Raw genomic sequence first — 71,448 nt, forward strand, 5'->3', positions numbered from 1 at the left:
GAGCACCTCTTTGGTGGACCTCTTTGCGACCCCCATGGACTGTAGCCCACCAGCCTCCTCTGTCCATGGGATTTTCCAAGCAAGGGCACTGGAGTGGGTTGCCATTTCCTTCTCCAGGGGATCTTCCTGACCCAGGGATCAAACTCGGGTCTCCCGCATTGCAGGCAGATGCTTTACCATCTGAGCCACTAGGGAAGCCCTTCCTGTAGGGAATAGCAGATAATTGCTCAAGCATCTGCAATGCAGTGGCAACCCACTCCAGTATTCTTGCCTAGAGAATCCTCTGGGCAGAGAAGCCTGGTGGGCTGCTGTCCATGGGGTCGCACAGAGTTGGACATGACTGAAGCGATTTAACATGCATGTATGCATTGGAGAAGGAAGTGTCAACCCACTCCAGTATTCTTGCCTGGAGAATCCCAGGGACGGAGGAGCCTGGTGGGCTGCTGTCTATGGGATCGTACAGAGTCGGACACGACTGAAGCGACTTAGCAGCAGCAGCAGCAGTCCTAGGTTCCAGGGCTTCATCGGTGAATGAAACCCAAGCCCCTGTTATCATGGAGCTCAGGATTTAGTGGGAGGTAGCAGACAATGAACAGATGAATTGCGTGGTCTGGTAGGTGATGAAAGAGAAATGAGCAGGGTCAGGAGGCAGGAGGGGTGGCCTGGGGGGAGGTTGTTCTTCGAAGGGGAAGGTGGGGGCCCTCGTGGAAGGCTGGCGAGGAGGGGAAGGGAGTGAGCCAAGCCCACGGACAGTGGAGGGACCAGTGTCCGTCCAGGCAGAGGGGTTGGCGGGGAGGGGGGCCCTTGAGTGGGGCCTCCTAGTGTTGTCGAGGGGTAGCGAGAAGCCACTGAGACGGGGAGGAAGGAGCAGGAGGCGAGGCCGCAAAGGCCGGCAGGTCCCGATGGAGCAGAGGGCACTGGGTGAGGACCTGGGGAAGCTGGGTCTCCATCGACAGTCCTGGCAAGCCGCGGTGCCTCGCTGCTCACTAAGACACTGGGGGACACAGGCCAGGAGTCTTCAGGAAGCCAGGCCACCAGGACACATGGCTCCCCTGCAGCTTGGGCCCCTCAGTGACAGGAGTGATGGGGGTGGTGGAAGTGGGAGCCGACAGACAGGAGCAAGGTCAAGTTTAAATCCAGGGTGTGGTGCCTGAGCAACTGGGAAGATGGGACTGCTCTTAACTGAGCTTCAAAGGTTTCAGATTCCCGATAGGGGCCAGATCCACTGAAAACCATGTCGTCGTTGTCTCGTTGGCATAAAAACTCCCTCTGTGTCAACCACGTGGTGGTGGTGGTGGTGGAGTCGCTCAGTCGTCTCTGACTCTTGCGAGACGGTAGCCTTCCAGGCTCTTCTGCCCTTGGGATTTTCCAGGCAAGAATACTGCCTTGGATTGACATTCCCTTCTCCATGCAAGCCACACCGTTGGCCTATAAGTAGTTCTTTATGGTATAATCCCAAGAAACTATTCGCTGTGGCTTGTGTATGCATTAATACTACTTGTTTGTTTATAAATTAAACTTTTCTTATTTTGAAATAAGATGTCTTTTTTTGTAGATGTCATATGAAAAAAATACCATATTTGTAGATGTTCCTTTTGAGTATCTACATATATGAAATTAAAGAAATGTTAAATAATGTAACCATGGGAAAAGTATAATCTGCAGAGATGGAAGCCTGGGCAAATGTTTCGATAATAGGCAATGAAACTAGCAAAACAGGCAAGATATTTTGGTGACAACTAAATTTAAATGAAATCTTCATACAAAGTCCCATTAAAATAAATGCTGAAAATTCTGGAGAGAGAAAAAATGCTTGGCTGCTCAGCAGCCCCTTTGCCTTTCCTCCGCTAACGTAAGCCACCAGGGAAGATGCCCTCTGCATCCCAGGGCCCCAGGGCCGTTCCAGCCTCGAGAGAATGTGGGCAGCGGAGGCGGGAGGGGAGAAGGGGGCGGAGCCCGCGCCAGCCTCTCCCGCTGGGCTGGGGGCTGGGGGGGGGGGGGGGGGGGGGGGGGGGGGCGGCCTCCACACGGGCCAGGTCGCTGAGCCGGGTCCTTGTCTTGCAGAGTCTGCGGCGTCATTACCACCTGGGCCTTCATCGCGTTTCTCCTGGGAGGAGCTGGTCCTTGAGGGCAGCGAGGCCACCTGCAGCTCCGTCCTGTCTGCATGCAACCCCCTGTTTGTTTGCCTCACATCCTCCGTGCAGATGGATTCTTACCGTCCTCACAGGGAACTGTGTTCTGTTTTCAACGTGAAAAAGTCTGTAAATATTATCACCGATAAGTCCTTTGTTTCTATAAATGACTGAGGAGAAGTCATGTCTCCTGGGCGTTTAAGCTCACGTTCCAGAATGTGTTCTGAACAGACAGCTAGGTATCCAGCGGAGCTGGCCCCTGAGCGAGCCAAAGGCTCTGTTATCTCTGGGTGAGAAATCATTAGCCAGTCAGTTAACAGGGATTTAGGCCTAAGAAATGGCCTCAGTTTTAGTACAGGGGAAAAGTAAACCCAAGTGTACACGTGCACAGGTGTTGATCTGTTTTTATTTTGGGGTTTCGCTTTGGGGTTTTTTTGTTTGTTTGTTTGCTGGGTCAAAAATAGTTTTTACTGAGGAGAAAAGACTCCAGCCTACACATGTGCTACTTGTAGTTAAAATTTTATATGTTTAAGTTGCAGAATATAGCATTTCATAGGTTAGAAAAGAGAACAGTTAATATCAGAATCTTGGAAAATACTATGTAGAATAAGTAAATAGGACATCGTATCCTTAGATTTGTGTAGTTCAACTCTAGTGAGTGTAAAGGCAGGTTGATTTTCCTTCTCACTCATTTGGTCACTAATTCAGCAAATACTTATTGAACTTCTATGATGAACGTGTCTTTTGGATGTTTATGGTGATAGTCCTTTAGTTTTTGTTTTCTAATTGGATTGCCATTTATAAAATTACACATGGCCCCTGATGTTTTGCTAAGAAGTTTCCCCTCAGATAAATAGGGGTAGAGCAGACTAAGGTTTTATGGTCCATGTTTGAGATAAACATTATAAACCCTAAAGTATTAATACTCACTTTGGAAACAAAGTGACCTGTAGCACAGGTGTGTGTCCCGAGACAGGTAGGATCAGATTCTTTTCTTTCCTCAGCAGTGCCATGCACTTCACTTGGCTTTATCGGGAGCTGTTCTCTGTTGGGGGTTGAACTTGGCTGTGCTGTGTGCTCAGCCTTGAACTTGACTTCATTATTCAGCAAAGCCTTGAGCTCTGCGCGAAAGAGGTTTTTTCCTCTGTAAAAGCAGAAGTCTTAGAGATGGCGGTCACCCAGAAGAAGAGTTTGGAAGCTGCCATTCCAGAAGACTCTTGTCCTGGGGTGTGAGTGATACGCTGACCGATGGGCTGCTGTCCCTACAGCCTTCTGGGCAGTTCTTGTGTTCAGACCAGTGAAACGCTTCCCTCGGTCGGGGGAAGGGGGCTTTGTCGATCTGTCCACACAGCATCCTAGGGGAATTTTTTTCTTTTTTTAATTTATTTGGCTGCACCAGGTCTTAACTGTGGCATGCAGGGAGTCTTAGTTGGCAGCACGTAGGATCTAGTTCCCTGACCAGGGATAGAACCCGGGCCCCCTGCATTGATAGCACTGAGTCTTAGCCACTGGATCACCATGGAAGTCCTGGGGGATTTTTATTTTGTTTTTGTCTTCCTGTTGGATATTCCTTTGTGTATGCTACGGAAAATTCCCACTGTTTATGGGCTCCTGGGACCCCGTCTCATGGATGTGAGCCGTGTAGCCAGTAAGCAAACCTGAGAAGTGAAAACAGATTTCGCAGCTGAGCCTGTGCAGTGGCCATGTTGACCTACTGGCGTCAGGGCACTGAGCTGTCTTAGTTCTGGAGCAAGAGACCCTGTAGTGGTTTTATCAGACGTTACTCATTTGCTCTTTAACTCTTTGTCTCTTCGCAAGTTGTTGCGGAGTCCGTGCCTCAGACGCCCTCAGCAGGGCCTCCATGCTGCAGTCAGCGTCCTGCCATCCGTCCATCCGTGGGGACCCCGGCTGGCCGCATGGTCTGCTGTCCTTCCTGGAGGAGGCTTTGGTGGTGGGATCTGAGCTGCTCAACCCATGACCTCGATCGGCTTCCGTTTACTAACTTCCCTGAGGCTTCTCCACAGGTGCGGCGCTGGAGGTGCCGAGTCCAGGAAGCGCCCTGCTCGTACCACCTCCCAGCCACCCAGACAGAGCCCTGGGGGCGTGGGGGGCAGCTCTGGGGCTCCTGCCCCCGCCCTCTCCTCAGCTCAGCTAGTTCTTCACGTCGGTGCATCTTGTGCCGCGCCTTCCCTATCATCAAAGGAAAGAACCAAAGCGAGAAGCAGATAAACCAGACTCTCCCCTCCAGTCTGTGTGTACATACATATGTGTTTGTATCTCACGTCTTCCTTACCCACTCGTTTGCTGATACACTTCCACTGTTTCCATGTCTTGGCTGCGGTGAATAATGCTGCAGGAACGGCGGGTGGCATATCTCTCTTTGATAATCTGTTTTTGTTTCCTTTGGATATATACCCAGAAGTGGGACTGCTGGATCATACGGTAGTTTCCTCTTTAATTTTTTGAGAAACCTCGACGTTGTCCTCCATAGTGACTGAACCAGTTTACAGTCCCACCAATAATGCACATGGGTTCCCTTTTCCCCACATCCTTGCCAATACAACCTGTTGTCTTCTTGATAATAGCCATTCTTACAGATGTGAGTTTATCTTGTTGTCTCATTGTGGGTTGGTTGGTTTGTTTTTTGGCTGTGCCACTGGCTTATAAGATCTTCATTCACTGATCAGGGAATGAACCCAGGCCCTGGCAGTGAAAGCGTCAAGTTCTGAATCCCAACCCCTGGACCGACAAGGGGATTCTCTCATTGTGAGTGGTTTTGATTTGCATTTCTCTGACGTGGCTCAGTGGTAAAGAACCCACCTGCCATGCGGAAGGTGTAGGTTCAATCCCTGGGTCAGGAAAATCCTATGGAGAAGGAAATAGCAACCCACTCCCAGTATTCTTGCCTAGGAAATCCTGTGGACAGAGGTGGGCCACGGTCCACGGGGTCGTAAAAGAGTCCGTCACAACTTGGCGACTAAACAACAAACAGCGATCGGTGGCGCTGAGCACTTCTCATGTACCTGTTGGTCATTTGAAAGTCTTCATTGCAAAAATGTCTATTTGGTGTCTCTGCCTGTTTTAAAATTGGACTGTTTGTTTTTTTCTTCATTGAGTTATGTCAGTTCTGCATATATTTGGGGTGTTAACTCCTTATCTGATACAGATTTCCCCCACTCTGAAAGCAGAGCTTTCCTATGAAACCTTCTGAAAGCCCCAGTGGAGCAAAGTGAAGAAGCAGTTACCTGAGGACACATGTTGCTCGTAAAATGTCTGGATAGATAGGGATAAAGCACAGGTGCTCAGAGACAGTGCGAACCATAGAGTGGGGTGCTGCGGTGCTAGAGTGTAGCTCCTGGCGGAGGAGCCTGGTGACACCGGTCTTGCTCTTGAGGTGAGAGGCTGCCCCTAGGACGTCTTGCTGCAAAACAAATACTGAATGCTGTCTCTGCTTTTTATCTTTTTCCATAAAAATGAAAAACTTGATTCCTTTCAGCTAGGAAAGTCAGGTACTAATGTAGGCCTTTTGTAAAAGCAAAGTGGCTTAAAACCTAAAGTGAGGGAGATCTGTCCATGATTGTACAGGTATTTCTGCCGTTCTATGGGTTGCCTTTTCGTTTTGTTGATTGTCCGTTTTGCTGCGCAGAAATGTTTAAATGTGATGTAGCCCCACGTGTTTTTTTTTTTTTTTTCTCTCTGTTTGCTTTTGGTGTCATATGCTAAAATCATTGCCAAGAACAATGTTGAGAGGCTTCCTCCTTATATTTTTCTCCTAGGAATTTGATAGTTTCAGGTCTTAGGCTTAAGTCTGACCCCCTTTGAGTTGCTTTTTGTGTGTGGTGTAAGATACGGGGTTCACTTCATTTTTCTGCTCTATTCAGTTTTCCTAACACCTGTTGTTGAGACAGCCCTTTCCCCATTATGTTCTTGGCTCCCTTAACAAATATTTGTTGACCATATTAGAAGATCTTAATTTTGTCTTTATCATTCGTTATAAGAATTCATGCAAGTCCTCTAGAATGTTTTATGTAATTAAGAACGGTAAGGAACTTCCCTGGCGGTACAGTGGTTGAAACTCTGTGCTTCTGCTGCAGGGGGCCCAGGTTCGATCCCTGATCAGACCACTAAGATCCCACATGGCACAGCCCCCAAAAAGGGGGAAAAAAAAACAAAGTAGTAAATATTTATGGATGGACATTTCTTACAACTTCGTGTCTATAGGACTTCACTGGGTCCCCTCCCTACTCCTTGCAGCAATATAACTGCTGTGGAAACAGGACTAATATTCTTACGGGTCTGAGCAGACAGGGATCCCCATGAGAGCTGGGGATGAGAAGGCAGGGGACTAATGTACAACCAGAACTGTGGGCTTATTTGACCATGTAGAGTCTTATTTACCTGAAGACCTGAAAACTCCGCTTTCCACTCCTAGAAGAAATGCGCATCTTACCTTTAAGATTGCCACATGCTAGTTTTGATCCAGATACTCTGCTTTTGTGTCTTCTGATAAATACAATGTGTGAAATTTCTAATCTGTTTTGTCCAGTATTTTGCTTAAGTCCTCTGGCATCCACATTTGCCTTGAAGATCATTCTGAACTTTCGGTGGTTGCGGGCGTCATTGCTCCAATCTCTACTTGACCTTCGGAACAAGTTCAAGGGCAGAGACCCACAAGGCTGGAGGAGCAGTGTGGGTGGTGCCTAAATATTGTGATGTTATCTTGGGCAGAAAACAAAGGAACTTCATTAAAAATCCCTTTGAGTGCTGCCTCGTAGAAATTCAGAATGTCTGTCATGACTTTTAAAAACAGCCTGTTTAATTCGGGGTGATGGCTCCGTGGGTAAAGAATCTGCTTGCAATGCAGGAGACACAGGAGACATGGTGGGTTCGATCCCTGGGTCGGGAAGATCCCCTGGAGAAGGAAATGGCAACCCACGCTAGTATTCTTACCTGGAAAATCCCATGGACAGAGGAGCCTGGTGGGCCACAGTCTATGGGGCCACAAAGAGTCACAACTGAGCAATTACGCGCACACATACAAGGTAAAGGAATCTTCCCTTGTCTTTTGGGGAAAATTCCCCTAAAATAACTGTTGAAGAGAGAAAAATCCAACATCCTATAGAAACAGGGCAACAGAAGAATAAAAATGTTCATTAGAATGATCTCCATTTTGTAATAACCTGAATCGCCACTTGATGGCACCAAAAAGTAAGAAGCCCAGAAGGGCTTCCCACTGCTAACCGAGGAGGCGTTTAAACGTCATTTTTCCCAGCGGGAGGGAGGAGGGATGCTATTGTTTGAAATAATGTTTGGATGTATTTTGTTCTCAGAAGAACTTGTTACCTGTGACTCCCTCATCCCCTCCCTAGGACAGACACCGTTGTCCCGGCTAGAGTTGAAATCCGCTTAGAAAGGGATGGCTCAGACAGTGATGGGGGTGCTTCTGGGGAACTTGAAGGCGGGGCTATGAATGCCCGCAGGTCTGGGGGACCATAGGCTAGAGGATTGGTTTTAAGACAGGCTGCAGACTCTCGGGGCTAGTGCCGGCCAGGAAGTCCTAGCAGAGATGGCCCAGGGTGTGGGAAGGTGGGAGGCAGCAGATTGGGGGACACTTGTCACGGACCCCAAGGTAAGGGTCCCCCAGAGAGGTGGCCCCACCTTCCTCCCTGGCTGGGGGGGCGGCTGTGGTGGGGCGGGTGTCATGTGGCAGGCTGAGGATGACCTCCTGCTTTACTGTGCAGGGCGAGAACCAGCGCTGGGGGTGGAGGTGGGGTGCCGCAGGGAGACATCCCAGAGCCAGGGCAGGAGGGGGCCTTGCGGAGCCAGCACTCAGGGGACGGCTGTGGGGAGGGCACTGTCCGGGGCCGGGGGTCCACCTCCGTGTGCGCCCCAGGCCCGCCTCCCTGGGGCTGCTCCCAGCTAAAGCTGAGCAGCTCCCCCGTCGGGGGCTCCCCTGGCAGCCAGCTGGCGCTGCAGGATGCCCCGCCCTGCCTTCTGCAGGCGGATCAGACCCGTCAGCCAGGCGTCCTCCCGCCCCTTCGCTCAGGGTGAGACTCGTCCGGGGTTTGGCGCCTCCCAGCGGCTGCTCTCTTCCCGTCTCGTCTCTTGCAAGCATCTCCCCTCACACCATTCCTGCATGCGAATCCTACCTCGTTTGCCTCTCAGAGGCCGTGGAGGGGGGCCCTCACAGCCCCTCCTGACACTGTGAGGTCCCAGAGCCGCCCTGACATGCAGCGCTGAATCCACTCTGCAGAGCGGGACGGAGGGAAGGACTGGGTGGGCATTGAAATGGCTGAGCTGAGCATCTTAACTGCCTCTGTACCTGAAAGAAGCTATTTAAACCTGAAGCGATGAGTACCGTTGAGGCGCCAAAATTAAGGATGTTTCCAGAACAAAGCGGTTCCGGGAGTTCACGCTCGGCTCTGGAAAATTCAAAAGAGATGTAGTTCTCCATATCTGAGTCAGGGAATCAAGCTACACCTGGTTCGTTGCTCACAGGGCCCTGTCCAGGTCGCTCTTGACTTGTGAATCCGGGGCTCCCCAGTGACCACTCACCTCAGCGGCTCCTTTGTGATGGGCTGGCTCTGTGTTGCTAGTGGGATGGAGCTTTGGGAGGGGAATTCCTTCTTAGAGTGTGTTGAACAGTGTCCTTCCCAAAGTCACGTCCACACACAGCCTCGGGATGTGAACTTATTTGGAAATAAGGTCTTTGCAGATGTAACTGAGGGTCAAGCTGAGGTTACGCTGGATTAAAGTACAGCCCTGAATCCCTGAGGATCTCCTCCTAAGAGACAGACACGGGAGGAGACCACAGACAGGGGCAGGGAGCGGAGGGTGCTGGGGGCCCAGAAGCTGGAGGAGGCCTTTCTCTTAGAGCCTCCGTGGGCCGCAGGCCCTGGGTGCGCCTGGATCTCAAGCTCCTGGCCTCCAGGACTGTGTTGCTTTGTCGCTCAGTCCTGTCCGACTCTCTGCGACCCCATGGATTGCAGCACGCCAGGCTTCACTGTTCTTCGCTGTTTCCTGGAGCTTGCTTAAACTCATCCACCTGGGAACAACTGCCAAATGGTTAAACACCATGAGGGCTATCCATAGAATATGATTCAGCCTCGAAAAGGACCTGCTAGGGGGCAAAAGAAAAAGAAAAGGACATTCCAACACATGGTACAACCTGGACGGACCTGGAGGACATCAAGCTGGGACTTCCGTAGTGGTCGAGTGGTTAAGAATCCGTGCTTCCACTGCAGGGGGAGCGGGTTCCACCCCTAGTCAGAGAACTCAGGTTCCACTTGCCACACAGCGGAAAAGTGAACAAGAACCAAGACATCATGCTAAGTGACATAAGCCAGCTCCAGACCAGTGTTGTGTGACTCACTCACATGAGGTCTCCAGAGCAGTGAAACTCAGCAGAGTAGAGGTTACAGGGCCCGGAGGAGGGAGCAGTGGGGACTTGGTGTGCAGTGGGTACAGAGCGTCAGTTTGGGAAGATGAAGAAGCACTGGAAATAGTGAAGTCTGCACAGTGTTGTTGGTTGCAGTTAGTGCTGCTGAACTGTACGCTTAAATTCAAGTGTACATTTTCTGTCGTGCATATTTAACCACATCAAAAAAAACACAAGGTGCCAAACTGTCCAATATAATGTGTTCTATTGTTCGACCTTGACAAATATAGTTGAGTAACAACTGGAAGGCCAGCTGGGTTCAAGCTGAGATTTGGTGGACTCCTTGGCATTCTGGGCTGGACCACGGCCACCCTGGGGAGCTGGGCTCTGACCTGTGGTCAGCCTTCTCCTCTCTCCCTGCCTTGGGCCCCATCCCTGACCCTGAGGGGCCTCACGCACGGCTGTGTAGATGCCCTTCGCCCCACATGAGGGCTCGTGGCAGCACGGTTGCCCCTCGTGGAGGTGGGGCCAGGCCCTGGAGGCAGGCTCAGAGCTGCTTGGCCCAGAGCACCCAGGTCCTGGGCGCTTAGAGCACGGCCTATGGCTTCAGGCCGGCCCAGGGCCTGTGGCCAGGAACTTTGTTGGGTGGGACTCGATGGGGCGGGTCACTGGGGCCTTTAAAATGTGGAGCTTGGGGTAGGGGGCCCGCTTCTCAGGCCTAGGGCAGTATAGGACAGTTGGGGACCGCTGTTATCTGTGCTGAGATGGGGCCAGGGCTAGAGAAACCGTCAGCCTGACTTGAATCCCTGTTTCTCTTTTTGGCCCTGCAGAATCCGGGTCCCTGGCCCCCCCAACCCCAGGAGGGTTCCCTGCCTCATGAGGCTGCCCTTTCCCAGCCTCCCTTCCAGTGGGCTGAGAGATTTGACCTTGGAGAGCAGTCAGCCAGATTCAGCCTGCCTGGGCTTTGCCTTGGCTGCTGGTGACAAGAAGGTTGGACACTGAGAGTCCCCTCTGGTGGGGACAGGTGCCGAGGGGAGGACACAGAGCCCAGGGCAGCAGCATCAGGGCTGTGAGGGCAAGGGAAGAACAGAATCGCCAGGGCTTGGCGGAGGCAGTGGCGCGTCTTGATGGAGCTAATTCTGCCGCACGATTTTAGCATCATGCAGTTGTTTTTGGCATCTTTAACTTAGCCTGGATTTTTCTGTCCTCCTGGAGATTCTGTGAGTTGGTGAATGTGCTTTTAATAAATCGCCTTTCTACTCAAATTAGCTGGAGTCTGTTTCTGTTGTTTGCCAGTTAAGAAACCAGACTGATAACAGCTCCCTGGGCACACGTGGAATTTAGGGGCTAGAAGTGCCTGCGAAGTAGCTTCTGTGTGGTTTTCTTTTTTGTTCAGTTTATTTTTATTTTTGGCCGTGGTGGGCCTTCGTTACTGCATAGGGGCTTTCTCCAGTTGTGGCGAGCAGGGGCTCCTCTCCAGTTGTGGCCCACGGGCTTCTCTTTGCGGCGGCTTCTCTTCTTGTGGAACATGGGCCCCAGGGCTCACACGCTTCAGGAGCTGCAGCGCATGGGCTCGGTAATTGCGGTTCCCAGGCTCTGGAGGGCTGGCTCGGTAGTTGGGGCGCGTGGGCTTAGTTGTTCCATGGCATGTGGCATGTTCCCAGACCAGGGATTGAACCAGTGTCTCTTGCATTGCAAGGTGGATCCTCAACCAGTAGATCACCAGGGAAGGCCCCCTTTCTGTGTAGTTTTAAGTGAAGCCTCCCAGGTTATTGATTGCAGGAATGTGCCTGAGAACTGGGTAGGGAAAAGGGTATTTGGGGTTTGATTTATAATGCAGCATTCTTAAAAATGACATTTTCCAAAACGGAGAAATCAAACGTGCTGCACACACCTTCCCTTCCACACACAGAACACTATGCAGCCTTTAAAAGGAGTGAAGTTCTGACACACGCAACAACATGGATGCCTCTTGGAGACCTCGTGCCAGGATGGACATCGTGCAGACCCAGAAGAACACGTATTGTACAAGTCCACGTGTGTGAGGTCACTAGAGCAGTCAAATCCATAGAAAGAGAAAGTAGAAGCATGGCAGCCGGGGTCTGGGGAAAAGGGCTAATGGGGAGCCTTTGTGTAAGGGGCAGGGTTTCAGTTTGGGAAGACAGAGAACACTCTGGAGATGGATGGTTGCACAAGGTGAATGTACTTAACACCAATGACCTGTACACTCAAACATGGTTAAAATGGTACATTTCATGTTATGTATATTTTAGCATAAAAATTACCAAAATAGAGGTCTTCCAGAGAGAAGGTTTTGTGTATCAGAGTCTGTCTGATCGTGAGACTTGAACCCACATTAGATTTCCTAAGTCTTCAAGTAGGGCCCCTAGAAACTGCTTGCAAGAGGATGAGGATAGGGCTGTCTTTGTGGTAAGGACTGGCCATGGTCCCCTCACATGACTGCTCACTGAAACCAAAGCAGATGCTGACAGTCTGAGGTGGGGGCTGTCTGTGTGTGCTCAGTCGTGTCCGACTCTGTGGCCCTGTATGGACTGTAGCCCACCAGGCTCCTCTGTCCATGGAGTTCTCCAGGCAAGAACACTGGAGTGGGTTGCCATTCCCTTCTCCAGGGCAACACAGGAGACCTGGGATCAATCCCAAGTCTGAGCAACTAACACTGACTCTCCTGCATTGCAGGCAGATTCTTAACTGTCTGAGCCACCAGGGAGAGAGCCCCACTGCACAACTGAGCCCTCCACGGCACCAGGCAGCTCTGGCCTGCTTCAGCCAGGGCAGGAAATGGAGGAGGATGTAGGTGGGATGGTCCAGAGCTGAGAGCCTCAGGAAAGCTTGTGTCTCTGAGGAGCCTCAACATTTCACTGCAAACTAGAGTAGAACAGAAGGTGGTGTTGACCTAAGTGCTGCACAGCCCTGGCCCAGGGTGGCCTTTCCTCTTGACAAATGCTCATTGTTCCGGACGCATCAGTGATGATTGCAGACTGCTGAGAATTCTTGGTCCAAGAAGGCAGGATGTGGTCACTCTGAACGCCTCTAGACTGCTGTATCCAGAGGGTGATATTGACTTTAGGGACACTTAGGAGTTGACTCTTTGAGACAGCACAGCACAGTCTGTCCACACTGGTTATCGGAGGGACTTGGGAGCGTGAGCCTGGGCATGCACTGATGTGTCTGCCCAAGCCACGTGTCCTGTGTGGGTTGGGCTCCCCCTGGGCCAAAATCCTAACATTTCAGGGTATGGGCCTCCTGCTAGAAGAATCCTCTCACACAGGGGTGATGCACGCAGCATGGTCCTCAGCCAGGGAAGGGTGGAGATCTAGAACCATCCACCAACTGCTCCCAAGGCGGCCTCGACTGGGGAGATTTAATGAAACTTCCCAAAGATGCCGGACGGTTGTGTGTCCTTAATGCCCCTGGGAGACAGCTCACGTGGGGGGAACCTAGGTTGCCCATCTCCATCTGGAAGGAGTGGAGATGCGGAATCCTAACCCAGCGGCAACTACTTTCAGGGATAAACACAAGAACTGTGTGAGGAGTTGCTGATGCATCCTGGGGCTGCTCAGAGGTGAACAGGTGAAGGCTGGGGGCCAGAGGGGGGGCTTGGGGGCTATTGAGACACACGGTGTTGCTGGGGAGCCAGGCCTGAAGGACAGGATCAAGGTGGTCAGCTGCTGAAGCACCTCCCCCACCCCGCCCCTGCCCAGAGGCTTCTCCTACGACAGTTTAGGGCCTTACCTGACTGTCACTGTTGCGAGCTGAGTTACATCCCCCAGATTGATGTGTCGAAGCCCCAGCACCCCAGGACGTGGCTGTATGTGAAGACAAGGCCCTTAAAGAGGTGGTTAAGGTACAATGAGGTCCTCAGGGTGGGCCCTGATCCAGATGACTGGGGTCCTTATGGGAAGAGATTAGGACACAGACACACGCAGAGTGACGTGAGGAGGCAGAGAGAAGATGGCTGTCTGCATGCCAAGGAGAGAGGTCTCAGGAGGAACCGACCCTGCCGGCACTGTGACCTCAGACCTCTGGTGTAAGTTAGGCGAAATAAAATCAGCCTTAATTTGTCCCAACTTTCAGCTGAAGACTTGTGTTTTTGTCTGATACAATTTTTATAACCAAGCACAGGGCAGCTGAGTAGGTCTAACCGAGCTGTGGTTGCAGGAGACGTTTACCTATTGTTTTCTTCTGGCTGCAGACACCGCAGAGTGTCCTACTTGGGGGAACATACACATATTGACTTACCAATAATGAGCTTGTCGTATGGGTTGTTTTCAAACAATGGGAGCAAGACTAGTTGGATCCATTTTCACCTTTGTGACCTGCCACCTAGATTGCCTGGCAGTTACACAGTAGGCCACGATAAGGCACTCTGGTTTTGCAAAAGAGAGTTGCAAGCCCTTACCCTCTAAATTACTACAGGCCTAATGCCCAAGGATCCCCTCAAAACCCTAGGCAAACAGAAGTCAGCAGCATGGCATCATGTTATATTCAGAAGCGTTTGCTAGGTGCTAATTGTAATCAGTGGAGACAGATTAGTTCAGCAAACCATCACCTGAGAGCTTCAGAGTTTCCCTCTCAGTGACATGAAGCCAGGTATTTGTCAAACCACCTGTCCGTGCTCAGCCCTGGTGTTCTCAGGGAATGTAGATGTGGTTCCTTCTCCAAGTGGGGTACATTTCAGCTAGGGAAATTAGACTAACATTCAACAAAGAATTAGAAAACAAGCAGTATTTTAAATTGTGGTACCAGGCTTCCTTGGTGAGCTCAGTGGTAAAGAATCTGCCTGCAATGCAGGAGACCTGGGTTCAATCCCTGGGTCAGAAAGATCCCCTAGAGAAGGAAATGGCAACCCACTCCAGTATTCCTGCCTGGAGAATCCCCATGGACAGAGGGTCCTGGCAGACTACAGTCCATGGGGTCACAAAGAGTCAGACATGACTGAGCGACTTCACTATAAACTACCTGGATAACAGTGAGTCTACTTAATATCTGATCATGATGCATGATCCTTTAAGAGACAATGAAGAATGACTGGCAAAACAACTGGTGTATTTGAGGAAGAGATATTTAATGCTTCCTAATACTTAATAGGAAATCTTATAATCATTTTATTTACAGCAAAAAAAAAATCTTGCCTGCCAGTGCAGGACACACAGGTTCGATCCCTGGTCTAGGGAGATCTCCCATGCCTGGGAACAACAAAGCCTGTGCACCACAATTATTGAACCTGTGCTCTAGAGCCTGAGAGCTGCAACTACTGAGCCCACGTGTCCTAGAGCCCAGGCTTCACAACGAGAGAAGCCACCACAATGAGAAGCCCGCACACGGCAACTAGAGAGTAGTCTCCAAGACTAGATAAAAGCCCAGGCAGCAGTGAAGACCCAGCACAGCCCCAAACGAGGAAACACATACAGTTATGAAACCATAAATAAAGATAAAATCGTGGTACTAACTTTATACATAATTGATTTATTTAACTTACTCTTTCACTCAGCCTATGCCAGATGAGTAAGACTTTATCTCTGCCTCCAGGGGCTAAGTGTTTGGAGGTAAACAGACACATAAACAAGAAACTCTAATAAAATAATTTAATAGGTACAATCACTGAGCACCAAAGAATTGATGCTTTTGAACTGTGGTGTTGGAGAAGACTCTTGAGAGTCCCTTGGACTGCAAGGAGATCCAACCAGTCCATCCTAAAGAACATCAGTCCTGAATATTCACTGGAAGGAGTGATGCTGAAGCTGAAGCTCCAGTATTTTAGCCACCTGATGCGAAGGGCCAACACATTGGAAAAGGCTCTGATGCTGGGAAAGATTGAAGGTAGGAGGAGAAGGAGCCGACAGAGGATGAGATGGTTCAGTAGCATCACTGACTCAATGGACATGAGTTTGAGCAAACTCCAGGAGATGGTGAAGGACAGGGAAGCCTGGTGTACTGCAGTCCATGGGGTCGCAAAGAGTTGGACGTGACTTAGCGACTGAACAACGGCAACAACAAATCACAAAAGTTAGAGAACTCTTCTGCATGGGTCCAAAGTCCCAGCTATTCAGGTTAGCCGCTTGTGGTACTCTCAATATGTGAATTTTTGTCATTTGAAGATGACTGATACTTTCAGTCTCCTTGAAAAAATTGTAGGTGGAAAAACATTGTTTGCCCAAACCCACAGTCACTGGAAGAAAAAGGACAATGGGTAGAAGTTTAATGTGCCCAAATTTGACCTTGGACTAAATTTGTAATTTCAGACATTCTTTTAAGTAGCCCTGTGGGACATTAGGAAAGGCACGTCAAAGATGTGTCTTCAAGCTTCCTAGAAGGAAATGAAAACCCCTAACTGCACACTTTATGGTGTTCTATTGACATAAACAAATTGGCTGCTGCTCAAAAGGAACTCAGTTCCTCCGGATGCAGAAATCTCTGACAGGAGACTCGAGTTACGGTGGGAAGCCTGCTAGCCGGCTCCAACATGAACACAGTCTTCATCTTTTTACGTCTCTCTCTCTCTCTCTTTTTTTATAGAGCCTCTAAATGTTAGCTGATGAATATCTCCAAAGGATAATTTAGAAAGTACAGTTTTATGAAGGGCCGAGACAATGCTGGCCAAGAATGCAGGGCTGAACCCAGGGTAATATTTAGAACATCCAGAGGGATGGACAAACTCCATGACCCCAGGCAATGCTCCAAAAATACTCTTTCTCACAAGTGGAGTTTTCATGATGTTTGGACAAGGGAGAGCACACGATTACAATCTAGGTAAGGAATCTAGAGGGCAAGTGTCTATGTTGCCGATTCGGTGCTGACTCAGAGCTGAAGGAGACAGTCCATCTGTTATCATGAAGGAAGATGCCCGGTGCTGCAGCTGTGTCTACACGGGTGACCACCACACCACGACTGTCCCCACTGCCCCTCGGGGTCGAGAGCTGTCTTGCTTGAGGACTGCTGGCCTCGGTGTGGGTCACTTCACACTTTCCCTGCAAAGGCACTTCTTGCTGGGCTGGAAGAGTCTTTCTGGCAGATTCTAAATACTGAGGGGAGACCGGGGGAGGCTCAGGGCTGGGGACCTAGTCCCCCACGGCACGGCCTAATCTGGGCTCCAGCTCCTCCCAGAGTCTACCCGGGAGGGCTGATTCCACAGCCTCCGGTGGGTCTGCTTCCCCCAGCGTGGCACCCGCCATGGGCTCCGCTCCACCACGTTCGCATGGTCCCCACCACGCCGGCCTGCTTGGTCAGAGGAAAACCAAGGGCAGGGTGTCGAATGTGCATTTCTCTTTAAGATTCGATGTTTAAGAAACGTGCACTGAAAGTAAAGATCCTTACTTGGGAACGACCCAACTGATGCCGGGCCAGGGCAGGCGAGGAGAAGCAGGGCAAAGATTCCCCGAGGCTGATGGGATTCAGAGCAGAGTTCTGTTCTCAGGGTTTTATCTTCGGCTTTTATCTGGCCAACGGGATCTGAGGTCCCTTTTGCAGGACTGGCGGGCAGAGGGCGGGGCCAGGCCCATTCTGAGATCCTGTCAATCAAACAGATGGGACAAAACTTCACTCATCACTCCAATCAAGCTTGTGAGTCCCAATTTCTAGCAGACCTGAAGTTGCTTAGCTGACAAATGATGAACCCAGACAACTGGGGCTAAATGACTCGCCTGCCATTTTGAGGAGCTGCTGCTCCAGCATGGACTCTGGGGCCATCTTTCCCCGTGGACATGAGGGCTCACACCTGCCCCACCCGGGCCCTTTCTCTTGGTCTGAGCGGCCCACCCTCTTCCTCTGCTAGCCCTCACATCTTTCTAGCTCTAAAGGGCAGAGCTGGCCTTTGGGAAGTTCTAAGTTCTCTAACTTCTGTGATTTGTTGTTGCTGTTACTCAATTGCTAAGTCATGTCCCACTCTCCATCTCCTGGAGTTTGCTCAAACTCTTGTCCATTGAGTTGGCGAGCCCACCCAACCATCTCATCCTCTGTTGCCCCTTATCCTCCTGCCCTTAATCTTTCCCAGCACTGTTTGGGAAAGACTTTGGGAAGCACTGGATAGCTGTCTCCCCATAACCAAGGGCCTGACAGCCGAGGTACAGTAGAGGTCCGTCCAGATGAAGAGAACATCCTAGGATGTGACTGGAGTTCACTGGGCATCCATGGGGTTGAAAAGTGAAGTCACTCAGTCATGTCTGACTCTTTGCGACCCCGTGGACTGTAGCCTACCAAGCTCCTCCAACCATGGGACTCTCCAGGCAAGAATACTGCAGTGGGTTGCCATTTCCTTCTCCAGGGGATCTTCCCAACCCAGGGATCGAACCCAGGTCTCCCGCACTGGAGGCAGACGCTTTACCCTCTGAGCCACCAGGGAAGCCCATGGGTTAGCACGGAGCAAAGTCCACATGGCATTCAGAGGGTTTGGAACTTAAGAGTAAACTCTTGAGGAAACAGGGGGCTTCCATGGTGGCTCAGCAGGAAAGAATCTGCCTGCAGTACAGGAGCTGCTGGAGACTCAGGTTCGATCCCTGGGTCGAGAAGTTCCCCTGAAACAAGAAATGGCAACCCACTCCAGTATTCTTGTCTGGAGAATCCCATGGACGGAGAAACCTGGCAGGCTACCATCCATAGGGTTGCAAAGAGTCGGACATGACTGAAGTGACTGGGCACACCTGCACGCTTGATAGGAAAGGGTTTCTACCATGTGTGGCTCTATTTCTGGCTTCCGCCACCCGATGGGTCTACCATTCATGTGTTGCTCCACTTCTGGGTCCACTCTGTGGCCTCCTTGGTTACCAAGCTTCCTCCTCACGTGATCCCATAAAGCCCTTCGCTGGCCATGTCTGCCATGTTTCCCTGTTGTTTGATGGGAGAAAAAGGGATGTTGTTTCTGTAGGCAACTTGTGGAGGTGAAAGCTAGAACTTCCTCCCACCCTGGATGTTTGGGACTATGGATTCCTCACTTCTGGCCTCCGTCGTCTCTGTTGCCCCTTCTCTCTACACTTCCCCCACCCCAGACTCTCCCTGCCTCTCAAGAGGAGGACGATTACTCACAAAGACCAGCCGGGCACAGAAATAGCCAACCTATTTGTGGTTTAAATGCAAGCAGTTTTATTTTTACAGAGAGTTGCTGCGTTTTCTCTAAGTATAAAGCATCATCTACCACGAGTGGAACGCCTGCTCCATCTGCAAGAGTCCCTGCTTTTGTTAGTGGTGCCAATTAGTCACAAAACAATCAGCGCCTTCCCTGCCCGCTGGATCAGGGGAAGAGAGTGCCATCTCCTCCAGACTTCCCCCGGGGCGTCTCCTCCTACCTGGACCCCATCTGGCCACTCCAGGCACCGCTTCCTGATGCCTTGTTTTTTGTTTACCTGGTGACCGTTACCAGTTTCCAAATGTGGCATCTTGTTCCCTGCAGGATGGACAGATGCCTCTGCTCCGTTAGGAGCTGGGAGAAGCAAATTGGGGAGGCCCTCTGTTCTGTTGACTTAAATCGTGACGTTGGAGACTTTCTTCCCGTGGGTCCCTCAGCTCAGATTTTCACAGCCCCCGAAAGGACAGGGTGAAAGGTTCATAGATCCGGACAGTCCTTGAGCTTCTGAGCAGCGGCTGCCGTGGAGCCGAGGAGTGGAGCACTCCCCGTCCTTCACTCCTCTTTTCCTTCTGGTCTCTTCCTTCCCGCCCGTGACCTTGGCACCTTCTCAGCCAGCCTGATCCTTCTCTCCCAATTGTACTTGCTTCTGCGTGTCTGGTCTCCTCTCCTCTGACCGCTCCTTTCTCTCAGCCTGGCTGGTGGCCTCAAGCGGTCCCAGTTTCCCTGAAGTTTCTGATGATCCTCGGGGGAAAGGAAAGGTCTTCAGGAGGCTGACTCTCCTTTGGAGCATCGCATCCAGGTAATGAAATCGCACTGAGTCTCCCCCATCTTCTGCTCTGCTGCTCAGCACCGCCTGCCCAGTAGGTGCCCGGACCTCACCTTGTTCTGCCTGCCGTTCGGAGATCTTCAGGGAGGTGCCCTGGCACCCCCCTCCTCTTCCGCTGGAGAGCAGAGCCGCGGGTCAGGTTTCCCACCAGGCCAATTTGGCTGGCCTCTCGTCTTCCTGCTTACGAAAACAGTCCGAAGAAAGCTGCTTCTGTGGGTTCCTAAGGCTGCTTTCCCATAGAATCGCAATTTGCTTTCCTGCCCTCTGTTGATCAAATCAGGCCCAGGAGTCCACAGCTACTTTGCCACAGTAATCGTGAAGGAATACTTTGGGGAAAAAAAAAAAAAAGGAATAAATGCTGCCACAAATGGGTGGTGGGGGTCTTCACCACAAGGCTTGGCTACTCGGACCCTCCAGAAGCCTCTTGCTTGGTCTCGGCGCCTTCACGTGGGGTCTGTTGACCAAGAAGAGGGTCTCAGGAGAAAGTAACTTGACTGCCTGTGGGTATCTGCATCTCACAGAAACAGCTGCTCTCAGGAGTCGTCTTTGAGCCAGGCTGAGAAGCGAGCTGGGCACGGGTGCTCATCCACCCCTGGGACCCAGTTCCGGGCGCTCTCTCCCTCCTCCACTGCATCACACTTGCACACTCACATGGGCATGAGACTCTCTTAACATGGGTTGTAGGAAAGGAAAGGAAAGTGTCAGTCGCTTAGCTGTGTCTGACTCTTTGGGACCCCATGAGCTGTAGCCCGCCAGGCTCCTCTGTCCTCTGGGATTCTGCAGGCAAGAATACTGGAGTGGGTTGCCATGCCCTTCTCCAGGGGATCTTCCCCACCCAGGGATCAAACCCAGGTCTCCCACATTGCAGGCGGATTCTTTACCAGCTGAGCCCCCAGGGAAGCCCTGTAGGAAGGGAGGGGATATTGAATTGTTTCACCACGTGTCCCTCACTGTACAGGTGCATTCCTACACCTCATTTAACCATTGCAGCTTTGGGTCATGATGAGTTCCATTCTACAGGGGACAAGACTGAGTCTTCCAGAGCTTGGCAGAGACCACTTGGCCAGTCACAGGCTGAGTCAGGAATCTGAGCTGCGGCTCTCTTTCGGCTACACGTGCGATTTTGCCCTTCTGTGCAGTGTTTCTCTGGGCCGTCTTCTGCCTCAGCCCTCGCTGGCCCTGGTGGTTCGGGGTCAGGGGGAGGTCAGTCACCTCACGTGATCACCAGCCTAGTCCCACTCTGGATCGGAGTGAAGATTTTCACTTGAGCGTGTCACTGAGCGATGCCATTTGAAGCACAGCTTCTGCTGATAAGCGTGGGACCATCTGCTTGGCACATCTCGAATTTTTTCAGCAGTGGGAGAGCAGCTCCGATTTCCTCAGAGAAGGCAGGCTGCAGCCTGCCTGGAGGGGATGTGGGCACCAGGGACCCTGCAGGTCGGCAGGACAGCGACGCCCAGGACGCGAAGGTCTAGCCTCCCGGCCGCCACCTCTGATTCTCTCTGAGCGAATGGACCGCATGAGCCTGCAGCCCGGTTTCTAATTGCTCAGCTGACCTTGACAACCAAAGTAAGATTTTTCCATCTTCCAAAAGCTATTGCCCGGGCCACTCTTTCTGTGCTGGTGGTTTTAATAGTGTCTTAGATGTCTGCTCTGTGTTGCCAAAAACCTCTCTCCTGCCTTTGTTTTGGAAAATTTGCTTCTATTGCTGCATTAACTGTCCCCAGACGTCAGTTTTCAACTTTGGGGGTCGAAACTTCCACACAAACTTTTTCTTTCTGACTCGTGACAGGGGGCGAGAATCTTGGCAAGAATCTCAGGTCACAGAGTCAGTGGTGGACTTGGAGGTGGTCAAGGTTGTTTAAAGGGATATTATCAAGGATAAAGGAGCTGGGGTTTGAAGGGGGTGTTGCCGTGTGTTTGGTTCCTCTGGGGACATCGCTTGGCTGGAGGCAAGCTGGGTTGATTCTCCTCTCCCTTCCTCAGAGGGCACCGGTGTGTCAGTCATGGTTTCTGTTGCTTCTCAAGTTAGGTGCGCTGGTGGCCAGGTTCTGTTGAAAGGATTCCCCTGTTCTTTGATGTGAGCATTTCCCAGGCAGGGTGGGTAAGGGGAACTGGAGAGAGAAAATGTGGGATTTCGTCCGATCGCTATGCAGAGAGCAGGGAGAAGGTGGTAAGGAGCCCACCACTAGGTATCTTGACCTTGGCACTGTGACATTTGGGGCTAGAAATTCTTTCCTGTGGGAAGCTCTTCAGTGCCTCCTAGGATGTTGAACAGCATCCGTGGTCTCAGCCCACTAGGCGCCAGTTCCCTCCTCCTCTCAGTGTGACCATCAAAACACTGAATGTCCCCTCAGAGGTAAAATCACCCAACTCCCCCCACTTTCGAGATGAGTGGTCTAAGGTGACCTTGCTGTGCCCTTGGAAAGGGAGTGAGGAGTTTCTGCTTCTCTGTGCAGACGGCTCGAGGGAGCAAGGCATTTAATACAAGGACAGATGTCCCTGCCGGCACACTCCCATCAGATCCAGTGCCTGCCCGGGCAATTCCGTCTCACGAATGGGTCTCTGTTTGTCCAGGTTACTGCACACACACACACAGAGGCGGGCACGTGCCCTTCTCTCCGGAGCTGCACGCCTGCAAGGTCCAGCCTGGGGGCCAGTCCCTCCTTTCGGTTGCCTAGGAGCGTATGAAGTTTCAGATGGCCTACCCTGGACACTGGTTGGCTTTCGCTCTTGTTCTTTTTTCTTTCCTTTCCTTTCTCCCTCCTTCCCTCCCTCCATCCCTCTCTTCCTTCCTTCCTTCCTAAGATGGCGAGCCTGAGAATTCAGGACCAGGGTAGAACCGTGGGCAGCTGAGCAGAGAGGGGGCTATGGAAGAGGATGCTTTTCTTTTAAGAGAAAACTCCAGCAAGCCCCTCAACAGAGCCTTTAAAACTCTGCTTCTACCCATGACTCTGCCTTCTCTCATCTCGCGTTTCTGTCACCCTCGCTGCCCATCTGTTCATTGAGAAGTGACTGCAGGTAGCAGTTTCTAGTAGACCTGCCAGCCCACATCCTTAAACATCTATGGAAACCACCACGCTTGTTTTCTCTGCTTGTTGATTTATGATCTCAGTTCGGCGTTTCCATGAGACTTGTACTGGCAAAGTGCTTTTCAGTGTCTAGCTTTCCTGACACCCCAGGCTTCCAGAAATACAGTGAACTATGTGCCGATGCTGCGAAGAGCCTGGGGTTCGGAGGGGCTAGGCTGCTTTGTTTAGGACTCACACCTGTGGCCAGTTTGAGTGGAAGTGTGGCTCTCAGGCAAAGAAGGATAAGCAGGCAGAATACAGTTGCCCCTGCAACATAATTTGAACAATGTCCAACTTTTTTTTCTGAACATTTCTTTCGCATTCAAATGCTTTACTGACTATGATTCTTTTATGTCTGCGGGATGGAGGTGGGTGTTATCTTCTATCATAGCCTGGTTCATCATCAGTTCAGTTCAGTTCAGTCACTCAGTCCTGTCTGACTCTTTGCAACCCCATGGACTGCAGCATGCCAGGCTTCCCTGTCCATCACCAACTCCCAGAGCTTGATCAAACTCATCCATCGAGTCAGTGATGCGATCCAGCCACCTCATCCTCTGTCATCCCCTTCTCCTCCTGCCTTCAATCTTTCCCAGTCAGAGTCTTTTCCAGTGAGTCAGGTCGCCAAAGTATTGGAGCTTCAGCTTTAGCATCAGTCTTTTCAATGAGTATTCAGGACTGATTGCCTTTAGGATGGACCGGTTTGATCTCCTTGCAGTCCAAAGGACTCTCTAGAGTCTCCTCCAACACACAGTTCAAAAGCATCAGTTCTTCAGCACTCAGCTTTCTTTATGGTTCAACTCTCACACCCATACATGACTATTGGAAAAACCATAGCTTTGACTAGATGGACCTTTGTCAGTAAAGTAGTGTCTCTGCTTTTTAATATGGTGTTAGGATTATCCTAGGTTTTCTTCCAAGGAACAAGCTCCTTTTAATTTCATGGCTGAAGTCACCATCTACAGTGATTTGGGGTCCCAAGAAAATAGTCTCTCAAGGTTTCCATTGTTTCCCCATCTATTTGCCATGAAGTGATGGGACCAGATGCCATGATCTGAATTTTTTGAATGTTGAGTTTTAAGCCAGTTTTTTTTTTCACTCTCCTCCTTAACTTTCATCAAGAGGCTCTTTAGTCCCTCTTTGCTTTCTGTCATAAGGGTGGTGTCATCTGCCTATCTGAGGTTATTGATATTTCTCCCGGCAATCTTGATTCCATCTTGTGCTTCTTCCAGTCCAGCGTTTCTCATGATGTACTCTGCATATAAGTTAAATAAGCAGGGTGACAATATACAGCCTTGACATACTCCCTTTCCTATTTGGAACCAGTCTGTTGTTCCATGTCCAGTTCTAACTGTTGCTTCCTGACCTGCATACAGATTTCTCAGGAGGCAGATAAGGTGGTCTGGTATTCCCATCTCTTAAGAACTTTCCACAGTTTTTTTGTGATCCACACAGTCAAAGGCTTTAGCATAGTCAGTGAAGCAGAAGTAGATGTTTTTTTTTTTCTGTAATTCTCTTACTTTTTCAATGATCCAATGGATGTTGGCAATTTGACCTGTGGTTCCTCTGCCTTTTCTAAATCCAGCTTGAACATCTGGAAATTCTCAGTTCACATACTGTTAAAGCCTGGCTTGGAGAATTTTGAGCATTACTATGCTAGCGTGTGAAATGAGTGCAACTGTGTGGTAGTTTGAACATTCTTTGGCATTGCCTTTCTTTGGGATTGGAATGAGAATAGATCTTTTCCAGTCCTGTGGCCACTGCTGAATTTTCCAAATTTGCTGGCATTTTGAGTGCAGCACTTTCACAGCATCATCTTTTAGAACTTGAAATAGCTCACCTGGAATTCCATCACATCCACTAGCTTTGTTCTTAGTAATGCTTCCTAAGGCCCACTTGACTTTGCATTCCAGGATATCTGGCTCTAGGTGAGTGATCACACCATCGTGATTATCTATGTCATGAAGTTTTTTTTTTTGTCTAGTTCTTCTGTGTATTTTTGCTGCCTCGTCTTAATATCGTCTGCTTCTGTTAGGTCCATACCATTTCTGTCCTTTATCGAGCCCATCTTTGCATGCTTGGTACCTCTAATTTTCTTGAAGAGATCTCTAGTCTTTCTCATTCTGTTGTTTTCCTCTATTTCTTTGCATTGATCGCTGAGGAAGGCTTTCTTATCTCTCCTTGCTATTCTCTGGAACTCTGCATTCAGATGGGTATATCTTTCCTTTTCTCCTTTGCCTTTCGCTTCTCTTCTTTTCTCAGCTCTTTGTAAGGCCTCCCCAGACAGCCCTTTTGCCTTTTTGCATTTCTTCTTTTTGAGGATGATTTTGATCACTGCCTCCTGTACACTGTTCAATTCAGTTCAGCCGCTCAGTCGTGTCCGACTCTTTGCGACCCCATGAACCGCAGCACGCCAGGCCTCCCTGTCCATCACCAACTCCCCGAGTTCACTCAGACTCACATCCATCGAGTCAGTGATGCCATCCAGCCATCTCATCCTCGGTCGTCCCCTTCTTCTCCTGCCCCCAATCCCTCCCAGCATCAAAGTCTGTTCCAATGAGTCAACTCTTCGCATGAGGTGGCCAAAGTACTGGAGTTTCAGCTTTAGCATCATTCCTTCCAAAGAAATCCCAGGGCTGATCTCCTTCAGAATGGACTGGTTGGATCTCCTTGCTGTCCAAGAGACTGCATATAGGTTTCTCGAGAGGCAGGTCGGGTGGTCTGGTATTCCCACCTCTTTCAGAGATTATTGTGATCCACACAGTCAAAGGCTTTGGCATGGTCAAGAAAGCAGAAATCGATGTTTTTCTGGAACTCTTGCTTTTTCCATGATCCAGCGGATGTTGGCAATTTGATCTCTGGTTCCTCTGCCTTTTCTAAAACCAGCTTGAACATCAGGAAGTTCATGGTTCACGTATTGCTGAAGCCTGGCTTGGAGAATTTTGAGCATTACTTTACTAGCATGTGAGATGGGTGCAATTGTGTGGTAGTTTCAGCATTCTTTGGCATTGCCTTTCTTTGGGATTGGAATGAAAACTGACCTTTTCCAGTCCTGTGGCCACTGCTGAGTTTTCCAAATTTGCTGGCATATTGAGTGCAGCACTTTCACAGCATCATCTTTCAGGATTTGAAATAGCTCAACTGGAATTTCATCACCTCCACTAGCTTTGTTCGTAGTGATGCTTTCTAAGGCCCACTTGACTTCACATTCCAGGATGTCTGGCTCTAGATGAGTGATCACACCATCATGATTATCTAAGCAGGGCAAAGACTAATAGAATTTTGCCAAGAAAATGCACTGGTCATAGCAAACACCCTCTTCCAACAACACAAGAGAAGACTCTACACATGGACATCACCAGATGGTCAACACCAAAATCAGATTGATTATATTCTTTGCAGCCAAAGATGGAGAAGCTCTATACAGTCAACAAAAACAAGACTAGGAGCTGACTGGGGCTCAGATCATGAACTCCTTATTACCAAATTCAGACTGAAATTGAAGAAAGTAAGGAAAACCACTAGACCATTCAGGTATGACCTAAATCAAATCCCTTATGATTATGCAGTGGAAGTGAGAAATAGATTTAAGACAGAGTGCCTGATGAACTATGGAATGAGGTTCGTGACATTGTGCAGGAGACAGGGATCAAGACCATCCCCATGGAAAAGAAATGCAAAAAAGCAAAATGGCTATCTGGGGAGGCCTTACAAATAGCTGTGAAAAGAAGAGAGGTGAAAAGCAAAGGAGAAAAGGAAAGATATAAGCATCTGAATGCAGAGTTCCAGAGAATAGCAAGAAGAGATAAGAAAGCCTTCTTCAGCGATCAATGCAAATAAATAGAGGAAAAGAACAGAATGGGAAAGACTAGAGATCTCTTCAAGAAAATTAGAGATACCAAGGGAACATTTCATGCAATGATGGGCTCGATAAAGGACAGAAATGGAATGGACCTAACAGAAGCAGAAGATATTAAGAAGAGGTGGCAGGAATACATAGAAGACCTGTACAGTGTTATAAACCTCATTCATAAGTTCGTCAGGCACTCTGTCTATCAAATCTAATCTCTTGAATCTATATGTCACTTCCACTGTATAATCGTAAGGGATTTGACTTAGGTCATACCTGAATTGTCTAGTGGTTTTCCCTACTCTCTTCAAGTCTGAATTTTGCAATAAGGAGTTCATGAACGGAGCCACAGTCATTTTCTGGTCTTGTTTTTGCTGACTGTATAGAGCTTCTCCATCTTCAGCTGCAAGGAATATAATCAATCGGATTTCGGTATTGACCATCTGGTGATGTCCACATGTTGAGTTGTCTCCTGTGTTGTTGGAAGAAACTGTTTGCTATGACCAGGGCAATCTCTTAGCAAAACTCTGTTAGCCTTTGCCCTGCTTTGTTTTGCACTACAAGGCCAAACTTGCCTGAGGAGCCAAACAGTATGAAAAATGACTCATCATGGATTGTATGAAGTGGTGGAATCTGAGCAGGGGAGGAACAGCAGTCGGGGAGCAGCCCAGCTGGGGTGAAGGGGGTGGTGGTGATATGGCAGGGCAAGAAAGGCATCTGCACAGCAGAGGAGGAAACCTGGGGCCAGGCTCAGATCTTCTGTTGAGGGGAGAAGTATGTCCCAGGGCAGGAGACAGTGGCAGTGTTAGACATAGTAGAGTGTTTACCAGTAGCTGGGTTGATTGAATAGGTAAATGCTTGAGGGGAATGGGAGCCAGGTTTCTTACCATCAGAGACAGGAATTACAAGTGAGAAGGGGAAGAAAAGTAAACTGAACTCAGTGATGCTGGATCCAAATTGGAGATACTGATGTGAATTCATTGGTATTCAATGGATATGTAGAAACTTACAAAAATATGGATGTCAGTCTCTATGTGAATGTATATATGTATTCATATACATTCCTTAGCTCGGTCCACTGAGAGTGCCTGGGAGCAGTGACACCTCAGTAGCACTGGGTATACACAGTATCCAGATCTTGGTTTCTATAACCCCTTCTCTGCTAGGAGGAACGAGGGCTCCTTGAGAAAAGCTTACTTCCAGGGACTGTGCAGGGAACATACAAGGTGAATAGTGCCTGGTAAAACATCCAGTTTTTGTGTTTTGGGGTTTTTTTGGCTTGGAAGGCTAAAAACACCAGAGGAGGTATGGAACAGCCTTTTCATATTGTTCATGGGGTTCTCAAGGCGAGAACACTGACATGGTTTGCCCTTCCCTTCTTCAGTGGACCAATACTTTGGCCACCTGATACAAAGAGCTGACTCATTGGAAAAGACCCGACTCATTGGAAAAGACCCTGACGCTGGGAAAGACTGAGGGCAGGAGGAGAAGGGGACAACAGAAGATGAGATGGTTGGATGGCATCACTGACCAATGGACATGAGTTTGGGCAAGCGCCAGGAGCTGGTGATGGACAGGACAAGTCTGGCGTGCTGCAGTCCATGGGGTCACAAAGAGTTGGACACGACTGAGCGACTGAACTGTACTGATGGAACAGCAGGGAAGCTCTGATTTCTGTTGTGGATCAGCTGAGGTTTGTGTGCTGCTATGTGAGGCCCAGTTAAAATCTCCAGGGCTATTATTAATAGCGTCTGATAGTCTGGAGAGATGTCTGAGTTAGAACTGTCAATTTGGACCCCATCGGGATATGATAATAGTTGAAATGAGGGAATCGAATGAAACCACCCAGGGAGTGTTTATAGAGTTAGAAGAGAGGAGGGCCAAGGATGGAGCCTGGTGACTCAAAGAGAGGGTGAGGACAGATCCAGGAAGCGAGACAGAGAGGAAGCTACAGAGAGGCAGGGGGAGAGCCAGAGGGAAGAAAGCGCATCCAGGCAGCAGTGTCATCTCGAGACCGCAGCGTGGAGATGCAACAGCTTCTCATAACACACCCTATGTTGTGTCTGGGTGGGGTGGGTGCGAGAACTGTATCGTATCCTAATCCGTTTCGGGGGAGTTGTCTAAAAGCTGCTGAATGGATCACCTTGCTTTAATTGTCTTCTAATAGAGCTGTTGATGGTGGTGATGACTGTGGTCACTCCATTTTCCCGAAGAAAGTAGTGGATGAGCAGAAACTGAAAATATTTTTATTGTTGTTTAGTGTTTGGCATCGGGTAGATGGTGCTTTAATAAATAAAAATCTACCTGCTAATGAGTAATAACATTCTTTGAGAAACAAAGAGTCCATTCCTTGGAACTTTAAATAAAAATATTTACCACTAATCACTTCGATTGCAGTAATCACTCTGGTAACATCAAGGCCATTGTTAAATGTCCCCAAAGTTCTATTTGCCACTTCACTTGGGTGAGTGAATTTCACACACACACATGAACTATTGACAGAAGACTGGGGTAGGGAGGAGCAATAGCGCCCACTTGAACCTGGGCAATGTAGGGTCCATTGCTGGCGTGGCTGCTAACTCAGTGTGTAATCTCGAGCTAGTCATGAGCCAGATTCCTCACCTGTAAGATAAAGAGTGGTTTACAGTATATGTAGAATCCTTGCAACTTCTAAACCTCAATTATCAGCAGAGTACAGGCAGACTTGTAACAGTTGTTATAGTCCAGTTGCTCAGTTGTCTTCAATTCTTTGCAACCCCATGGACTGCAGCACATCAGGCTTCTCTGTCCTTCACTATCTCCAGGAGTTTTCTCAAATTCATGTCCATTGAGTTAGTGATGCCATCCAACCATCTCATCCTCTGTCATCCCCTCCTTCTCCTGCCTTCAATCTTTCCCAGCATCAGGGTCTTTGTAACAGTAAGGAAATGCTTTTAAGAAAACTTCAAACTGTATCTTACATCTTCTACCCCAGTTTCAGAGGAAAGAATTTCTAACATAGATGGCAAATAATTATATTTACAAAGAATTATTGCAGCTCTGTAAAAGAACATGAGAAAAGAATCTGTCAAAGAAGAAATTCAAGTGACTGTTAACGTGAAAAAATATTCAAACTCATGAGAGATCAAATAAATGCAAATTAAAGCAAAATGCCTTTTTAATCAGCTACCGAAGTTGGGAATTGTAAAAAGTGGAGATGTTGTGGGGACAAAAAATGTATATATGCTGTGAAAAAAAATCTTATACTGTTGATATCAGTATAATTGGTACAGTTTTGGGAAGACAACTTGTTAAAATGTTTTAAAATCTTGAAAAATATTTATACTGTTTAATTCAGCAATTCCACTTTTAGAAATATGTCCTAAGGAGATGATGAAAGATGTGCACAAAATTTGTATCCAAGAAGGTTCATTATAGTCATTTGTTTTTTTGAAAAATAATGGTGGAAAGTCAGAAGCAACTGGTATGTCCACAGTTAAAGGACTATTAAAAATAAATTATGGTGCATCCACACAATGACATTTAAAGTCATGCTCTTCTAAAATATATGCTGACGGAGAAAATGTTTCTAATATGATACTGAGTGAAGAAAAAAAAAAAAAGAAAGCAGGCAACCACACAGACTATAAAATGCAGTTTCAATTTTAAAAGACAGTGTATGTGAGATGGGGAAAAAAAAGACTAAAAAGAAACATCCCCAAATGTTCAGTCAGGTTAATTTTGAGTAATGGTTTTACGTGTGATTTTTTTTTCCTACTGAATTTTCCAAATTTTCTTCAGTGGACAAAAATATTGTTTTATAATTAGAGAAAAAAGCCATGAAAAAAAGTTAAATCCCCCCATTTTCTGTTAGGATTAAACTGGCTACAAAAATGAGCCTGTCGGGGGAGCCCTTGGTCCTTGGGGCCTGTATAAGTCGCACTGGCTGCTCCAAGACTTGGAGCTGTGGACTTGGAGCATGGCGACCATCCAGTGGTCTCAGTCCAGCATTAGGAGAGCTAATTATCAGGAATTAAATGAGAAAAAAAAAATCCTATAACATTAGAGAATGTGATGCCTTCTGTTCCTTAAGTAGGAAGGATTAGAGGCAGGCTAGATTAGAAAATTTATAACAGTGAGGCTATAAAAGGTAAGGTCTTAAAAATAGGATTCCGCCCCAGGGCAGAGTGGGATGAGCTCAGAGAAAGAATCAGGAGCTCCCAGCTGCCAGGCCTGCAGAACTGAGTTGGGATTGTGTGTGTCTCACAGTGTCTCCAGCTTCTCTTTAGTGGTCGGCAAAATGAGGGGGGCTGGTTAGAACAGTGGTTTCCAGACTTTTTTTTTAAGTAGGAGACTGGAACTCAGGGGACCTGGATTCTCACCCTGGCCAACAGGGTCAGGATCCATGTGAGCTTTCAGGCCTTGATGCCCCGAAGGTCCCAGGGAGCAGCGGACTCAGAGTGGGTGAGTGGTGGGCCCCTGGAGCTGCGAGACGCAGTGACCCTGAGCCCTACCCCCACTGAGTGTTCCCTGTGAAATGAGGGCAATGTCTCCTTCCTTCCTTTTTTTCTTTTCTTAAGTTGCTCAGTCGTGTCCGACTCTTTGTGACCCCATGGACTGTAGCCCACCAGGCTCCTCCGTCCATGGGATTCTCCAGGCAAGAATACTGGAGTGGGTTGCGATTTCCTTCTCCAGGGGATCTTCCCAACCCAGGGATCGAACCCAGGTCTCCCGTATTAGAGGCAGATGCTTTAACCTCTGAGCCACCAGGGAAGCCTTTATGTTGACGGAAAAAAAAAAAAAAAGAAACAACCCCCCCACCCTGCAAAAACAACACGATCTAAAAAGGGATGGTGTCGTTCAGTTGTTGGGTCGTGTCCGACTCTGCGACCCCATGGACTGCAGCACGCCAGGCCTCCCTGTCCATCACCAACTCCCAGAGCTGGCTCAAACTCATGTCCATTGAGTCGGTGATGCCACCTAACCATCTCATCCTCTGTCGTCCCCTCCTCCTCCTGCCTTCAATCTTTCCCAGCATCAGGGTCTTTGCCAATGAGTCAATTCTTCGCATCAGGTGGCCAAAATATTGGCACTTCACCGTCAGCATCAGTCCTTCCAATGAATATTCAGGACTGATTTCTTTTAGGATTGACTGGTTGGATCTCCTTGCAGTCCAAGGAACTCTCAAGAGTCTTCTGTAGCACCACATTTCAAAAGCATCGATTCTTCAGCGCTCAGCCTTCTTTTTGATCCAAGTCTCACATCCATACATGACTATCGGAAAAACCTGGATTTTTCCTACTGGAAAAATCTACACATCCATACATAACTACTGGAAAATAATAGTTATGCTTTATTTGGTGGAAAAACTGAGGACTGAAGCTTGAGACACAGCATCTCAGATCACTCTGAGGGACTGCTTCAGAGGATAAGGGTGGAACCAGGATATATAGGAGCTTTTGCAGCAAAGTCAGGTAGATGGTACACCAAAAGATTACTATTAATTAGAGAAAACCGAGCATCTCAAAGTACGGGATTAGTGCATATCTGTGTATGAGAAGATGTAAGGCTAGGCTCACTGAAATGACTCTTTTCATGTGTATCTCAGCTATCTGGGCCCAGATCCTGTGCTTTTTCACCTGAGTCTCCTCAGGTGCACCTTTGGGGGTGGCTGCAGCATCTGACTGCCTGATGGTGGGCATCAGGCCTCCATCCTGAGTTCCCTCAGGTCTTACCGTCAATGGGGTGGCTGTAATGTTGGTACTTGATGGTTACAACATCCTTTGTTTACTGATAATGGCAGGCAGTGTCAGTATTTTCATTCACACTTCTCAGCCTCCCAAGCTGATTGAAGGACCCAGCGCTGACCCGAAGGGAAGTCGCTTTGAACCCTGAAGTCCTGTGTGACGGCATTCTCGCGTTCCACCTGATGGCTGTCTCCCGGGGACTTGGAGGGAAGAAAAGGGAAGAGAGGCTGGGATAGAGCTTCCCAGAATCATGCTATCGGCTGCTCCACTCATATCTGTTCTCAAGCACATGGTGGGGTTTCCACCCACCGCTGCGTTGCTGTGTTACCGATCACGTTAGGGGCACAGAGGGCTGTTAAGACGCTCTCCCTCCATCCAGGACTGTCAGTTCAGTTCAGTTCAGTTGCTCAGGCGTGTCCGACTTTTTGCAACCCCATGGACTCCATCCAGGACAGTCCCTGCCAGATAAACATTGTGTTGTGTTAGTTGCTCAGTCGTGTCTGACTCTTTTCGACCCCAAGGACTGAAGCCCGCCAGGCTCCTCCGTCCTTGGAATTCTCCAGGTGAGAATACTGGAGTGGGTTGCCATTCCCTTTTCCAGGGGATCTTCCCGCCCCAGGGATGGAACCCGGGTCTCCTGCATTGCAGGCGGATTCTTTACTGTCTGAGCTACCACTGCAGATATGCTTGCCACCTAGAAACGGACGGATGTAAAGAAGATGCTGTGTGTGTTGAACAGAGGAGCCCACGGGGCCAGGACTGGGTTGACCTGGAGACAAGTTACCCACAGTGGTTAATCCTGCAGTGCCATTTCTTCCTCCCATCTTCCCTGCTATCTGAGTTAGACGGTCTTGTCAGCGAGTCGCACCCACCCTTCTAGTCTCCTTGTTCTTCCTGACCTCAAACGCCCTAGTCATCCAGCCTTGGAGATGAATGGTGTCCAAAATGACCAAGGTGCCCGGAGGAAGAAAGATTTGGGGGGTCTGGTGAGCAGATAGGACCAGCTGTGTTCAAGGCACTTCTTGCTACCCTCTGCTGTTTCACTTGAGGGACTGAAATTCAGTTTGGTCTGGTAAGTCTGGGAATGTCATTTTTAGTAATGTGTTCATTTAAGTAAAACCGTGCTGCAGCAGATCAATTTGAAGGGTTATTGTTAGTTTTTAGTGAGAATTAGTTTTAATGGGATTTTTTATTTGCTTTCCAACCACATCATGACCAAAGTCTGCCCAGGTATGGGATTCATGAGTTATATTAATCATTAGAGAACCTTTTATTAACTGTGGCTGCCTAGGCTCAAGACAGCGGTTTTCTTTCTTAGGTAACCAGGGTACATTCTCAGGGCCATTGTGATGGGCTTTATTTCTTGGAATAATTCAATAAATATTTATTGAATGGCTATGCCAAGTCCTGGAGAGTCAGACGTGAATAATACAGTTTTGCGTTGGAGGAGTTTGTGGTTTAACAAGAGAGATGCAATTTTAACTATGGGGAGGAATGTCATGGCTATGGAGGTAATTAATGGGTAACACCGGAATAGTGGAGGGAATGCTAGAAAAGGAAGGGATGGCAGCATGAGGGTCTGGAAGGGGCAGATTGGTGCAGGGATCGAGGAGAACAGGAAATGAGGGGAGTGAGCCCAGGAGGCTAGGCCAGAGGCATGAGACTAGAAGAGGAACACGTAACACGTGGTCTCAGGTGACTTCTGCATCTGAAATTTATTTTTTCATTTTCATTTTTAAAAAAATTTTATTGGCGTATAGTTGATTTTCAATGTTGTGTTAGTTTTGGGTGTATAGCAAAGTGAGTCAGTGATACACACTGCATTTGGCAAATGCAAGTAACGAACGATGTCTTAAAGGTCTCCTATATGTGTCTATTATTATTACTATTTTTTTAATGCAGTTCTACTTATTAAAGGATGTAGGCCCTCAGGAGGGAGAACACACAGGCGAGCAGATCTGGAACCCACCCTTCTGCGTGTCCACCGATGCTTCATTCTCAACACACCTTGAACCCAGTTGCTGGTTCCCCCGGCCACTGTCCCTCCTGCTCCTGATCTCAGCCACTAAGCATTTGTCTACACAGCCTCTTCAGATGGGAGGCTCAGTCCACTCACTGCCCTGTCTCTCTCCCCCTTCAGGTTCCTGGACACAGGAACCTGACCCGCCTGCTCTGAAATGCCTCTGGAATCCGTTCATTCCTCCAGCCACTATCCTAGTTCTCATTTCTCACTGGGGCTATTTCAACAACACATTACTGGCTTTCTTGCTCCATCTGTAATTCCCTTCCATTCAGGCTGTAGACTGTGACCAGGGTAACCTTTCTAAAACATAGTTCAGGCCTCCTCCCAGGCCTGCACTGAAACTTTAATGGCTCCAGAGTTTTGCAAAGGGTTGTGTTTTTCAAACCGTGGCCTAGGACCCATCTGCATCAGAATCCCCTGGGTTATGAAAATTCAGATTCCAAGGCCCCAGCCCAGACTTCTTGAAATAGTGGGGCCCTGGAATTTGCAGTTTTAATAAGGAACCCTATGTAATTTTTAAGCACTACTGTTGGATAAGTATAACCTATAAAATAAGTCTGATACTTAAAGAAGTATCATACCCAGACCTTCATGCTTCAGTCCAGCTGTTTATTTCTTTCTAAAGCCTCCACCCAGGCCCACCAGGTTCCTCTCTCTTTCTGTGCCTCCTGCTACCACACCATCTGTTCTCTTTTCTTAAAATGCCTTTCTTTCTCTTCCTCAGCTAACAAACTCCTATTGACCCTTCAAGGCCCAGCCCTGTGAAGCCTTCCTTGAAATCCTGAGACGTGGCTTCCTGGTGTGTGCTTGCTCGGATGTCATCAGTCTCCTTTATCCCATTTCCCATAGTGAATTAGTTTCAGTTCCGCATGCCTCCCCTGCCAAACTGTGCGTAAGGTTGTGTCCTATTTATTTCTGTATCTTTGACTCTTAGTGCGGTAACTGAAACCTACGTGTTGGTTGGAAAATGAAAAGATTATCTATCTCCAGAGAGTGGATTTGGTTACTTGGGTTTGACTGTAATAGAAAAGTGCAGTTTGGTCTTGTGGGTTGAAACATCTTTCCTAACTGATTTTTACGAGTACACGAGAGCTCTCATGCACGTAATGAGAAACTAAAGGCTGAATGATGCTGTGGTCCACGAGAGAGTCCAGCGTGTGAACCTGAATCAGAAAGAATGTTCTTGTCCGTTTTCTTAGAAATTTTCTTAGGTCCTGATTTTACATGCTAGTCTTTGATTTTGGTTTAAGTTCTTTTGGCTTTGGGATAGCCCTGCTAGACCTGCACCATCCAATATGGTGGTCACTGGCCCCGTGTGGCCCATGCACATGTGAAATGTGGCTGGTCTGAGGCAAGATGTTCCATGAGAGTGAAATACACACTGGGTTCTGGAGCCTTAATGTGAAAAAAGAAACTGAAGTAGCTCATTAATAATTATAAATCAATTACATGTGGACACATTGGGTTAAATAAAATATTGAAATTCATTTCACTTGTTTCTCCTTATATTTTATGGCTCTCAGAAAACCTTAAATTACGCATATGGCTCACACTGCATTTCTGTTGGACAAAGCTGATTGAGACCCTTCCTCCCTCTACCAGTTTTGTGTGTCAGGTTATTCTGTTTGCTTCTTCTCTCCCCCTGAAACACTGTTACCACCACCACCATCACCACCCAAGCACCCAGCTCTGAAGTGCACACCATCCAACCGTCTCACTTACCACCCTCCTTACTGTGACCATCTACAGACCCCCGGGCCGCTCTCTCAAATTCCTTGAAGATTTAACACCTGGCTCACAGCCAGTGTTTTTCTAATGATGTCCTGTATTCCAGCCCTATTTCCCAGTGATTTCAATGTCTATGTAGACAATTCTTCCAACGCCCTGGCTCCAGGTCTTGATCTTCTCATGTCAGAAGATATTGTCCTCCCCTCTCCTCTAGCTGTTCACTCCCATGGACATGGGCTACATTTATCAATACCAATAACCACATTTATCAATACCAATAACCAACACCCAAGCCACGCCACCGCAGGCTTGGCTTTGGGCATCCCGCTCTTCGACCTCTGCCTCCGATTTTCCAGTTCTCTGCCTTCAGGACTTGGGCCTCAACAGTTAGTTCTCTGACACGGATGGGATCTACACTCAAAGGCTCCTATTTCCTGTTCACCAACTCTCACCTCTCTGCTGGCCTCAACTCTCTCCTAATCTTGTTGAATTCCATAGTCTCTGGGCTTCAGTTCCTTTGGTCTTCTGTTTCCTTTGCACCAGCCCGGTAGAACCCCAATCCTGGTTAAATCCAACTCTCCTCTTTCTGCACATTCACACCTGGACAGCTGAGCCATAGCTGGAGAAAAACACGTGCTAATCGTCTCACTCTAGATTCCTGAGCCCGTCCAGGCAGGCTCTGTTTGCCTAGAAATGTTGCTCTCTTTCCTGCTTTCACTTAATTACCTCTTGCCCTCTCTCCTTAAACTCTTAACACCTCCTCACTCTTAGCGGATGATCTTGCTCTTGACTTCGCTGAAAACAGAGATACTGTACATCCAAAAGAGAACTTCTTGTAACGTCTAACACCCCCTCTTCACTCTACCTAGCTGTCTGTACTTTAAACCGCACACTCGGCCTTCCCTCCTGCTCTCATGACTAAATTATGCTCCTAGCCTCCCAGTTTCTTTTGCTTCCTTCTCCTCATCCCCCAACCCCTAAGCTTTGAAATGCCCCAAGGCTCAGCCCTTGGACCTCTTCTCCTTTTTAATGACCCAGGTTTCATAAGCAATCTCATCTAGCCTCATGATTTTATACTTCACCTGTTCTCGCTACTTCTGCCCCAGCCAGCCCCAGCTCCCAACATACTCCAAGACAGCTCCATGTGGCAGTTGCATAAGATTCCCAAGCTCCATATGACCCCTCCCAACCTGCTCCCCCTGCGCGTTGTCCAGACAACAAATGGCTAAAAGCCATTCTCTTTTCCTACAGTAACTCCTGTCTCACCTGGCAGCAACTCAGATTGCATCCAGAACCTAACCACGTCTCACTGCCTCCACAGTTACACTCTGGTCCCGCCATGGTCCAGGCTTTTCTTTTCTCTGTGGTGCTTATTCTGATCAAACATCTATTGGTTTGTTGCTGCTGTTATTGGGTATTGACTGCCTCCCACTGAAATATAAACTCCAAGAGGTTGATACTTTGTTTCATTTACTGCTGTAGCCCCATTCCTGGAACAGTGCCTGACCTGAAGTTGGCATTGAATAAATCTTTGATGGGCGAACTTGGGGAACACGGCTAGCTCACACCTACAAACCTTTAACAAAGCCTGGTCTGTACAGCAGTGCCATGGGATTGCGAATTCTGGGCCTTGTGTTGGGCTCCTGAGAGTTTTGGAGTCTCTCCCTCTATGGTCTGATTATGAAACAAAAAGAGAATCTGCTCCAGGAAAAATAATTTCCAGCATCTCAGCAGAGCAACTGAGGGGAGTGTTGGTAAGGAGAGGGGAACTAGCTCTGTGGGCTCCAGGGTCTCAGCACCTGGAATGTGACCATCACCCCTGCACCTGCTCAGAAAATAGCACGTCTAGGTTCTGTTCTGCCTCTGGTGAGGTCATGAAGAAAGGCGACAACGGTCTATGAACTAACTATCCTTTTATTTCTTTCTTTATGGCTGTGCTGAGTCCTTATTGTTGTTTGGGCTTTCCTCTAGTTGTGGCGATCGGGGGCTGTTCCCTTGGTTGCTGTGTGCTGACTTCTTATTGCAGTGGCTTCTCTTGTTGCAGAGCCTGGGTTTAAGGGCAGGTGGGCTCAGGAATTGCGGGCTCTAGAGCACAGGTCGGTAGTTGGGGCACACAGCTCAGTTGCTCCATGGCATGTGAGATCTTCCCAGATCTGAGATTGAACTGGTGTTCCTTGCTTTGCAAGGCAGAGCCTTTACCACTGAGCCACCTGGGGAGCTCCTACTAAGTAACTTTCTAAAGGTCGATTATTTCACACATATAGGGCCCTGGTCTGCAAGGACCAAAAGCAGAGAACAATATTTTACCACCACCATCAAAAATAAAAAGCCAAGGACTCCATGAATAGAAGCAAAGAAGATGACCTCTGTGGGCACCTGCCTTTTCTGTTCCCCAGCAGTGGAAGTGGCTTATTTATATTTGTTACATAACAGGAAAGGGAGGGGGGCGTGCATACATTTATTTAGCAGTTCCTGAAGTGTGAGGGAAAACTGCTGATAACTGGTGTGTTGCAGTCTCAGATATTGAGCATTTTATTGGGCTTGGGTCAGCGCTTTGTTTACTATCTATCGGTAGTTTTCCAGCGTGGTCTGGCAAATGGAGCTCGGGGATGCGAATACATCTTGCTGAAATATGCCATCTGTTCCCCAGGGGTGGTTTGCACTGCACACATGGTCTGAGTAGGTACACAGCTTCATCACAGATATTGAGACTATAGAAAACACATACCTTCTAATTGGTCACACTTCTGAGAATATTGGTACCCTATTGAACCTATGTTTTTCTACTTGTCCCTTCTCAATCACCCATCATTTATGGCACTTTGTGCATTAAAAGGTGACAGCAATAATGTGGCCCAAACATGTTCTTTGTCATCGAATATTAACACGGTTAACCTGGGCTCTCAGGCCAGGAGATGAAGGAACAGAAGATGAGATGATTTTCAAAACACCGTTCAGAAAGCTTGGGCCAGACCAGAAATGGACACCAGAAATCTGATCCTCTTGCTCTGCTGGACCCCCTTTGGTACTGAGCCACAAGCAAGTAACAATATGAACCAAAGGCTGCTGGGGGGTTCCAAAAGGCCATTAGATCAGTTCTCTCTTGGTGAAGTGCCTCATTTTTATCTTCATTGGAAAGAGAATTATACAGTCTAGTTGACATGTTCTCCTGTATGACATGAAGGTTACAAGCCATAGCTGAAATCTTTTACTGCAATTCATCAACCTTGATTTTCTTTCTAAACTTATTTACAGAAAACTACCTGAAGAACCCAGACTGAGGCCCCCTCATGGATGAGGCAAATGGGACATCGTTTGTTGCTGAGGAGCCCTCCAACGCCTCAACCAGCGGGAACACCTCCGTCAGGGACCCGCGCCGGGAAATTCCCATCGTGCACTGGGTGATCCTGAGCATCTCCCCGCTGGGCTTTGTTGAGAACGGAATCCTCCTCTGGTTCCTCTGCTTCCGGATGAGAAGGAACCCCTTCACCGTCTACATCACCCACTTGTCCATCGCAGACATCTCGTTGCTCTTTTGCATCTTTATTCTGTCTGTTGACTATGCTTTAGATTACGAGCTATCTTCTGGCTATTACTACACAATTGTTACATTATCGGTGACATTTCTCTTTGGCTACAACACGGGCCTGTACCTGCTGACAGCCATCAGCGTGGAGAGATGCCTGTCTGTCCTGTACCCCATCTGGTACCGGTGCCACCGCCCCAAGCACCAGTCGGCGTTCGTCTGTGCCCTCCTGTGGGCACTCTCCTGCTTGGTAACCACCATGGAATACGTCATGTGCATTGACAGCGAGGGACAGACCCACTCCCGAAGTGACTGCAGGGCCGTGATCATCTTCATAGCCATTCTGAGCTTCCTGGTCTTTACTCCCCTCATGGTGGTGTCCAGCACCATCTTGGTGGTGAAGATCCGGAAGAACTCGTGGGCGTCCCACTCCTCGAAGCTGTACCTGGTCATCACCGTCACCATCATCATATTCTTCATCTTCGCCATGCCCATGAGGCTCCTCTACCTGCTCTATTACGAGTACTGGTCGACATTCAAGAACTTGCACCATGTTTCTCTTCTCTTCTCTACCATCAATAGCAGTGCCAACCCTTTTATCTACTTTTTTGTGGGCAGCAGCAGGAAGAAGCGGTTCAAGGAGTCCTTGAAAGTGGTTCTGACCAGGGCTTTCAAAGATGAGATGCAGCCCAGGCATCCAGAAGACCACACGGCCACCACAGCAACCGAGACTGTTGTCTGACCGGCGGAAGGAGATTGTGGACCAAAACAGTGGGACAAAGATGAGCCGCAGTTTGTACTTGGGAATGCAACTGAATACCCCCTAAAATATGATATGGAAGGACACCCTACCCCACATGCATGAGATGCAAATTAATGCTGAGATGGTACTCTCGTGCTGTACCTTCTGGAAATGCCTGAATACGTGTCGAAACTTCATCTTTTCTGTAACTTCCAAAAAATTCCTTCTGTTCCTCTTCAGCTCTCCTGGAAGCATTTCCCCATGAACTATAAAGATGACACCAGCAGGAAGGTTTACAGGTGTGTACAGGTAAAGGCACAAGTATTTGGTGAACCTTGAAAAAGTAAAGCCATATCGTAAGAAGAACATGAGTTTTGGAATCAGACTGACTCTGTCCTTTGCCGCTGGTTTGACCTCAGTCTTAACCCCCAGGGACCTCATTTCCTCAGTATAAAATGGCAACAGCAGCAGTCCATACCTCCTGGACTTGTGAAGATGACACCAGAAAATGAGGTATGTGAAGGGTCTGGCGCACGTCAGTGTTAAGAAACATCCGTCTCTGTGACTCTTCGAAGTGGAAGAAGAAATGCACATTTCTGTTTTGTAAAGCACACACACACTCCCACACACACAGCTCTATCATGTACAAATAATCGTTACATGTTTTTAAATGATGACTGTAATTTACAAAAGTCTTCTGTCTGTTTGCTGCACCGAGAACTCTTTGTGGAACACCACCATCTGAGATGTTAGGACCCCCAACTGCCGTGTGCTGGGGCATCATTTCAGGTTGGGAGGGGAAGCATTTGGCCACTAGCACAGGAGTTCCTTGCGGCTTCCCTTCCCTCTGTGGGAATGCTTCATGTAATGAAAGTCTGTTTTGAAATCCTTTGCTTGATATAAATGTTCATGAATGAAATCATGAGGGTGATTGTGTTTTTGGAACCCCCCTCCCTTCATGAAGAGGGTTATGTATTTATAGTCCCAAAGTTCCCATTGGCACAACAGGCCAATAAATCGGCAGACAATTTGTTGGAACAAGGAATAACGACTTTAATGGGAAAGCTAGCAGACTGAGAAGATGGCAAATTAACATCTCAAAAAAAAAAAAAAAACCATCTTCCCTCACTGGGTTCCTTTTATTTGCAAGAGGGAGAGGGGCCCACTGCGGCACCAACTGGCACCTGGACCGCTTGCTCGAACTGGTGCCTGCCTCGCTGCCACTGCGTCCTGCTCTCGTTGTCTTGCTCTGGAAGGAGGCTCAGCAGCAGGGCTGAGGAGAGCCTGGCCGCATCTCAGAGGGAAACAGGACATTTCTCCCCAGACAGACCTCAGCAGGATTTCCCTGCCTCTCAGTGAGCTGCGGCTTACCTGCTGGGACCCGTGTCTGCACCTTCAGGCAGCGCGTCCTGGCCTGGAGACTATGCTTGCTTTCCTGCTCTCCCTTCTGGGCGTCCCATGAAAACTGGCAACGCTCCATATGGCTCTGTGGGGAGTAAAATGTTCACACCCATAAATGAGCCCATTACTATTTATGGGCTTCCCAGGTGGCTCAGTGGTAAAGAATCTACCTGCCACTGTGGGAGACATGGGTTCAGTCCCTGGGTCGGGAAGATCCCCTGGAGAAGGAAATGGCAGCCCACTCCAGTACTCTTGCCTGGGAAATCCCTTGGACAGAGGAGCCTGGCGGGCTACAGTCACAAAAGAGTCAGACCCGACTGAACAAGTATTTCTGTAACTGTTGGGCTCTGAAGGGTCAGAGAAGCTGTGATAACCTGGCTCTCAGTTGCCACCTGTTTCTGCTCCATCTTCTTTCTTTAGCAGGAAATGGTCACCTGTAACCAAGGGGGCACCCTCTCTGGGAGAGATGTATGAGGCTTTCCCACCCAGCCCAGTTTGGAGGCGGGAGGCTTTTCAGTGGGTGATGACATCTCTTCAGAAACAAGGCAGCTTGCTTTCAGGAGTCCAGATGGGTGTTAAGTGGTGACATTTAGGATGATCTTGTTTCTGATTGAAAACAGAGCATCTTCACTGGGAAAGAACAGAAAACAGGAGATCAGAGTCACTCTGCTTTGTTTACTGTCATCTCCCCTAATGCCTCTGGGTTAGTGAAAAATGGAGCAACCTCATCTCATCTCAAATGGATCCTGGTCTCAAAGAGGAACTCAGATACTCTTGAAAACAAGGAATTTTCACCCATGGAGAATATGATGAACTAAATGGGAAGCTCCCCACTTACTGCCTTCCTGCAGATAAAGCGGGGAAATTTAATGTAATAATGAATATAAAAATTCCTCTAACATTTTAAAGAGTAATGCCTTGCAAAGAAGTAAGAGTCAGAATCTGACAGGGTTGCCAGGACAAATTTCTCTCTCTTCATCTAAAACCTGCTCCCAAAAATGATCTATAAGGTTAAAACTAAAACAAGAAGAGTTAAAATAATAGGCAAATATGAAGAGGAGACAAGATCATCATTTATATCCACTGGGTATTTAGACAATCTGCTTAAGTCATCATGGATTACTAGGTGCCATTCTGAGAATTCCCGGGGCACAGGGATGAGGCTGCTAGAATAGAATGCTTGGTCTTGATGAAGGGGAAGGATTTGAAGCACTTGTGCTGCAAATATTCATGCATGGCTTTCTCTGCCAAACTCCAAGATGAGAATAAGGCCAAGATGAGCAATTAGAAGCCCCGGTCTTCTAGAATAGGAGAGGAAGGTACACACAGGCCACTACAGCTCCAAGCAGCACACAGTCAGTGTCAGGAGGGTGTTATAAACAAAGCTGGGTGGCAGTCAGGAGGAAGGGGAATCCAACCTTTTGTAGTAAAAGGGGAATGTTCCATGGAGGTACCCTTTGGTTGCTGGAAGGCAGGTGGGATTTCAAAAAACTAAGGAGCAAGAGGATTCCAGGCAGAGGGCAGGCAGGAGTGAAGGCAAGGACACGGCCACATGGAGTGGGGGTGGGAGGGGTGTTGGGGAGCAAGGCCAGCCACTCAGTCTGCAGACCGGCTGGGGAAGTGGTCCTTGGAGACCCATCCGGTCTTACCCACCACCCCCTCCTGTCTCTTTGTCGCTATTATTTTTGGCTTCCTGGCACCACATTCTTCAAGTTCCTTGGAATATGGCTCCCAGGCCTTTCTCTTCCCACTCACATCGTTGTCCAGTCTGGCCAGGGTGGCATTCTAACATCTTAGAATTTCTCCACAAGTCCTCCACTGGCCTGCTTCCCTGTGTCAATTCAAGGGACCCACAGCTCCTCTCCTTTCTGGGCTGTACCCTGAGTCTCACTGCAACTCAAGCCAGTTTCCTTCTGGAAACCAAAACCCCATGGCTCGACTGTCTAATTACAATCACCTGCTTTCTCCTTCCACCACCCCTGGATTTCTACACCATGGAGACCCTTACCTCTGACCGTGGGCCCACCCCTTCTTGAGTCCCCTCTGTGTCATCTCTCGCCCAGTCTGCGAGACCTCTGGTGGCCTGGGTCCAGCCACTCTCTCTCTCTCTTGATTCTCTCACCCCCTCATTCTCTGTCCCACCTAGACTGCTGAGGGGAGCAGAGAACTCTTATTAGGTAGGTAGAATAGGAAAAAAGGAGTCCAGAATGGCCGAGTCACAGCACCATAGATGTCGAGGGAGTTTGTAGTTTCCTTGGTTCTGTCTCATCGCAACAAAAAAATGAAGTGATGGACGGACCAGTGTTACAGCCCTTGGACGGACCAGTATTAGAGCTCTGTGTTACAGCTCAGTTTTATTTAGAAAGTAAAGGAAAATACATCCTCGAGGCATGAGGGCATGCTGACCCAAAAGATTAGAAGAGAAGAGAGGCCCCCAGCCCAATTTTGGCTCCTCTTTTTATATGTGTTTTCTCCTCCCACTGGGCCTGCCCTATGTAAATTGGGCTAGCCGGAAGTGTTGTTTGTTTTACCTGAGGTCCTAACTCTAGTACTCAGACCTTCCTTTGTTCTATTTTTGTGGGCTTTTCCCTTCCTTGTCTTTTAGCCACCACCATTCTGGACTCCTTTTTCCTATGCTACCTAACCGCCTGATCAGGGCTCCTGCCCAGGGGGTGGAGTCCTAGCAGGCTGGCCTCTCATCAGGTGCCCTCTAACGCCTCCTCCGTCCACTGGGCAGCTCTTCCAAACTCACTCTGTCTCCGCACTCTGCCTGGCGCCTCCCCTCACCCTTCCTCTCTCCTCACTATCCTGCTTGATCGATCCCTGAAAAAAGAAAAATTAAGCTGTTAGGCAACAGCTTTCAGATTCCCCCACCTAGGAGGACTCCAGCCCCCATAAATTTATTCATTCCACATCTGTTTATAGTAATCAGTCGTGACAGAGCCAGTATATCCTGCTGAAAATAGGACCATTTCCCTGAGTACAACATTTTTACAAAGCCGTCTGATGGAGGTTAGATTCTCTGTGAGGAGTCCCAGTTGAGGCCATTTGTTCCCCAGGGCACTCCCTGTAAGGAAGAGAGTTCTAGGCTAACACTCCCTTTCTAATCTCTCTCAACCAAGACCAGACTAAATGCTTGGGGCAGAGACCTCATCTTACAAGGAGGGGAGAAGCGAGAGGACACTGCTCTTGAAATGAGAAGAGGAGGCTAAGTTGTATTAGGTGTGCAAGGGTCTACATGCTACCCTGTGACTCTGTTATCTATGCTCTATAGTATAGACATGTGGACAGTTATCTATATTGTCCAAAGCAGAGCCTGAGGCAAGGATTTTGTGTCTATAGTCTCTGAGGAAGGTTGTCCCAGGGAATACAAGAGGGAGTGAGGAATTCAGACTGAAGCGAGGAAGTCAAAATAGGGTGACTCCGGGAGTACAGGGGCCCAGGACAGTGGGGACCCGCTGAGGGGTGCAAGTAGCTCGCCTCAGGACTGTCCTCCTTGGGGATAAAAGTGGTGCTGCCTCCCACTCCTCACAGGCAAGAGCCGCTCTCCGAGTGACAACCTCCAGCTCTGCTGGGCCTGCCCTGTGTCCAGGTGCAGTGTGGCTTGAGGTGAGAACACTGTTTGCAGGTGACCTCAGGGTAGCCCCAGAGTTGCCTGACAGAGTCTATTCTAATGGAGTAAAATAACCTGCCCCACAAAGTAGCTATGCCAAGTCAGAGAGATAATGTGTGTGAAACTCAGTGTAAACTAGGAAAGTGCAGTGAAAGTGTTAGTCGCTCAGTCGTGTCTGACTTTCTGTGACCCCGTGGACTGTAGCCTGAAAGTGTCAGTCGCTCAGGCATGTCTGACTCTCTGTGACCCTGTGCACTATAGCCTGTCAGGCTCCTCTGTCCATGGGATTCTCCAGGCAAGAATACTGGAGTGCGTTGCCATTCTCTTCCCCAGCGTATCGTCCCAACCCAGGGATCGAACCTGGGTCTCCTGCCTTGCAGGCAGATTCTTTACCATCTGAGCCACCAGGGATGCCTGAACAGCCACCGAAAGTTAGTTGTTCCTTGAAGACGTCATTCTAAGCAATGGCCCAGTCACAGAAGGACAAACACTAGATGATTCCACATAAGTGAGGTGCCCAAAGAAAGCAAATTCCTAGAGACAGAGAGTGGAGGGGTGGGTGCTGGGGGCTGGAGGTGGGGGAGCAGGGAGCTATTGTCTAGTGGGGACTGAGTTTCAGTTTGGGAAGATGAAAAAGCTCTGGAGACGTGGTGATGGCTGCACATCACTGTGAAAGTCCTTAATGCCACTGAAACGCACACTCAAAAATTAACATGGTGAATTTCATGTGACCTCTATTTTAGGAAAATAAGACAATCAGTGCTTACGCTTCTGAGGCAGTAGGAGTGCTTCTCAGCTCGCTTGACGGTGTGTGGCCCGTGCTTAGCACCAAGCTCACAGCATTGATGACAGAGAAAGGAGACAGACTTCCTCTGTCACCCAGGGGTGCGTGGCCCTGATGCTGTCCCCAGGAGGAGAGAGACAGGAGACAGGAAGTTAATCGACAATATAGCTCAGAGTCGGTATTTTCAGATGAGTGATGTCTCCTCTGAAGCAGACCCACTCGACCTCAGCAAAACCATGCAGAGGTCACAGAGGAAGCCTTTGGGGCTTGGGGGGCCTTGCAGTCTGTATTTCAAGAACTCAGCTCTGCCATTTTTTATATGAAAGCAGCTGGAAACCATAGTAAACGAATGAGCATGGCTGTGTGCCAATTGTACTTTATTTACAGATACTAAAAATTAAATCTCATACAATTTATGTGTGTCATAAAAATTCTTTCCTTTTTCTTAAACCATTAAAAAATGTGAAAAATCACTCTTAGTTTGTAGAAAAACAAGAAGTGGTGGCCAGCTTTGGTGGCAGCTGTCCCATGCTACTCCTGACCTAGAGAATTTAGGGAATCCCTCTTCTGGAATGGCCTTCGGGTTGACAGCCCATTTACTTGGGATCCTGACCTTGCTGTTTCCTGGAGACTGGACTTTGCAAAAGGACCAGCAGACATCCGGACTCAAACCTGAGGGATGAGACTGGTGTAAAGCTGAGAAATGTCATTTTTGAAAAATCATAAGGTGATACTATTAGTAGAAAATGAAGGAGAAATAATCTATCATAGAAATACTCTTGGCTGTAAATATGATTTCAATTCTATTCTCAGAGACTGTTTTATTCAGCCATACCAAACTGTATTCTCTGAATCCACAGGGACTTATTGGAGTCTTTCAGGAACTAGGAATGATATATTCATGAATAAGAATTCTTGTTAGGGTTTTAGAAGGATAAAGCTCTCACATATGGCTCTTGGGTACAGCATGAATAAACTCTAATTGCTAACAAATTTGAAAAACAGAACATTCTTAATACTGGATTGATTAGTACTTGCAAGCTTTGTACCATCACCATCCTCATGTAAGAACATAAGCCTTGTCCCTAGTTGTGGGATAAATATTTCAGGAAATTACTAATGCAAATGTCATGATCACACAGACGTACTGATGTAGGCTTTCCATCAAAGCATCCCCTTTAGAATGACTTGCTGTTAGTCATACACAGAAAGCTAACACCATTCCTTAGAACACAAGTGAAATAACAGCACAATGGACCACCATTAAAAATCCTTCGGCATCCTTACAGCTTGAGTATGCATGAATATTCACGGGAAATCCAAGTGGGCTCCCAAGCCTTCCTACCTCCCTTCTTCCAAAGAGAGAAGACATAGATGTGGCGGAGAGAAGACATAGATGTGGCCGAGAGAGACCAAGGCGTTCTTTTCCTCCTGCGTCTCACTGAGTCAGGGACTCACTACCCCAGTGAGGGCACGGCAGCTCAGATTGCATTTTTTGGAGGGCTTACCCCCCCTTTCCCCATCTTGCCTTTTATCTCTGCAGACCAAGAACAAGGGTGTTTATGGCTGAGTGTCAGGTTTAAAGAGCCTTCTGTTAGACACATCAAGTAGGGAGATCAATGTTAGTCTCACTTACATGAAGCGCGTTCATCAGCTGGGTGGCCCTGCTCCGTCCTCCCTGTCCAGCTGTGTTCTCTGGGCCGACCTCAGGGAAGCAGGTACAGAGCCCTCTCTCCACCCACCTGCTGGTGTTAATCATCACTCTTAGACCACGGCTGCTCATTTTGACCTTTTCTCACAGAATGTATCAGAGAAGGCAATGGCAACCTACTCCAGTGTTCTTGCCTGGAGAATCCCAGGGACGGAGGAGCCTGGTGGGCTGCCGTCTATGGGGTCGCACAGAGTCGGACACGACTGAAGCGGCTTAGCAGCAGCAGCACCAGCACAGAATGTATTCCTCACTTTCATTTTCCTTATTTGTCTTAAAATCTGATGAACTGAGATGAGAGAAGATGATGCTAGAGATAGCCAAGCGTCACTGCAGATACAGACGTCAGAGACCCTGGGTCCTCGTGTGTCTCCTCCCCGTGCTCGTGTGTGACTCTCTGCAATCCCATGGACTGTAGCTTACCAGGACCCTCCGTCCATGGAATTTTCCAGGCAAGAGTACTAGAGTGGGTTACCATTTCCTTCTCCAGGGGATCTTCCCGACCCAGGGATCGAACCTGGGTCTCCCACATTGCAGGCAGATGCTCTACCCTCTGAGCCACCAGGGAAGCCCAAAGACGGCAAAAAGGAGAACAAAACAAAACTGTAATGCTGGGCGAGTGGCCCCAGAGATGGAGTGAGCCGGTCCCCTCTCTCTGAGTGACCGGGGATGCTCATTAAAGCTGGTCCGAGTTTGGTGGCGACAGTATCAGGGAGGACAAGGCCAGACACTGGGGTCTTAGGAGTTGAGTGGTGTTTGTTAGATGCTGGAGAACTAACTGTAGGTCAAGTTTACCTCAGGAGGTGTCCCCAAAGAGACTCCAGCTCCCTCTTTGGTCTGCAGCCTGGGACGAGACCAGGGGAGAAATCCTGTTCTCAGCGAAAGGCCTTCTTCCGGCCCGAGTGACTCTCGGACTGGTTCCTGGTCCACAGGGAGATCACACCGAGAGGAAGCTTTGAGAAAGCTGAAAGTCTGGGTGGAATCTGATAATGAAGACGCTGGACTGGTACTCTGCAAGACTTTGTTTCCCACTGCATTTTTCCAGTCATTTCCTTTGGTCATATTTTGCAACAGAAACACTCTGTGATGCATCGTTAATAAAAGCAAGAACATAACGTCCGAGGCGATGGATCGTTGGGAAGCTCAGCTCCGAGGCTCTGTGGACTCAGGCCATCCCTGCTTCTTGTCCTCTCTCTCTCTTGGGGGAGTCGTTCTCTCCGAAGTCCTGCTGTTGTGTCCTGTCGTGCTGTACGTGCACAGGGGAGCAGGCATCGGTGTGTGACCTCACCAACAGAAAGTGCTTGGGCTTCTGCCCAGCAGGCTGAGTGGCGGCGTCACGCAGAGCTGGCCCCGCTACTGCTATTGACACTGGCCGTGTCCCCATGGCCTGGAGCCTGGGCTGGGCTGCCTGTCGCCGCTGCCTGCCACAGGGTTACTGTGCTGGGCAGAGGCAGGACCCGGCTGCCATGGGGTTAGGTGCAAGGGGCTCCTCCCTCCAGAGGCCTGGACCTCTGCAGTCCACAGACCCTCTGAAACAGCAAATGCCTGGGCCCACTCTCTTTGCTGCCCGGCGTTCCACACAGGTCCCTCCCCCATTTCTAAGGACCGCCCCCCACCTGCCTCCTTCTCCAGCACAAAGTGCCTCCAGTTACCGCATCAGCTCCCAGTCCAAGATGTCCGGAGGTTGCCTTTTCCTACTTTTTTTTTTTTTTCTTTTCGACTATGCCGGGTCTTTGTTGCCGCTCGGCTTCTCCCTGCGGCGGCTTCACTTGTTACAGAGTACGGGCCCTACAGCTCATGGGCCCAGTAGTTGTGACTCCCAGGCTCTAGATCACAGTCTCAATAGCTGTGGGGCACCGGCTTAGTGCTCCTCGGCCCATGGGATCTTCCCGGGCCAGGGATCGAACCCATGTCTCCTACATCGGCAGGCAGATTCTTTATCACTGAGCCATCAGGGAAGCCCCTCTCCTATTTTCTTGCCCTGAAATCCTGTTCTGGATTTAGAGGGAAGCAACGAAATAGGAAATTCTAAACATAAAGGCACGGGGTCGCAAACATTCATCATTTCAGTAATTAGCCTCTGAAAAAGTAAGATATTTTCCATTCAATTTACATCCTGTTGAGCTTCAATTTGAGCATCTAAATGGTGCATCTTATGGTGCAGTTTTCACACAATCTACATGTAATGAGTGGAGGATAATAAAAAGCTATATGATGACCAGCAGCATGAGGTTTTCTTCAACTCCGTGATTTTTCATAAGAAGCTATAGGACAAACGTTCTCACTGTTTCTAGAAACTTAGGCAACTTTAAGTCTGGGTATGTGTGGGACTCATGTTTTAAACAGAAGGGGGAAGAGTTGATTTTGTGCCGCAGAGTTTTCACATCTCTTAGAGCGATGTTCTTGCGTAAAAGATGCATTTCGTTGAAGCGGTTGACTTACAACAATGTGTTCATTTCTGCTGTACAGCAAAGTGATGCAGTTATACATACATATTCTTTTTCCCCAGTCTTTCCCACTGTGGTTTATTACAGGATATTGAATATTCCCTGTGCTATTTAATGGGACTTGCTGTTTCAGTTCAGTTCAGTTCAGTCGCTCAGTCGTGTCTGACTCTTTGCGACCCCGTGAATCACAGCACGCCAGGCCTCCCTGTTCATCACCATCTCCCGGAGTTCACTCAGACTGACGTCCATCGAGTCCGTGATGCCATCCAGCCATCTCATCCTCGGTCGTCCCCTTCTCCTCCTGCCCCATCCCTCCCAGCATCAGAGTCTTTTCCAATGAGTCAGCTCATCGCATGAGGTGGCCAAAGTACTGGAGTTTCAGCTTTAGCATCATTCCTTCCAGAGAAATCCCAGGGCTGATCTCCTTCAGAATGGACTGGTTGGATCTCCTTGCAGTCCAAGGGACCCTCAAGAGTCTTCTCCAACACCACAGTTCAAAAGCATCAATTCTTCAGCACTCACCTTTCTTCACAGTCCAACTCTCACATTCATACATGACCACAGGAAAAACCATAGCCTTGACTAGATGGACCTTAGTCAGCAAAGTAATGTCTCTGCTTTTGAATATACTATCTAGGTTGGTTATAACTTTTCTTCCAAGGAGTAAGCGTCTTTTAATTTCATGGCTGCAATCACCATCTGCAGTGATTCTGGAGCCCCCCAAAATAAAGTCTGACATTGTTTCCACTGTTTCCCCATCTATTTCCCATGAAGTGATGGGACCAGATGCCATGATCTTCGTTTTCTGAATGTTGAGCTTTAAGCCAACTTTTTCGCTCTCCTCTTTCACTTTCATCAAGAGGCTTTTTAGCTCCTCCTCATTCTCTGCCATAAGGGTGGTGTCATCTGCATATCTGAGGTTATTGTTATTTCTCCAGGCACTCTTGATTCCAGCTTGTGTTTCTTCCAGCCCAGCGTTTCTCATGATGTACTCTGCATAGAAGTTAAATAAGCAGGGTGACAATATACAGCCTTGACAGACTCCTTTTCCTATTTGGAACCAGTCTGTTGTTCCATGTCCAGTTCTAACTGTTGCTTCCTGACCTGCATACAGATTTCTCAAGAGGCAGGTCGGGTGGTCTGGTATTCCCATCTCTCTCAGAATTTTCCACAGTTGATTGTGATCCACACAGTCAAAGGCTTTGGCATAGTCAAGAAAGCAGAAATAGATGTTTTTTGGGAACTCTCTTGCTTTTTCCATGATCCAGCGGATGTTGGCAATTTGATCTCTGGTTCCTCTGGCTTTTCTAAAACCAGCTTGAACATCAGGGAGTTCACGGTTCATGTATTGCTGAAGCCTGGCTTGGAGAATTTTGAGCATTTCTTTACTAGCATGTGAGATGAGTGCAATTGTGCAGTAGTTTGAGCATTCTTTGGCATTGCCTTTCTTTGGGATTGGAATGAAGTTCTATATTTAATAGTTTGCATCTGCTAATCCCAAACTCCCAATCCACCCTTCCCCTACCCCCAGCCCTCGGCAACCACAAGTCTCTGTGTCCGTGAGTCTGTTTCTGATTCATAGATAAGTTCATTTGTGCCATATTTTAGATTCCACACGTACGTGATGTCATATGGTATTTATCTTTCTCTTTTCGACTGACTTCATCTAGTATGATACTCTCTAGGTCCATTCATGTTGCTGCAGATGGCATTAGTTCATTCTTTTATGGCTGAGTGGTATTCCATCATATATACATACCACACCTTCTTTATCTGTTGTGGACATTTAGACTGGTTCCACGTCTCGGTTATTGTGAATAGTGCTGCTATGAACATAGGCGTGCGTCTATCTTTCTGAATCACACTTTTGTCTGGGTATATTCCTAGGAGTGAGATTTAGAGCAATGCTCTTTTCTGGAGTTTGCATGAGTTCAGAAGTAAGACCAGTTGGCCACTCTCATGAGACTTTGCGTGAAGAATGACGCCTACCTTGTGAGAAGTAGAAACTAATACTACAGGCTTGAATGGATATCTACTATTTGACAGGCACTTTTCTTAGATTTAGTGTGATGTCTATCTCAATTAATGCAGACTTATGAAAGTGTTAGTCGCTCAATGGTGTCCGACTCTTTGAGACCCTATGGACTATACCAGGCTCCTCTGCCAATGGAATTCTCCAGGCCAAGAATACTGGAGTGGGTGGCCGTTTCCTTCTCCAGGGGATCTTCTTGACCCAAAGATCAAACTCAGGTCTTCTGCATTGTAGGCAAATTCTTAACTGTCTGAGCCACCAGGGAAGCCTAAAGCAGTCTTATAAGGACATACTATTATTATTATTATTTTTACTTTCTTTTGCTTTACAATACTGTGTTGGTTTTGCCATACATTGATGTGAATCAGCCACGGGTGTACATGAGTTCCCAATCCTGAACCCCCCTCCCACCCCCCACCCCATATCATCTCTCTGGATCATCCCCGTGCACCAGCCCCAAGCATCCTGTATCCTGTATTGAACATAGACTGGTGATTCGTTTCTTACCTGATACTATACATGTCTCAATGCCATTCTCCCAAATCATCCCACCCTCTCCCTCTCCCTCTCCCACAGAGTCTAAAAGTCCATTCTATACATATGTGTCTCTTTTGCTGTCTCGCATAGAGGGTTATCATTACCATCTTTCTAATTTCCATATATATGTGTTAGTATACTGTATTGGTGTTTTTCTTTCTGGCTTACTTCACTCTGTATAATAGGCTCTGTTTCATCCACCTGATTAGAACTGATTCAAATGTATTCTTTTTAATGGCTGAGTAATACTCCATTGTGTATATGTACCACAGCTTTCTTATCCATTCATCTGCTGATGGACATCTAGGTTGCTTCCATGTCCTGGCTATTATAAACAGTGCTGTGATGAACATTGGGGTACACGTGTCTCTTTCAATTCTGGTTTCCTCGGTGTGTATGCCCAGCAGTGGGATTGCTGGGTCATATGGCAGTTCTATTTCCAGTTTTTTAAGGAATCTCCACACTGTTCTCCATAGTGGCTGTACTAGTTTGCATTCCCACCAACAGTGTAAGAGGGTTCCCTTATCTCCACCTCCTCTCCAGCATTTATTGCTTGTAGACTTTTGGATGGCTGCCATTCTGACTGGTGTGAAATGGTACCTCATTGTGGTTTTGATTTGCATTTCTCTAATAATGAGTGATGTTGAGCATCTTTTCATGTGTTTGTTAGCCATCCGTATGTCTTCTTTGGAAAAATGTCTGTTTAGTTCTTTGGCCCATTTTTTGATTGGGTCATTTATTTTTCTGGACTTGAGCTGCATAAGTTGCTTGTATATTTTTGAGATTAGTTGTTTGTCAGTTGCTTCATTTGCTATTATTTTCTCCCATTCAGAAGGCTGTCTTTTCACCTTGCTTATGGTTTCCTTTGTTGTGCAGAAGCTTTTAATTTTAATTAGATCCCGTTTGTTTATTTTTGCTTTTTTTTCCAGTATTCTGGGAGGTGGGTCATAGAGGATCCTGCTGTGATTTATGTCGGAGAGTGTTTTGCCTATGTTCTCCTCTAGGAGTTTTATAGTTTCTGGTCTTACGTTTAGATCTTTAATCCAGTTTGAGTTTATTTTTGTGTATGGTGTTAGAAAGGACATACTATTATTATCCCTATTTTTCCGACCTACGTCCTCACACCAGTTGATGGCAGCTGTGACTACGAGAACCCAAGCTGTGACAGTCTAACTCCAGACCTCCTCATCTTCCTTCTGTATTAGACTCTTTTCCATGGTGACCAAAGATAGCTTCCAGTGTGAGCTCTGAAAAGGAAGTGGAGAGATCTGTATTGTGTAGATGACACAAGGAAACACTGGGGAGAGATTAAGACTGCCTTCCAGCTCGACATCTTTTGCAGAGATAAGCAGGGCAGAGTTTCGCCGGTAGGAAAACGAAATCTTGCTATTCTGGCTTCTCAGTCTTGTCCCCTGTCTTCCTCCCCCAGCGCAGCAGCTAATAGCACTATTAAGCTCTACAGAAGGAACAGAGCTGGGGCCTCTCCAGGGTTCTCATCTCAGGTTTTCAAGGAAGCTTCTGCAGGATGCTAAGCTGCCACTGCCCACCCAGCAGACAGCAAGAACCCGGGGAGTGGAGGATTAGGGCGGCCTCTAGGGAGTGTCTCAAATTCCTGCTTCGTGGGCCATTTTTACTGACACTTTGTGGTGGTTCCTCGGGAAATGGATCTGGTGGCCCCGTGCCTTGTAGATGTTCCTGTGCAGAACGTGGCAAGTTGCAGGGTACAGAATGAAAATGTAAGACAGATGGGGCTGGAAGCACGAAGGGCTAAAGCGTCTTCAGGGGAACCAGAGAGAAATTAGTCAATGTCACATGAGGCTAAAGGACATGACCACACACTGGAGCAATGAGCGAAGAAGGCTGGAATTAGTTTGAGCAAGAGAAGAAGGAACAAGACACAAGATTATGAATAAAACATGAATTGTGTCATGGTTACAGGAATCGAAGTCCTCTTTCATCAAGGAGCTCAATGTTTCAAAATAAAATTTAAGCTCTTTATGTACCCTCTCTCCCTCCCCGCTTTTGAAGCCCCTTCCTTTCCTAGAATGAGCCAGGGCTGACCCACCCACCCTTTCAGCCCTCCAGAGAAGACCCCTCTCTGACAGCTCTTGTCTCAATAACTGTTGAATGAATGAAGGAAGGAAGCTTTCACAGAAAACTGACAAGGAATAAGTGATTTGTCCTCTTTCGCCTTCTGTGTGCCCGGCTCAGATTCTGCTTTTGGAAATTCCTTCAGGGCAGCCAAGACGTCCACGCTGAATCTATTCCACTCCCATTGATCACTGTCTTTCAGCTAACATTTTGTCATGCATGTTACATAACTGTCATTTACCTTTGTGTGGTTTGTAAAAAATGATATCATGTTCTATGTGGTTTTTGTATAAAAATAATATCATATTCTATGTTGTTTTCTGCAAATTGCTTCCCCCCTTCCCCACTCAACATTATGTTGAGAAATTCCCCTATGCTCTTGTGTGTGGTGTAGTCCATTTATTTTGACTGCTGAAAGACCAGTTTATTTATTCTGTTGTAAGTGAATTGTTTTCAGGTGTCTTTTTTTTTTTTAAACCAGAAATGCTGCTATTTATAAGTTTTACTATATATGTCTTTCGGTACTCTTGTGCGAGAATTTCCCTCGGGCACATACCTGGAAGCAAGCTTGCTGAGGCAGATTGACGACATCATAGTAGAGTGTTTTCTGAAGTGTGATGGGTTAGATGGCATGAACCAGCTCTCACTTCCCCACACGTGAGTCCACCTGATCCCTTCACTGGTTCAGAGGATCTGGTGGATCCTCTCTGCACATCGAGAGGAATGAAAAACAGTATACTGTGGTAGACCTAATTTGCATTTACCAGAGTCTGAAAGGGTTGAACATCTTTCTATGGTGATTAGCCATTTATGACTTGAATAGTGTCTTCTCCTCCCCCCCAAATTCATGTCCACTCCAAATAAATAAACAAATAAGAAAAACAACAACAAAAAAATTCATGTCCACTCAGAATCTCAGACTGTAACCTTATTTGGAAACAGAGTCTTTGCAACTTATGCAATTAAGTTACGATGGGGTCATTGTAGATGAGAGAAAGGCTTGACTCCAATGCTGGTGTGCTAGTAAGGTGCCACATGAAGACAGAAGTGGAAACTGGAGATGCCTCTACACGCTGAGGAACACTAAGGACGGCCAGCAACACCAGGAGGCAAGGAAGACTTCCTCTCTCGAGCCTGTAGAGGAAGCATGGCCCTGCCAGCACCTTGAAATTTTTTCCACTGGTCAAATTTTTAAAAAATCTCTCTGACAAGACCATATTGCCTTAATTACCAATAGCTTTAGATCAGTCTAGATATTCATTAGCGAACATTCCTCACATGATTTATTTTTTTTTTAGGAGAGATGTAGCCAGTGCTGCCAGTGTCTTCCTTGAATTCCTTTACTTGGCCCATTTCACCATTAGTTTCTCAGGAACATTTCTTAATAATCTATTTTCCCATGGACCCCTCTCTCACGGTCTTTGGAACAATTTTAACATTTTGATGTTACACATACATTTTAGAATATCTTTTCGGGTTACATAAAATCCTATGGAGATTGTGTTTGGAATTGTATGGAAAACTTAGATCAGTTTAGGTAGAGAATTATGCATTTATGATATGAAATATTTTTGCATGTGAATATGAAATATTTTTCTATTTGTAAGTCATTTTGAGCGAATTTCAACGAAGATTTCGTTTTCTGAGTAATTGTCTTGCACATATTTTATCAGATTCATTTCTATGGTTTTCGTGGCTGTTATAAATGGTGAGGGTTTTGTTTTGTTTTAGTTTGCTTCCTAACTGCTGCTAGTGTGTAGAAATACAGTTGATTTTATGCTTGGTCCTATGTCTTTGGTATGCCTGGTCATTTTTGATTGAGCTCTGGACTTTGTATATGAGAAATATGTATCAGGATCTCTTTGTCAACCTAGTGATTCCTTTTTTACTTTTGTAAATTAATTTTTACTGGAGTATAGTTGCTTTACAATGTTGTATTAGTTTCTACTGTACAGCAAAGTGAACCAGTTATAGTTGTACACATGACCCCTCTTTTTTGGATTTCCTTCCCATTTAGGTCACCATAGACCACTGAGTAGGGTTTCCTGAGGTATACAGTAGGTTCCCATTAGTGATCTGTTTCATACACAGTATCAATAGTGTATATACGCCGATTCCAGTCTCCCAATTCATCCCTCCCAATTCCCTCCTTGATGTCTGAATGTTTGTTCTCTATGTGCCTCTATTTCTGTTTTGCAAATAAGATCTTCTATACCATTTCCCTAGATTCCACATATATGTGTTAGCATATGTTATTTTTCTCTTTATGATTTACTTCTAGTGATTCTTTCTTAGAAGTGAAGTGACAGTCACTCAGTCATGTCTGACTCTTTGTGACCCCATGGATTGTAGCCCACCAGGTTCCTCTGTCTATGCGATTCTCCAGGCAAGAATACTAGAGTGAGTTGCCATTTCCTTCTCCACTTCCTTAGAAGAATATTTTTAAATGCAAAGAATAAAATGCACGAGATTACAAAGAAACCAGTTATATTGAACTGTAGCTCAAAGGATCTGGGCATCCACAGATCCTAGTTTAAGAACAGTGCAGAAGTTCTGAGTGATGTTGCTGTCCACCAGAGAAGCTTCCCTGCAAACTCTGGTGAAGCAGATGGAGTGGAGTTTGAGGACTTCAGCCCAGTCATGAGCTGAGCTGACTTGAGACTCAACTGCAGTTTTGGAAGACTATTTCAGGTTTGCACTCCCCTGCTGGGGTGCACCCCTCCAAGGGTCCCAATAGGAGCTTAGTTTACCGTCTGCTGACTTCGGACAAAGAGAAAATCTCAAGCATCCCATGTCTTAGAGTATAATATATCTGGCAGAAGCAGCTATCTTTCTCCAGATAATAGGCTCTGACAGATTGTAGATCTCAAGACACTTAATCATGGGGTTCTGACATTTAAGAACTCAGGAGTTTGGAGTTTTGTTGGCTTTCAAAGATAAGCAGAACATAATAAGCCAAATAAATTATTCTTCAGTTTTCTGCTGAAAATGCTATAAATAACATTTTACAAGTTCTGTCTCATCTTTTTATGAGGAACATTAATTCTTCCTCTAGCATAATATTTTTGTGAAGGAAAGGACATTTCTAAATATATTTATTAATTACTGAATAACAAGACAAATGAAAGGTTGGGGTCAGTTGTCTCCCATAATTTTCTTTCAATGATCCAAAAAATTGCATGTTTTTAATGTACAGTTCTGAACTTTTAGTTAATTTACATCAGGCTTTGGCAACAGAAAGGGTTATATAATTGTGCAGCTTCTTCTACCACATAGAGATCTGAGTTTTGAAAAAATAATCTCACTATTTAAATTTAGGAAATAATGAATGCTTGGTTAAGAAGGAAATTTTTTAAGACAATTTTTTTAGCGTTGTTTCAATTTCACAACAAAATTTAGAGAAAGATGCAGAGATTCCATATATGCCCCCAGCCCCACATATGTACAGCCCCCTCTGTTATCAACAGTCTCCACCAGAGGCTATATTGGGTACCACTGATGGGCCTGCACTGACATATTGTAATCACTCGCAGTCCATGGTTTACAAGGCAGTTCAGTATGTGCTATGGATTTGAATGCATAATGATATATATCCATCACTACAGTATCTATCATACGGAGTAGCCTCATTGCTCTAGAAATCCTCTGTGCTCTAACTAGTTATCTCTCCCCCAAACCCCTGGCAACCACGGACTTTTTTTTTTAACCATCTCTATAGTTTTTCCTTTTCCAGAATGTTATTTATTAATAGTTGAAACCGTACAGTAAGTAGCCAGTTCAGATTGACTTCTTTCATTTAGTAATTTGTATTTGAAGTGTCTTTTTGTGGCTTGACAGCTCATTTCTTTTTAACCCAGAATAATATTCTATAGTCTGTATGTACCATAGCTTATTTATCTACTCACTTATTAAGACAACGTGTTGGTTCCAAGCTTTGGCAATTTTGAATAAAGCCACTGTAAACACTCATGCACAGGTTTTTGTGTGGACCTAGCTGACTCATTGGAAAAGACTCTGATGCTGGGAGGGATTGGGGGCAGGAGAAGGGGACCACAGAGGATGAGATGGCTGGATGGCATCACTGACTCAATGGACATGAGTTTGGGTGAACTCCGGGAGCTGGTGATGGACAGGGAGGCCTGGCATGCTGTGGTTCATGGGGTCGCAAAGAGTCGGACACGACTGAGCGACTGAACTGAACTGAGGTTTTCAACAGGCTTCCCTGGTGTCTCAGCGGTAAAGAATCTGCCTGCCAGTACAGGAGACCCAGGTTCAACCCTTGGGTTGGGAAGATCCCCTGGAGAAGGAAATGGCAGTCCACTCTGGTATTATTGCCTGGAGAATTCCGTGGACAGAAGAGCTTGGTGGCCTGCAGTCCACGGGGTCACAGAGGATCCGACTGACTGAGCGACTAAATAACAACTACATTTTCAGTGCCTCCGGGTAAATACCAAGGAGCAGGACTGCGGGTCGTATGGTATGTTTAGGATGTTTAGTTTTGTAAGAAACTTTACAAAACTGCCCAGCTGTCTTCCACAGAGATGGTAGCATTTTGCCTTCCCACCAGCATGAATGAGCCTTCCTGTTATTCCGCATCCTCACCAGTAGTTGACGTTGTCGGACTTCTGGATTCTGGCCATTCTACTAGCTGTGCAGTGGTATCCCATGGTCATTTTAGATTGAACCAGTCAATCCTAAAGGAAATCAGTCCTGAATATTCATCAGAAGAACTGATGCTGAAGCTGAAACTCCAATACTTTGGCCACCTGATGTGAAGAACTGACTCATTGGAGAAGACCCTGATGCTGGGAAAGATTGAAGGCGGAAGGAAAAGAGGCTGACAGAGGATGAGATGGTTGGATGGCATCACCGACTCGATGGACATGAGTTTGAGCAAGCTGTGGGAGTTGGTGATGGACAAGGAGGCCTGGCGTGCTGCAGTCCATGGGTCACAGAATCAGACACAGCTGAGTGACTGAACTGAAGTGTTCTTTGTATATTTTGAATGACAGTTCTTTATCAGATGTGTCTTTTGCAAATGTTTTTTCCCATCCTGTGGCCTGTCTTCAAAATTCTCTTGAGATTGTCTTTTGCAGAGCAGAAGTTTTTAAATTTTGATGAAGTTCAGTTTACCAAAATTTTTTTTGACTGCACCATCAGCTTTTGAGGACCTAGTTCCCCAGCCAGGGATCAAACGTGGGCCCCTGTCCATGAAACTGAATCCTTACCACTGGGATGCCAGGGAATTCCTTATTAACTATTTTCTTCACGGATCATGCAAGAAGAATTTTTCCCTTTTGATTTTTAAAACAAATTTTCTCTTATTAATAAAGAATACAACAATAAATATATTACAGTATTCTCAATATTATATTATTTCAATTACTTGAGAGCCACTAGAAGAAAAAGACAGTTCTGCATAGCATATAGATTTTAAATTGTTATAATTCTCCAACTTATCTGTTCAAATCAGTTTAAACATTTCTAAGCATCAGCTTGTGATCCTGGCTTAAAGAATCTATGTTCTGTACCAGACTTGAGTATAAGCAGTGGAGGACTGTTCCATAGGCTGAGTGTACCAACAAGCCAGGGTCACAACCAAAGCAAAACAAAGCGTTTTTTGAACATGATATATTTGTTTTCTATAAACTTACTTAGCATTTTGCTTTCAGAAAAATCTAGAAGTGATTTTTAATTTCAGCACGCGTGTAAGTTTGGAATGTTATAGTTTAGTGTTCTTGTTTTGAAGTTCATCGAGGGCCAGCTGGTGGACATCATAACCTTTTCAGTGCTGGGTGCCCCTAAAGGTCTCAGTGTAGTTGAAGTTCTGACTTTGCTATTCTTGGTTGAGATCAGCTTAGAAGATGGGGGCAGGATACTGCATTCGTCTGCCTGCTTCTCCTCCCCAGCACACCCTCAAGAATTCTTTGGGTTGAGGACAAGAAATTAAAGGAGGATGGGGACAAATCTGATGCAAAGAGCATGGGGATTTCAACGTTACCCTTCTTCCGAGAGTTCAGACAGGGCAGGAAGGGTCATACAGAAGTTCTTTCATGAGACGCTGTTGAGGCCGATCAAGGAGGAGACAAGACCACAAGGTGGCAGTGTTGCACAACCAGCTTTATTGGGTGACACTTGGACAGGTGGCCTATGAGAAGGTCTCTCGACAGGAGACGCTCCGGGGACAGGGGGCACGGCACCACCACCTTATGGAGGAAGACAGGGAGCTCCCAGGGCAGAGGGGGCTTACATGTCCAGGTGGTGTCACTCAGCAGCAGGGTAAGTTGGAGTGCGCCGAGGGCAGCAGGGCTCTAGGGTGGTTAATTTAATGTATCAACTTGACTGGACCATGGGGTGCTCAGATTTCTGGCTAAACATGACTCCAGGTGTTTCAGGATGAGATCAACATCTGAACTGATAGACTCCCCCCACCCCAACATGGATGGGCCTCATCCAACCCACTGGAGACTTGAACAAAACAGGCTGAGTGAGGGAGAATGGGCCTCCTTTGCCTGCCTGCCTCCAGGTGGCGACCTCGCTTTGGATTTGGACTTGGGCTTGACCTGGAATCTACACCATCAACTCTCCTGGATGTCCACTTGCCAGCTGCAAATCTAAGGAAGTCTCAGCCTCCGAATCACATGAGCCAATTCCTTATAACTAACCATTTATGTGTATATATATATGTATGTATGTGTGTGTGTGTGTCTATATCCATATCATCTGTATCTACCTATCTCACCTATCAATTCTGTTCCCTGGAGAATCTAGAAGGGTCTTTTATCACCACAGGGCTTGTCTTCTCCATGGCTCATGGATATATTGTGTCCATGGGGGTTATTTCTGATCTGACGATCTGTCAGCTTACGTGGCTCTGAACACCCTGGAGCAAGTCTTCTGATGAGCATACGTGTGCGCCTGCGTTTGCTGTTTACTGGAGAGTGGGATGGCTGGGTCATGAGTGGGTCCATGTCCCTCTTTAGGAGACAGGACCTACGGGTTTTCTGGAGTAGTTTTAACTATTGGCCCCGACGGCTGTGGACGAGGGTTCCTGTGGCTCCACACCCTCAGCAGCACTTGGTGTCGTCAGGATTTATTTTAATGATTCTGATGCAAGTCTAGCGGTATCTCATTGCAGTTTTATTTTGCATTTTCTCAATAAGTAAAAGGGTTTCCCAGGTGGTACTAGTGGTAAAGAACCTTCCAAACATTGCCAAAGCAAGAGATGTAGAGATGTGAGTTTGATCCCTGGATTGGGAAGATCCTCTGGAGGAGGGCATGGCAACCCACTCCAGTACTCTTGCCTGGAGAATCCCATGGACAGAGGAGCCTGGTGGGCTACAGTCCATGGGGTCACGGACAGCACAGCGCAGCGGGTGTGCTGGTTGCTGTTTCATTGGGTATGTAAAGTAGGTCGGCTCCAAATGGCTAAAAATATATTTATTTAGACGATCCATGGAACAACTGAATGTATGGGAACCTGAGGTTGAGTGCCAGTGGGCTCTGAGCTAGCAGTCCTAGCTTGTGCGAAGAAGAAAATGACACGGGGACCATTTTAGGCAATGCACGGGAACCTTCTCTGGCTCATTTATGTAACAACTCTGGAGGGAAAAGAGGAGAGTCCTTCATTAGTGAAAGTCTTGGTAGCTAATGGTGCTTTGCCTGATTCTTGAGTCCTCTCTGTTACGGGACAGCAGTGAGCTGGGGGGATCTTACATTTCACGTGAACTTTCTATCACTCCAGTTTGCCCATACCACACCAGCGTGGAAGGCGGGGGAGGGGGGGGCAAGGGCTCAGGTAACTATAGCAACAGTAACAAAAATAGCTGCATCCTCAGCCACCGTCTATGCCCTTACTTTCCCCTGGCAGAGTTCCATGCAGCTCTCCTTGGCTGGCAGCCACTTCAGGGCATCTACTGCAGCTACTGTGCTTGCTTAATAATGCTTATCTTGTTTTAGTAATTGAAATAAATTAAATGTTTATTACAGAGGATCTGGGAAGTAGAAAAATACAGAGGACTGATAGTGATCATAGGAGAGATAACTCTTAACACTTTTATATACTTCCTCTTAGAAGACAGAGGAGCCTGGTGGGCTGCAGTCCATGGGGTTGTGAAGAGTCGGACACGACCGAGCACCTTCACTTTCACTTTTCCTTTCATGCATTGGAGAAGGAAATGGCAACCCACTCCAGTGTTCTTGCCTGGAAAATCCCAGGGACTTCGGGGCCTGGTGGGCTGCCGTCTATGGAGTCACACAGAGTCGGACACGACTGAAGCAACTTAGCAGCAGCAGCAGTAGTTTTTTAAGCTTTTTATTGTGTATTGGGATATAGCCAATTAACAGTGTTGTGATAATTTCAGATGAACATTGAAGGAACTCTGCCATACATACACATGCGTCCATTCTCCCCCAAACTCCCCTCTCATCCAGGCTGCCACATAACGTTGAGCAGAGTTCCATGTGCTATACAGTAATTCCTTGTTGGCTGTCCATTTTAAATATGGCAGAGTGTACGTGTCCCTCCCAAACTCTCTAACTATCCCTTCTTGTCTTCCTTCCTCTTACTACTTTTAAAGGGGTATTTATAAATATTGAACATCATTACTGTCTTGTTTTCAGTTTTTTGCACCTTACATTAAACCATAGGATTTTCCTGTGTCATGAAATACGCTTTAGAAACATAATTCTTTTTGACCACGCTACGTGGCGTGAGGGATGCTAGTTCTGATACATGTTACAACACGGATGAACCTTGAAGACATCATGCTAAGTGAAATAAGTCAGACAGAAAAGGATTCCACGTAAGTGAGGTACTTAGGGTAACGAGATTCATGGGACAGAAGGTCAAATGTTTGCTGGAGGTTGGGGAGAGGGACCAGTGAGGGGATGCTGTTTAATGGACATGGTTGCAGTTTTACAAGATAAGAAAGTCCTGGAGACGGATGGTGGTGATGGCTGTACAACACTGCAAGCGTCCGTAGAACCCCTGAACTGACACTTAAGCACGGTTCAGATGGCCCAAGGTTGTTACGTTTATTTTCCACTGAGAATACACAGGCACACAATAGTCAGCAGCCAGGACAGAGCCTGATGCTCGAATCTAGCAGAAGAGTGAAAGACTGGATGTATTTAGCCTTTTAATTTTATTAACCTTTTTATATTTAGAAGTTTACAAACTTCTTGATGTTTTCTTTAATGATTCCATCGTTTTAAAAATTATATTTTATTTTTGGCCATGCCACGCAGCATGTGGAATCTTATTTCCCTGACCAGAGGTCAAACTCACATCGCCTGCATTTGAAGCTGAGTTTTAACCACTGGACCACCAGGGAATTCCTTCCAAGTTTTTATTTTATATTGCAGTATTGATGTTTGATTTACAAAATTGTGTTAGTTTCAGGTAAAAGCAAAGTGATTTAGTTATATACATATCTATTTTTTTCTTTTTCAGATTCTTTTCCTTTGTAGGTTATTACAGATTATTGAGTTGAGTTCCCTGTGCTACAATCAACAGTATGTCCTTGTTGATTACTACTACTATATATTATACTTAATACTACTATATATTAACACTATATATATTATATATATAATCTGTTAATTATACTACAATATATCTGTGATATTATATATATATATATGTGTGTGTGTGTTTTATATTACACTGTTATATATCTGTTTGGGGCTTCCCTGTGGCTCAGATGGTAAAGAATCTGCCTGCAATGCAGGAGACCCATGTTCAATCCCTGGGTCAGAAAAATCCCCTGGAGAAGGGAATGGCAACCCACTCCAGTATTCTGGCCTGGAGAATCCCATGGACAGAAGAGCCTGGCAGGCCGCAGTCCACAGGGTTGCAGAGAGTCAGACACGACTGAGTAACTAACACACACGTGTATCTGTTATATTATATATATAAGTTATCCGTTGTATTGCATTACTATATTTGTTTTATATATAGTGGTGTGTATACATTTGAGATGATTGGATGGCATTACCAACTCAATGGACGTGAATCTGAGCAAAACCCCAGGACCTGGTGATAGACAGGGAAGACTGGTATGCTACAGCCCATGGGGGTCACAAAGAGTTGGACACAATTTGGTGACTGAACAATAACAAAAATACGTTAATCCCCACCTTCTAAATCACCATTCCCCCCCACCTTTCCCCTTTGGTAATCATAAGTTGCTTTCTAAACCTGTGAGTCTCTTTCATTTTGTAAATAAATTCATTTGTGTCACTTTTTAGCTTCCACATAAGCAATATCATAGATTATTTGTCTTTAGGTCTGACTTACTTCACTTAGTGTGATAATCTCTAGGTCTATCCATGTTGCTGTAAGTGGCATTGGTCCATTCTTTTTCATGGCTGCATAATATTCCACTGTATACGTGTACCACATCTTCTTTACCTATCCTCTGTGGATGGACATTGTGGTGGCTTCCACGTCCGGGCTGTGGTTGCAGAACAGCAGGGGTGGAGCTCGATGCTAGAACCTGGCAGAAGAGTGAAAGATTTTTTTTAAAAAAGAGTCCAGGTTGACGGCCAAGTCCACCAGGGCAGGAATGGTATTATATGCTGATATTATATGCTCTGCATGGAGAACGGGGCTGACATCGAGGAGGTGCTCAAAGCTTATTGTAGGGATATAATGCTGAGCACAAGCAGGGGTCAGAGGGAATCCTCTGGGCTAGACATCAACCAACTCACCTGATTACTCACACCAACTAGCCCCTACACTCGCTGGGTAATGTGGGCGCTCTGCAAAGCAGGCCTTCCTTTGTGGCTCAGCTGGTAAAGAATCCACCTGCAATGCCGGAGACCTGGATTGGGAAGATCCCTTGGAGAAGGGAAGGGCTACCCACTCCAGTATTCTGGCCTGGAGAATTCCATGGACTGTATAGTCCATGGGGTCACAAAGAATCAGACATGACTGAGCAACCTGCACACTGCAAACAAAGGTCTGGTTTGCAGTGGCTCCTCCGAAGTTCTGCCAGCTGGGGGCGCCACAGGGAAGGTTGAAGTGGGGTGGCTCCTTCCTGCTCGCTTCCTATGGGCTCCGTGCCTGCTTTTGTGCTGAGAAGCCAGAGCTGGTGTATTGAATCAGGAATATGCACATGATCCGCTGAATGGGGAGGGGGGTAGGGCACAAGACCCCCCCACTAGACGGCCCCCCACCAACAGGGGTGGCTAGGAGCTCCCTCCATATCCGAGCTCCACTTTGGGGAAGTGAAAACCCCAGAGGTCATTTTGATTGAAGGTGCAGTTTCAATAAACCCACACGAAGGAAGTGGAGTCACAAGAAGTATTATTACTGACAGATCCCAGAAGGGAGGGGGCCTAGTGAGCCAAGGAGAGGGCCAGCCTCCATCCCAGGCCACTGGGGAGCGAACAGCCACTGCATGTTAGACGGTTGGGGCTGGCTTTTCACAGGCTTAACTCTTAAGTGGTCTTTTTTTTTAAATGGTCATTTTACAAGGCGCCCCTGGAAGAATAAAACAGGAACTGGTGGCAGACGTCTTAAACTCTTATCTCCAGGCTCTGGGTGTGGGCAGGGTTATCAGACGGTAAAATGCCTAAGTGGCAGCTCAGAAAAACAGAGTCGTTTTCCTTAAAGACTGTTTTTCTCAAGAGTTGTTTTTCCCATCACAGCTTGTGATCCCATGACCCTCAGCCCCGCCGGCATCACCGAGCCCACTTTAGAGACTCCAGCACCTCAGAGACCTGGATTCTAGGGTCTTGGGGGCCTCCTCCAGGCTCACAGGCTTAGTAACACCAGCTTCATCTCTTCTCTTTTCTCCCCAGCCTCAGGGTACATCTCCTGCAGTTCCTGTGAAAAGTGTGGTGTGTCCTTAAAGGTGGTTTATAGCTTCCTCTTGTCTTTCAGGCCCTCGTTTACAACTGTAAAGGCAAAGACAGTTTCCCTGATAGCTCAGTTGGTAAAGAATCTGCCTGCAGTGCAGGAGACCCCTGTTTGATTCCTGGGTCGGGAAGACCTGCTGGAGAAGGGCTAGGCTATCCACTCCAGGATTCTTGGGCTTCAAGATTGGCTCCAGGATTCTTGTAGCTCAGCTGGTAAAGAAAGTGCTTGCAATGCAGGAGAGCTGGGTTTGATCCCTGGGTTGGGAAGATCCCCCGGAGAAGGGAAAGGTTATCCACTCCAGTAATCTTGCTGGAGAATTCCATGGACTGTATAGACCATGGGGTCGCAAAGAGTCAGACACAACTGAGTGACTTTAGCTTCACACTTTTATTTACTGATTTTTGGCCGTGCAGGGTCTTCCTGGCTGCACGGGCTTTTCTCTAGTTGCGGTGTGTGGGCTTCTCATCACGGTGGCCTCGCTTGTCGTGGAATATGAGCTCTGGGGCTTGCACGCCTCAGTACTTGTGGCTCCTGAGCTCTCGAGCACAGGCTCAGCAGTGCCTGGGTTTAGCTGCCCCCACGGCATGTGCAATCCTCTCAGACCAGGGATTGAACCTGTGTCTCCTGCATCGGCAAGTGGACTCTTTACCACCCAACCATCATCAGGGAAGAACCTGTAAATGACAGTTATGAAATTCTTTCTGCTCACATAGCTGATGTGGGTCCTATCTCCTGCCCAGGAGCTGAATGAGAAGTTTTACAGGAGGAGGGGATGTGTGAGGGTGTCCTGGTGGGGATGGCCTAGCCAGCCTTCTTATCTTTAACCTTGTGTCAAGCTTGCAGGTGGCTATTGCCACCCTCGGGGGCTTCCTACAGCTTCTGTTAGGAGAGGACAGGAGGGGGTACAGCCAGCAGACCATTCCTCAGGGCCACACTCAAATACCAGGCAGGAGATGGAAAAGATGGGCGTGGCCAGGAACACAGCCGGGAACGCTGGGGACAGCAAGGAACCGAAGGGCCCGCGTCGGGGAGCAGACGCAGGCAGCCCACCGCTGCCCTGAGAGAGGCAGGCTCTGCGGGGCCCAATCTTCTCAGGTTTTAAGAGAAGCCGCAAATCTGGATTTTCACGTGATAGACCCCTCCCCCCATTTCAAAACCTTGGTAAGTAGTTAAAAAACTCTTTGTGAATCAGACACGGCGTGACCAGGAACTGTCATCTGCCAGTGTGTGGTGTCTGCCCTGGGCAGTCCGCCCCCAGAAGGCCATCACCCTGCGTGGCCCCGGCAGGCCTGGGGTGTTTGCCCTGGTCTTTCTCTGAGAGCTTCAATGTCAAGGTCATGAGGGTCCACGGGTGCCTTTACTTCCTTCCCCAGGAGGTTGACCGACCTGGAAAAATCCCAGAGGCGTCCCTCCCAGGTTCTGCTAGCAGGGCGTGCAGATGGGGGCCCTGCGGGACCTGGCTCCTTTCGGTGTTTCTGACTCTACACGGATGCAATGCGAGACCCAGTTTTACCCTGGCCAGGGCTACCTTGCTGGGCTTGGAAAATCAGGGCAGCATCTCCTTGAACGAGGAAGTGGGGTGACCATTAATCTGATTAGTACTTAAGGAAATGTTTACTTGAAAACCAAAGAAAGGGCAAGGTAGCCTGTTTTCATTGGTAGTTTTGAAGGAGAAGATGAGACCAGGATATCTGGGGCTTGGGAAGCCTGCCTGACAGGCAGTGTTGCATTCTGCTCAGGACCAGGCTCGAGGAGGGTCCCTCTGTTCAGGACGTCTTGAGGAGGCTCCTGCAGGTGGGGTGGGGGGTGGTGGGGGTGGTTGCGGCCAGAGGAGGAGGAACCAGGGGGTGATGGTGGGGCGCATGCAGGCCAATGGCTCCCTGTCTTTGCTCTGAGGTCACCCATTCATCCCCCACCCCGTGACCTGTTCACCCGGTGCCCCAAGTCCATCCACACTTTTCCTTTGTTAGCAGATAGCAGATGTTTCCACAATTTTTGCTTCTACACGGAAACTCACGAGCGGTCCCTAATTTTTCTCATGATAGAGGAAAAAATAAGATTGTCTCTATGGATGAAAGAGTCAACACAGGCATTAACCAGGCACAGGTTCCGCGTGTTCATCAAACACACTGGAGGTTGCGGCACAGTCACCGGTGACCATGAACTGTGGGCCAAGCGTGTGTAAACGTCCCTCAGCCCCGGGGATCTTATTGTAACTCGGATCACAGGGCTCACTGATGAAGGGAAGACCCCTAATACACATGAGGACTCTCTTAATTTTTTGGCCATGCCGCGCAGTATGGGATCCTAGTTCCCTAATCGGGGTTGAATCTGTGCCCCTGCAGTGGAAGCTCTGAGTCTTAGCCGCTGGACCTCCAGGGAAGGCCCTGGGGACACTTTTTGTTTTGCACAAAATAAAGATAATAATCAACATGGGACTTGAGGGCACACAGCCGAGCTTGGCCTTAAAAGGACAGTAGCTCAGGCATGTCCAACTCTTTGTGACCACATGGACGGTAGCCCGCCAGGCTCCTCTGTCCATGGGGTTCTCCAGGCAAGAATACTGGAGCGGGTTGCCATTTCCTTCTCCAGGGGATCTTCCTGACCCAGGGATGGAATGCTTGTCTCTATGTCTCCTGCTTGGCAGGTGGATTCTTTACCGCTAACAGCACCTAGGAAGCCCCAAGGGGACTCTGAGTGAGTGAGTGAAAGTCGCTCAGTCGTGTCTGACTCTTTGCAACCCCATGGACTGTATAGTCCAGGGCCAGAATACTGAAGTAGGTAGCCTTTCCCTCCTCCAGGGGATCTTCCCAACCCAGGGATCGAACCCAGCTCTCCCGCATTGCAGGCAGATTCTTTACCAGCTGAGCCACAAGGGGACTCTAGGAGCAAAGTAAGGGCACTTTGAGCTTCCCAGGAGCTCCACCACTGCAGCGCCAGCTTGGAGTTCACGCGTGAGATCAAGGGAGGCCATATGCACTGCCTGCTGTACTTGGAGAGCGCTGCCCACCCACCTGCCGTGCAGGACTGTGCTGGGGCCTCGCCCTGGTGCCCAGTTGTGCAGGCTGCTCTCTCTGTTTCCAGGCAGGCCAGTGGCCAGGAGGTCTTGCTTTCGGTGTGTTTCTGTCTGAACTGCCCCCTGGGCGACAGTCTCTCTGCAGGGACAGAGTTAATTATAACACCAGTGGACTTTAACATACACATTTTCTTTTGCAATAAGCCTTTGTTCCCAAACAATAAGCCTGTAAAAAGTGAGCTCTTTGGCTTGGACGCGGGGCAGCCCTGAGCCCCACTCACCCACCAGTCCATCGCCAGTAGCACCAACGCTGCCGTTGCCTCGAGTCCTCTGGGACACCTCGTTCTCCCGGATCGCACGTCCAATGTGGCAGAAAACCCTCCTCCCTCTCCTCCGAGATCTCGCCATCCCTCTCATCTCCCCGCTCTGCCACCTGCTCCAGGCCCCCTTTGCCTCGAACTTGGATCAGTGCAGGGGCCTTAGCAGGTCTCCCTGCTTCTTCCCTTGCCCACCTGCCAAAGTGCCTTTGCAGGTAACAGCCAACTCACATCGTCTTACTGCTCAAAGCTGACAGTGTCCCTGGCGGGACGGTGATTGAGACTCTGTGCTTCCAATGCAGGGGGGACAGGGAAAGAAATGTACCAACTCTTTCAGTCAGTTCAGTCACTCAGTTGTGTCTGACTCTTTGCGACCCCATGGACTGCAGCGTGCCTGAATATTCAGGACCAACTCTTTATCTGATTGAAAACTGTGGGGGAAAAAGAGATTCTCATGAACTTGAAAGACCTTTTTGACAAGAAGTGGGACTTGGAGGCAGTATGTTACAGCTCTGTGACACACCCACTGCTTGGCTGAAGAATTGATGCTTTTGGACTCTGGTATTGGCTCTTGAGAGTCCCTTGGACTGCAAGGAGATCTATCCTAAAGGAAATCAGTCCTGAATATTCACTGGAAGGACTGATGCCGAAGCTCCAATACTTTGGCCACCTCATGTGAAGAACTGACTCACTGGAAAAGACCAGAGCCTGATGCTGGGAAAGGTTGAAGGCAGGAGGAGAAGGGGACAACAGAGGATGAGGTGGTTGGATGGCATCATTGACTCAATGGACATGAGTTTGGGTAAATTCTGGGAGTTGGGGATGGACAGGGAGGCCTGGCATGCTGCGATCCATGGGGTTGCAAAGAGTCGGACACAACTGAGCGACAGAACTGAACTGAACTGCTTGGTCTGATGCCAAAGAGCCTGGTTGCACTGATGCTGGAAAGGGAGCACTCAGCTCCTCAGCTCCCCCTCCCCCAGGTCTCACTGGAACATCTACAAACTCTGTCTCATTAGGCATCAGAACCCAAGTGTGATCTCCTCTGACACCATGGCTCTTTCCTCCTACAGCTTACCTGAAAGGAAAGTCACCACCTCCAGGCCTCCAGGTATACTGGTGACTGGCTGGTATCACTGCTACATGGGCATCGTCAGGCACTTCATGTCTGATCACGGATTGTTCTAGATTGGTTTCAACAGGCCCCTGAGAAGCCTTTGCCAAATGGTCAACAACCGCAGTCTTCCTACCTCCTTATTTTTAGGTCCTGGTTTGTGTGGAATGTCTCCAGCCTTCAGGGAAAGCCAAAGGGCTCAGTGGATGCCAAAAAGGCAGGTGACCCAACAGAGGCTGTGATGTGGATGGCCCCAGAGAGGGATCTTGGAGTGAGACAGAAAAAGTCTAGACCCAAAGAGGGTTGAAGGAGCGGGTGGTGGAGAATAGTGAGGAGGATGGGCTCCTGGCTTGCGTGGCCCCTTCTTTGAGGTCATTGCATTTATCCAAGAGGTGGCAGAATGTGTTAACGAGGAACCTGATGTTGGGTCCCTTTGCCTGAGTC

At 47.7% G+C, this 71,448-nt stretch overlaps 2 protein-coding genes across 2 annotated transcripts in view; both read left to right on the forward strand.

Annotated features, from left to right (window-relative positions):
* The window catches only part of PNLDC1 (PARN like, ribonuclease domain containing 1), a 23,262-nt gene extending 20,718 nt beyond the window's left edge, over positions 1-2,544 (forward strand). The window contains exon 18 of the mRNA XM_040238925.1: positions 2,065-2,544. Coding sequence (XP_040094859.1) covers positions 2,065-2,128 — 64 coding nt within the window. The 3' untranslated portion in view covers positions 2,129-2,544. The remainder of the gene's footprint in view (positions 1-2,064) is intronic.
* A 15,952-nt stretch (positions 2,545-18,496) lies between these two features.
* On the forward strand, positions 18,497-41,000 carry MAS1 (MAS1 proto-oncogene, G protein-coupled receptor). Its single transcript, XM_040238926.1, has 2 exons — positions 18,497-19,388; positions 39,066-41,000. The coding sequence occupies exon 2, from the start codon at positions 39,101-39,103 to the stop codon at positions 40,076-40,078; it is 978 nt and encodes a 325-aa protein (XP_040094860.1). The 5' UTR covers positions 18,497-19,388; positions 39,066-39,100; the 3' UTR covers positions 40,079-41,000.
* The last annotated feature ends 30,448 nt before the right edge of the window (positions 41,001-71,448 follow it).

This window comes from Oryx dammah, unplaced genomic scaffold (genome assembly GCF_014754425.2).
Source record: "Oryx dammah isolate SB20612 unplaced genomic scaffold, SCBI_Odam_1.1 HiC_scaffold_4, whole genome shotgun sequence".
NCBI classification, from domain to species: domain Eukaryota; kingdom Metazoa; phylum Chordata; class Mammalia; order Artiodactyla; family Bovidae; genus Oryx; species Oryx dammah.

Excerpts from the sequence above, each read along its gene's own strand:
- MAS1 (XM_040238926.1), top strand. The coding sequence starts at position 39,101 with ATGGATGAGGCAAATGGGACATCGTTTGTTGCTGAGGAGCCCTCCAAC.